At 46.4% G+C, this 70,877-nt stretch overlaps 2 protein-coding genes across 2 annotated transcripts; both read left to right on the forward strand.

The window, feature by feature from the left end:
- Nucleotides 1-2,260: 2,260 nt before the first annotated feature.
- Nucleotides 2,261-29,840, forward strand: Htr3b (5-hydroxytryptamine receptor 3B). The gene is made up of 10 exons (XM_048340752.1): nucleotides 2,261-2,303; nucleotides 4,208-4,273; nucleotides 9,850-10,010; nucleotides 16,971-17,015; nucleotides 17,579-17,688; nucleotides 18,501-18,670; nucleotides 19,151-19,308; nucleotides 27,942-28,152; nucleotides 28,290-28,472; nucleotides 29,605-29,840. The coding sequence occupies exons 1-10, from the start codon at nucleotides 2,261-2,263 to the stop codon at nucleotides 29,838-29,840; spliced, it is 1,383 nt and encodes a 460-aa protein (XP_048196709.1).
- A 15,158-nt stretch (nucleotides 29,841-44,998) lies between these two features.
- Htr3a (5-hydroxytryptamine receptor 3A) lies at nucleotides 44,999-56,061 on the forward strand. Its single transcript, XM_048340985.1, has 9 exons — nucleotides 44,999-45,065; nucleotides 47,523-47,689; nucleotides 47,784-47,828; nucleotides 49,276-49,385; nucleotides 51,040-51,209; nucleotides 52,931-53,091; nucleotides 53,500-53,710; nucleotides 53,813-54,034; nucleotides 55,763-56,061. The coding sequence occupies exons 1-9, from the start codon at nucleotides 44,999-45,001 to the stop codon at nucleotides 56,059-56,061; spliced, it is 1,452 nt and encodes a 483-aa protein (XP_048196942.1).
- Nucleotides 56,062-70,877: the final 14,816 nt, after the last annotated feature.

Consider the following 70,877-nt stretch of genomic DNA (forward strand, 5'->3'; position numbering starts at 1 on the left):
GCTTGGAGTGGGTATGATTAGAAGCAGAAATAGAAGCAATAACTCTTTATGTGCTCCCAAGTTCCTTCTAAGTTCTCCCTTCCTCTGATTTTCCAGGGACATCTGACTCTCAGGAATTATGAGATTCCTGAACAGTGGATTTTAGGAGAGAACTAAAAGGAAGTACGAAGAACCTGTATCTTTGGTTCATGCTTTTTTTTTTTTTTTTTTAATCGTGTAGCGCACTGGCTTTGCAGCTGACTAACTCAAAGTGATGTTACTCTGAACACATGCCACCATCCTCACCTTCGTGGGGTGGTTGGGAACAGAGAGCCTCTTGGACATGGTTGTGAGAAAGTGGGAGTCTCTGAGTGCTCTCATTTCTTGTGGTCACCCGAATCCTTTCCCGCTCATTTGTTAGCCCTTCTGTCTATCTGGAAACATCCAATGAAACGTTTAATGATTCCCTAAGTGTCAGGCTCTGTGTTGGAGATGTAAAGGACAAGACAACTGTGCTGTAGGCCTTCATGGTGTCTGCAGAATTCTAGAAGAGGTGAAACTGGACAAACGCAACACTCTTGAATGCCTGTGCCAATAGAAGATTACATGGGACCAATCAAGGCAGCGTCTGTGGCAACGTGTGCTTTGTGCTTAGTAACCCGCTGATAGGAGTTGCCCTGATTTGGGCTGATCCTCATGCAACGAATTCCTTCATTGTAACTGATTTGAAGCTAACTTGGTATCGCCAAACAGATTTGGGAAATGATGGATACCAGCTCCAGCACAGCCCCATGATTTTGGCCTCAAATAGAATCCATCCATGCTGCGCCTAGACTACAGAATGGAGCTGGTAAATGAGTTCTGGCTTTTGTTGTTGTTGTTGATGGTGGTGGTGGTGGTCATGGGGACTTGAACTCAGGGCCTGAGCGCTGTTCCGGAGCTCTTTCACTTAAGGCTAGTGCTCTACCACTTTGAGCCACAGCTCCACTTCCAAGGACTTTCCTGCTCAGGCTGGCTTTGAACTAAGATCCTCAACTCTCAGCTTCTTTGTAGCTAGGACTATAGGTGTGAGCCACCAGCACCTGGCTTATGAGTTCTGTTTTAAGCCACTAAGTTTGTGGTCATTTGTTACACAGCCATGCAAAACTATCCCCGTACTTATTAAATTGCCATTACAAATGTGAAAACTAGGGCTTAGAAACAACGTACAATTTGGTCATGGCCACAAACATCTAGCTGAGAAGCACAGAGAATGCTTGATTCCAAGGCCTGGGACCTAAGCTCCTATGGCCAATGACTTCTTATGAGAAGCCAGGACAGACAAACCACAGGGCTGGAGATGTGGGAAACTTCACTCATTCATCAGGGACTAGGAAGTTCACATTTAAACACAAAATTCTGAGTCAGAGGAAAACCAAATGTTGGATATGGATTTGGCCTTGAAATGCCGTCTCAGTGGCTAGCTTGATATTGAATTCCAAGGACAATGCCATGAAGTAACAGAAATTATATATAAGATCCCATTCATTAAATGTTTGAGTTTGGCTGAAGTATCCATTTCTGCTTTTTTTTTCTTTCAGCCTGACCAGATGTGCGCAGAAAATTTGGTTCTCCTTGAATATTTACATTTGTCAAAATTCCTGTCAATTGTAGCTCACTGCCAAGGGAGTGAACAAAGAGAGTTAAGCGATTAACTTCAAAGAACTTTGTTGGAGAGGAATAAAGATATTTAAGGCCTATTTTGTGAACTAATTGCATTTGCATATTTATGGGATTAACTGATATAGCAGTAATTAAAAACTATTTAGTAGTCTTAAAGGACACATAACTCAGTTGCTGTTTGCATAATAAACACTTCCTTATTATGTTTGCATAATAAACTCCCACCCCTGCTTCTTCCAAAAGATGTTAGTCCATCGAAGAGGTGCCATCATTTTACTTGGAAATAATGGAGAAACATAGTACAGAGACGCGGGGAACTGTGAAGAGGGGTGCCCCAAAGAAATATCTTTCCAGGACGTCTCTTAATGATGGGTCTGGACCAGACTGCTCTGAGAGAACGGCAGGTTCAAACCTCAGATGAGGCTTTGTTTCCTTTGGGTGGTACTAAGGCTTGAACTCAAGGCCTCCCTCTTGCTAGCAAGCACTCTACCACTTGAGCCATGCTCCACCCCTAGTCTTTGATTATTTTGCCCACGTGTTGTTCCTCAATGAGTCTGAATGAACAGCCCCTTCATGACTTCAGGACTTTCTCTTAAATATGCTGATGTACTTGAGAAGCATGTGTACCACGCTCTCTCTAGACAAGAAGTGCCGTATTGAAGGTAAGTCAAAAGAGACCATTTTCATGAAAAATGAAGGCTGGGTGACAGATGACACCAAATCTAAAAGCACTGAGTCAATCAACTAAACCCAGGCAAGATGGTAATGAAAATGAGAGATCTGACCCTGAATAAGGGAATTTGTGCCAGAAAGCATCTGACTGTGAACTATTTTGAAGAAAAAAGTCACTCACACAAAACTTTGCCCATTCTGGAAGGAATCATCAGCCAAGAGCTATAATGGGCAGGATCATCAGACTGTTGTTAAATTAGCTAATGAAGGTCATAATGTACCTGTATTACACATCATTAGTAATGGCCTTCTGATAACAGATGGGCATATGAGACCGTGGCAAGGAAAGGGAGGGGAGTTATGTTCAGATGCTTTGACTTAGAGTCCTGTCTTGCTCAGAGGTATGGCTAGAATGTCATGTTAATCGTTATCTATCATCTCTCATCATCTATCAACTACCCATCTATAAATCATCTATCTATCTACCTAGCTATCTACCTAGCTACAGAGTTCATCCTCATTCTCTCCTTCTCATATTTGTAACTCCCTTCCTCTACAACAGAAAATCAGTCAAGCTCTATTTTATTAGTAGATGAAAATTAGGTAGAGAATTTCATGAATTCTAAACAAAGGGACTGAGTAATTAGGAGCAGAAGAATCCAATATGTTCTTCCCCCAACCCTCATTTTGCTCTGTAAAAAATTTAGCTCAAATCTGTGCCTCCACAATTCTACTTACAATAAAAAGCAGGCAGATGTTGGAAATGGAATAAAATTGGGGTTTTGTTTTTATAACACCGAGAGAGTCAGCCTATGGAAGATAGAATTATTATACAGTATTGTATGTACTTAGTCTTAGTAGTGAAGACGGAACCTGTATCCAATCAGAAAACAAACAAACAGACAAAAAACCCTTTTCTTTTTGTGTGTGTTGGTACTGGGCTTGAACTCAGGGCTGTTTCTATCCTTTAGTTTTTTTCACTCCCGGTTGGTACTCTACCACTTGAGCCACAGCTCCACTTTTGTGTAAGTGTAAATGTGTGTGTGTGTGTGTGTGTGTGTGTGTGTGTATTAAATTGCAGGTAAGACTCTCACATATTTTCCTGCTTGGTCTGAATTTGAACCACAAATAGCTAGGACTATAAGCATGAATCCCTAGTGCCCAGCCCCCAAAACCTTTCTTGAATGATATTAAACTTCAATAGTTCTCATGTTTAATAGTCTTGGAGGCATTTCTTTAAGATAAGCTTCTTGCTGAATTGGGAGGGGGGGTTAGTAAAATTGGAAGAAACATTCCTATTTATAAAAAAAAATCAATGTTTCTTTTAATTAAAAGTGCTTGGGAAGAAAGCAAAGGCACCTTTTCCATTGTATTGTTTGTGCTTGCTCTTTATTAGGCGATACCAAGTTCCCATTAGCTTTCTGTAATGTGAGTCTAATGACCATTCCCAAATGCTGAAGATGCTACTGCATGAGCCTGGTTTAAGACAGCTATTTGGATCTCAATTATTAATGAAATTAGTGTCCTAAATGTCAGCAAGAGCATTGCCTTAGGTAAAAGCTGTAAAGGAAATCATATTAGTGTGAAATTTCCTTTCCTTAGGGGCTCCACTTGTATTACATTATTCACTTAGCTATCTCTTGTCAGGGAGATGGAATTGTTGGCCAGCATCGAATCCTGGGACAGAACCAAGTTGGAGACATTTAAGGAGTTTTGTGATGGCATTAATTCCACAACCTTTGTGTGGAGCTGGTCTAATTGCAGTGGTTTGTAAGACAGCGCTGATAAATAAGGATAGAACGGGCTGACAGAACAGAGTGGAGAGGAACTCTGGCATGAAAGGGTGAGCAGCATCGCGTCTGGCGGATGAGTGGTCACTCTTCTTCTTTGGTAGCTGCTGGAGAGCAATTGGCAAGTGCGATGTCTCTTCTGTGGCCCTGTGTCCTGGTGTCTGCCACAGGTGAGTTCTTCCAATGATTTTACAAGGCATTGAGTTTTAACTCTCAGACGCTGGAGACGATGTACACAATTGTGCTCCCAATGCCTCATGATTGGACAGTCTTACTCCGCATCGGTAAAATGCCAGCCTACCAAGCTACTCAGAGACCAGCAATCTAACTGTTCCTCCAATTGCGTGTGTGTGTGTGTGTGAGTGGGTGTGTGTCACAGGGTGAAACTTTTTCAACAGAGCTAGAAATGGGTGCCAAAACATTACAGTTGTTTGTTAAATCTCTGCTTCTCTAGAAATCAAATATTCTGTAGCAACTTATATAACGTTTAGGGCAATCCTTTTCAGATCTTCCTTTAAGTACAGATAATGTATATTTATGATTGGACATAGACTTGGCTTTATTGCAAGCTTTATTAGGAGCATCCAGAGAAAGAATCTTAGGGATTTATCATGACTACAGAGATCTGTACATTATTTTGATATTACGGACCTCATATCAAATCTAGTTTTGTAAGATGGGTGTATTTTAAATGGCAGGTACTAAAGTCTTGCGAATTTTGAATGTTATCTTAACCAACCATTTAGAACTGCACATGGTGGCACATACCTGTAACCCCAGCACTAGGGAGGCCGTGGTAGAATGACAGCTTCAAGACCAGCTTGTGCTAAATAGCAAAAAAAAGAAAAAGAAAAAGAAAAAAATGACTTAAATAAAAGGCAAACCAAACTAAAAATAAACATAAATTAAAGAACAACAATAAAAGGTAATAATCATACCTCAGAAATTCTGGAACTATTCTTTAGAGTGCTATTAGCACTACTGATTCTAACCATGTTAGCACATAATTGATGCTTTATAAATCAAGCATTTATGTTTATTCTGGGATTTTCCAATACTCTACTTTCTTGTGGTTTCTTGGAGCTCCTATTTGAATTCCCAAGTTTTAAAATGTAGCTGACAATTGAACAAGACAATTGCATGCACGAGTAAGGCATTTGGGCAGCCAGGAAACTAAGAATTAAAAAAAAAAGTTAGAAATGCTTTTTATTGAGTCAAGAAGAAAAATATCCACTTATGACTATTAAAATCTTGTACATTTAACTTAAAGGATAAAAATCATACTTTAAAAAAACAAGAGAGAGGAAATTCTATTACATGCCAAATGGATTCCTTTGCAGAAAACAATTTGCCACTATGAAATTGAGATAAAATAGAATAAAAAATATAAAGAAGATGAAGAAAGTTTTTCTAGTGCTTTTTGTTTATGTGCTAGTTTTGTTATTATAGGAGAAAAAGTGTCTTTTAAGTAATGCTTTGCCACAGTTATACTAAGAATACTGTGTGTTTTCTGATGGCTAACTGGAGTTAAGAGTCTCACAGACTTTCCTACCTGGGCTGGCTTTGAACCATGATCCTCATATCTCAGCTTCCTGAGTAGCTAGAATTACAGTTGTGAGCCACCAGTGCCTGGCCAGTTCTGGCTTTTTGCTGGTTAACTGGAAAGTAGAGTCTCATGGATATTTCCATCCTGGCTGGCTTCAAATTGCAATCCTCAGATCTCAGCCTTCTGCATAGGTAGGGTCATAGAACATTTGTGACAAAGAAATTTGCCCTTGGGAACTTTACTGGCTTAATACCCACATAATCTAGAAATAAAAGGCCAAGTTAATCACAGATCCCGGGCTGCTCCTGGTGTGCTGGTGTGTGTGTGTGTGTGTGTGTGTGTGTGTGTGTGTGTGTGTGTGTGTGTGCTGGGGTGCAAGGTGCCTGTGTGACAGAATGGTGTCCCTGACTTCAGTGCTCATTAGTCACGTGATGGATGTCTTAGGTATTCAGTCGCCATAAATTCATGAAGATCAAAATAAGATTGTAAAATTGTTAGGTGTGACATACATATAAGGCGTTCATAATCTGGAAGCAACCACAGAAAACAGCCCTGGTGGTGTGGGCTCAAGAATTTACACCAGGCCACATATCAGACTTGACTTGTTGCTGTTCGTGGTCGTCTCAGAGTCAGTCACGCTGAAGCACTCGGGCTTGGGTTGCAAACCAGCTGGGCTTGAAGTCCAGCTCCTTTGTTTGCAAGCTAGGACTTCGGAGAGTCTTAACTGCACTGAGCTCCTGGTCCCTCATTGGCAGTAATCGCGCGTAATCACGCACCTTCCTAGAACCTAGCTGCTAAGATTGTTGACAAAGTTGGATGAGATGGTTCACAGAAAAGGTTGACTTAGCCCTGTGCCTGGTCCATATAGTAAGTATTCAATGGAACCATAAGTAGTCAATGGAACCATACATCATCTAACTCTCTATATCCTTGTAATGGCTCAGATATAGGAACAAGTATGTAGAGATGTGTACTAAGAATCGATCTTTGCATCAAAAAGTACCCCAAGGCCCCAGGACTGGCAACAAAAACCAAAACCAAACAAACAAAAAGTACCCCAAGCACTGGAGATAGATAGATGGTATGTGAAAGAGTGGCTCATAAAAACAAAGAAAATAAAGTCAGGTACCTGTGGCTCCCACCTGTAACTCTAGCTACTCAGGAGGCTGAGATCTGAGGATCATGGCTCGAGTGAGACTCTTAGCTGCGATTAACCAGGAAAGAGCTAGAAGTACATCTATGGCTCAAGTGGTTGGTCAAGAGCCAGCCTTCAGCAAGAAAAAGCTAGGTGGTAGTATTCAAGCCCTGAGTTCAAGCCACAGGCCAGCACAAAAAAACGAATACAAAATGAACAAAATAAGGAAGGCAAAAGAACATTTCTATTATATTCTCTCTCTAAAAAAAAAAATCTTTCAAGTGAATCATAGCTCAGTCCCTAACATAATCTATGTCTCAGAAACCGCACAAGTGAATTATATGAAGCTGATTATTAGCATTCAAAGAATCCTGGTCTGTTGATAGCTCCCATCAGTGTTGAAACATCACTGAACTGAGAGTCATTTACTGCTCGTGTGAATGTCACATTAGCTTTCAAAGGGCATCGCTTACTGTTAATTAATGGTCACTTAAATCCTTAATCTCTTTCCTGTCATTGATCTTTCTCCTCCGGCAAATTTGCATTTATAGTAGAAATGTAATTTATTATTTCTGCCTATCTTAAACCAGGGACTCTTTTCCTCTTTTAGTTTATTTAAGGGCACTTCCATTTCCTGATAATTTTTCTCTTTCTAGGATTTCTCTGTTGTTCCTAAGCCCTCGTTTTCCAGAACTTTCTCTTCTGACCTATAAACACTTTGAGACTTTCTAGAAAGTTTGTGTTTATCCACAGGAAACCTGCGGATGGATTCCTAGGAAAGGAATGAGGAGGAATTTGCGTCTTTATGAGCAGAAGGGGCAGGGGACATGCACTTATTCCTCAGGATTATGTTTTTAACTATGTCTCAGGTAGTTGCCTGTATCCAATCACATACACTTCAGCATTTTCCCAACTGAGACTTGAATTAGGGGCTCCCGAGTGAGGTAAAAATGAAGCTTCCCCAAGCTAAGCTTCTTGGAAGAACACCAGGGGCCAGCTTTGCTTTATGCTCCTGACTTCCCTCCCCTGGGGTAGGCAAGTGAGAAACGTTCTCAGGTAGAAAGAGTCACAGCATACTTTCTGACAATAACAGTTCAGAAAAGCCCTAAAAATGCTGCCCCGTCTATAAGCTCCCCACTTCAGTCCCGCATGCCTGAGTAGCTGTTGCCATTTTCAGCATCTTCTTCGGTGAATAATTAGGAAATTAAAATGCTCATTAGATTCCCAGTTCCGGTGGTTATTGAAAGGGAATATTACACTGCCCCACAAGGAGTCAGGGACTGAGCCCTCCCGCCTCCTTGTGAGTATTTTGGCCACATGGACATACTAGAAATCACTACCGATGGCGGCCAGTGACATGACATCATTCATAAAGGAATGGGTATCAAGAGGATTGTCACACTGGGAGATGCGATCTCATTTACAGTTTCCTGCTGGAGCCCACCAACTTTCAGCAGCTCATCAAAATAGCCATCAAAACCAGCGAGAGCCCAGGCGAATTCAAACGCAGGACACAACAGATAGATTTCATCACGTAACCGTGTCGGGAGGTATGCAATTTGCTCCAGTCCAATGACTTAGCGAAGCTTTGAATCCCCTTAGGGACCGGTGAAGCTTGTGAACAAAATATCTTTTTGCAATTCAGAGAGAGCCCTGACAAATTTGTCACTTCCAATTGTCGGTGCTCATTTCTCCTGCTTGCTTTCGCCCGGCTTCCTCAGCTTCGGCACCAATCAAAGGCTCCTCTACAAATCAAGATTCCTAGGTCAGGAGGAAATGGTTATTCCTTGGACCCAGACAGAATGTTCCCAAAACAAAGATCTCATTTTCTGACAAGTGCATTTTATTCAAAGACAGACGATGTGAGAAAAAAGAGTTTTGAGGAGAAAAGCATGAATTGAAATCTTATTAATTCCACTCTATAGAAATCCACACAGGGAACTTACTTTGGGGTCCATGAAAAATGAAAAATTGAGGGGATTGGTGGGGTTGGGGGAGAAGGTTGGAAGGGGTGAAATGGATCAAGATACATTGTCCTCATAAACTGACATGTTGAATTGAAGCCGGTTTGTACAACTACTTAAAGATAATTAAAAAAGAAATAATTGAAATGTCTTGCACAAGATAATAATTTTGTACAAGATAATGATTTAAAAAAGAAATAAGGTCAATTAAAAGGGTAAAAATAAAGGGCTGGGGATATGGCCTAGTGGCAAGAGTGCTTGCCTCGTATACATGAGGCCCTGGGTTCGATTCCGCAGCACCACATATACAGAAAATGGCCAGAAGTGGCTCAAGTGGTAGAGTGCTAGCCTTGAGCAAAAAGAAGCCAGGGACAGTGCTCAGGCCCTGAGTCCAAGCCCCAGGACTGGCAAAAAAAAAAAGGGTAAAAATAAAAATGAAAAATCAGAAATTAAAAAAAAGGAGGGTGGGACATGTACCAGTGACTCATGCTTGTAATCCTAGCTATTCAGAAAGCTGAGCTCTGAGGACCAGGGTTCGAAACTAGCCTGGGCAGGAAAGTCCTTGAGACTCTTACCCCTAGCTAACTACCAAAAAAAAAAAAAAGCCAGAAATGGAGCTATGGCTCAAGTGGTAGAGCATTACCTTTGAACACAAAAGCTCAAGAAGAGTGCCCAGTTTGTGAGTTCAAGCCTAAGACTGGCACAAGACAAGTCAAAAACCAAGGAAGGAATGAAGCTTTGGCTAAGTGTGGAGGTGATCATCTCCATGCCTGGGGGGGATGGACAGAGGAGTTTGAAAAAGGAGTCTGTCTCTCAGATGACTGATGGCCGTGAAAGGCAGTTGCACCTGACTTTGCGTTCTTTGAGGTGGCGTTGATTTATTTTCTCTTTACGATGAAATTTCTCTATTAGGTACTTAAGGCCATCCATTTCCTTTAAAGAAGTGTCTGCCAGAGAGCCTCCCAGCTGGCTGTGAATTTATGCAGATTGGGGTGAGCTGAAGACCCTATTCCACGAAGGGCCACGAAGTCCCCAGCGGTCTGAAATCTCCTAAAAGATGCTTCTTGTTTTCATCCTCACAGCGATAGCTTTCTTTTTCAGGAATTCTAGCTGCAGGGATGCCCCATCCTAGGGGCTCTGTCCTGTATAATCTCACCACGCAGCTACTACAGCACTATCACAAGGAAGTGAGACCCGTTCACAACTGGGCGGAGGCCACGACCATCTACCTGGATCTGTTGGTCCACGCTGTATTGGATGTGGTAAGGGCCACATTGAGCCTTCTCATTCTGCTGATCCTCTTTTAAAACTACCGATGCTTTCTGCAGGAGCCTGGGAGAGGTTCTCTTGCTGAACCGAGAGGGGAATGGTGTGCTAGATTCACTTTAGCAGTTAGCGTGAGGCAAAGTGTTTATTTGGAAAATCATAATTTTCAGCCCCCAAGTCATATTGTAGAAATCAACTAGCGTAGCAAGTCTCATAGAATGAAGATATGTTAAGCATTAAAGCCGTAGATTGAGGTACATATTTTATGTATGTTGCTGAAACCAGGGATGGCAACAGCTATCTTTTCCTATGGTTTACTTTTTTTTTTTTAGGGTGGAGGGTGGCCATGGAGCTTGAACTCAGGGCCTGGGCGCTATCCCTGACCTCTTTTCCCTCATGGCTAACTCTCTACCACTTTGAGCCACAGTTCCACTTCCAGTTTTCTGGTGTTTAATTGGAGATAAGAGTCTCAGGGACTTTCCTTCCCAAGGCTGGCTTTGAACCATGATCCTCATATCTCAGCCTCTTAAGTAGCTAGAATTACAGGAATGAGATGTGAGACCTGGCTTACCTTTTTTTTTTTTTAAGTGATAATAGTATATTTTAGAAGAGATCCAGGTATGGGAATGTAGCTCAGTGGTAGAGTGTGGTAGAGTGTTTGCCTAGCATCTTGCAAAGTCCTAGTTCAATCCCTAGTACTATAAGAGGAAAAGGAAAGAGAGACAGAAAGAGAGAAAGAGAGAGAGCAGCTCTTTTCTTTTTTGCCAGTCTTGGGGCTTGAACTCAGGGCCTGAGCACTGTCCCTGGCTTCTTTTTGCTCAAGACTGGCACTCTACCACTTGAGCCACAGTGCCCCTTCTGGCTTTTTCCATATACGTGGTGCTGAGGAATTGAAACCAGGGCTTCATGTATACGAGGCGAGCACTCTAACCCTAGGCCATATCCCCAGCCCTCTATCTTTTTTTTTTTAAGGCATTAAAAAGCAAGACATTGGGCTGGGGATATGGCCTAGTGGCAAGAGTGCTTGCCTCATATACATGAAGCCCTGGGTTCAATTCCCCAGCACCACATATATAGAAAATGGCCAGAAGTGGCACTGTGGCTCAAGTGGCAGAGTGCTAGCCTTGAGCAAAAAGAAGCCAGGGACAGTGCTCAGGCCCTGAGTCCAAGGCCCAGAACTGGCCAAAAAAAAAAAAAAAAAAAAAAAGCAAGACATGAGGGCTCAAGCTTATTATCCTAGTTACTTGGCAGGCAGAGAATAAGGCATCATGGCTTAAGGCCAGCCCAGGTGAAAAGTTCTCAGACTCCATTCTGGGTGTGAGGGCAGCACAATGGCCAGGCACAATGGTGCGCAGCTATCATTCCTCACTACACAGGGAAGCACAGGTAGGAAGATCCAGGACCAGGTCAGCCTCAGCACGAAGGAATGAACACTCTGCCTCCCAAATCGAGAGAGCGAAAAGAGACTGAGGACCAGGGCTCAAGTGGTAAAGCACCTGCCTAAGTACTACCAAGAGGAAAAAAAAATAGAAAAGAAGAAAAAGTGAGCAAACAAAACCCAATCGACTGATACCTATTGTCCCTGGAAACGGTGATCCTGATTTCTCTTTGAGAGACTTTTTTTCTGGTACCTTCTTTTAGATTGGTTATATAGAAGATCGTGTTTTCATGACATAAAGATAGTTTTAGTTCTCTCTTTTCAATGTCTATATTTCTATTTTTTAATTGTCTTGTTGCTCCAGCCAATGTTGAATAGAGTATTGCTCTGTAAATATCAAATTAATATATGTGGTTGATAGTGTTAAAATCTTCTACGTCTTGTTTTGACCTAAAGGCTCTACTAATTCCCTTAAGTGCTATGCTAGAATGCACAATTACAGTTGTTATTTTCCTTTTTGTCCTCGTGCTCTGCCAACTTTTACTTCACGTATTTTGAAACTCTATTATTAGGTACAGACACATATAGGTCCGTTATCTTTTTGTTTGTTTGTTTTGTTTTTGGTCATGGGGCTTGCTGCGCCTTAGTGCTGTCCCTGAGCTCTTCAGCTCACGGATATCACTCTACCATTTGAGTCACAGTGCCACTTCTGGTTTTCTAGTGGTTCATTGGAGATAAGAGTCTCCTGGACTCTCCTGCCTGGGCTGGCTTTGAACTGTGATCCTCAGATCTCAGCTTCCTGAGTAGCTAGGATTACAGGTGTGAGCCACTGGCGCCCGGTGATTCCATTTCTTCTTGATGAACCAATCCTTCTATCATTATGAAATGTCCCTCATCCTTTTGATAATCTTCCTGGAGTTTTTAAAAATATGTTTTTTCATGGGTGTTCTTTGCATTCCTTTATTTTCAATCTAGGCCATTTGATTTTACTTATTGATTTTTTTGTTTGTTTTCTTTTGTGTCTTAGTTGGTCATGGGGCTTGAACTCAGGGCCTGGGCACATTCCCTGAGCTTTTTCGCTCAAGGCTAGCACTCTATTACCTTGATCTACAGCTCTACTTCTATTTTTTCTTGTAGTTAACTGGGGATAAGAGTCTCACTTTCTTGCCTGAGCTGGCATGGAACTATGATGCTCTTGCTTTTTATTCCCTCCTAAACTGAGATTACAGTAATGCACCACCATGCCCAATTTGGGATTATCATTATTAATGACCTGGTTACTCTAAATACAAATGTCTCTTATTATATTTAGATTGGCTAAGCCTAAACTTAGCCTAACTGGAGACAGGGACAGTTTTGATCAAATTGCACAGATTCTGCACATTCCAGGACTCTCCCAATGTGAACAGATAACTTGTTGGATGCATCTGCCATCCATAGAACTGCTTGGGAGCTTGAGTGTGAGATGAAGAATTGGCATCTCAGCTCTCCTTGAAGCACCTTATTTCCAGTATTATGTTTTGCCTCTGGTTTTGTTTATATAAAAGACTACAGTCTTGTCTTAGCATTTCTGGGTATTATGAGTACCTTAGGGAAATCTGATTATAGAGATAATCTACTCAACAGTGAAGAGCTTCAATTTGCTTCTATTGAGTTTTGTCGATTCCGAATTCCCAGCTACCTTTGTATTCCAGTCCATTGACTAGCGCCTCCCAGCCAGACGTTGAGGCATCTGTTTCTATAGTCTTTGAAACTGGGAAAGATAAATAAGAATGTGGGGGAATTATCTGTATATTTGCTAACCACCAATTTAGATCTAAATAGACTCCCTCTGTTAGGAAGACTAATGAATTCCAATTCTCTGAAATATCCTTTGCTCTTTAACAAGCAAGATAGAAGGTATCTAAAGAAAAAGAGAGAGGAAAGAAATACGCAGAAAAAGAAGCTGTGAATAATGTCACCAGAGAACCAATTATGTTCACCAGCTGGCATTGAGAAACTTGATTCCTTTGACAAAAAAAAAAAAGAATTTTGTTTTAGTCTCAAACTACTTTTTGACATTGTGTTCTTTAGGGCTGAATGACGAGTCCTCCAAAATACCTCCATAAAATCTTTGGGGGGAAAAAACCAAGTCTTAATGTTATTGTTACATGTACATGAAACAATAGGCAAGAAGAGAAAGAGGAACTGGGGCACCAATATGAAATGGATAAGAATCAACTACACAAAATGATAGTAAAAATGAAACATTATAACAGGGATTGTAGCTGGGAACTGCTAGTGGCCATGCTTGTAGTCCTAGCTCCTCTGGGTTTTGAAGCTAGTCTGGCAGAAAAGTCCAAGAGACTCTACCTCCAAAATAACCAGTGAAAAGTAGGGCTAGAGGCATGACTCGGGTGGTAGAGTGCCAGCCAAGCCAGTATAAGGCCCTGAGTTCAAACCCCAGTCTAAACAAGACAAGATAAAACAAGAGAGCCTTTTCCCAACCATCTGATTGAATCGACAGCATTTACAACTTGACAGGACAGTGATTTAAAAAAAAAAAAACTAGTAAGGACATTTATAGATGTAAAGGCAATCTTTCTTGGGAAAGCATAGTTAAGCCGCTATATTTCTTAGTAATATATACTACATTTTAAACATATTTTTTTCTTCTATCAGTGGGGAGTCTTCCCTGATTGTAACTAAGCCTAGAACGGAGCCTTCTGTGCCTTCGTGGGTAAGATATGATGTAGTTCATGATTTCTCAGCTGGTGAAACTTGCAAAGAATCCCTGTCCCCCAAGCCTGAGCTCTCAGCAGAAGACTTTTTTTTTTTTCCCCCAACTACCAGGACCCCTGCTGAGCCAATCATGGCTTTGAGTCCCCTCTGGTCCCCCTGCAAGCTGTTCCTTGGGGAAATATTTGTGAATGCAATCTTTTCTCTTTGCATACTACTTTAAAACCTGCCTCTCCTAAGTATCTATTTAAAGCCCATAAAAATCTGTAGAACCCATAGATTCTACCAGTCTTTGTCGAGCCACTGAAGTTGGGTGAATTGAATCTGTTCACCATTTCTTCTTTCTTTGGGTGCTTAGCAAGGCATGCTTAGGAAATAACAATTTGCTTTCTTGGTCATAAACGGAGAAATTTTAATCTAAAAGCTTATGGTATCTCTTTGGCAGTGATGTCTAGTCTGTGCATTGCACAATTCTATATACATCAACTTCATGAACTGCAAGTCTCCCTCCACCCCAGACCCCATCTCAATTCTTTAGAGTGGTAGTCTTGACCTAGTACACAAAGAATGCATATTTCTAATGTGTTTGGGGTATGGGGGAAGATAAATGAGTTATTTACTTCCGTGTCAGCAAGTCCCCCATCAGTTATTTACTGAATATTTGCTATAGGCTAAATGTTACAGAAATAAAAAGTTACCTAAACACTCTAATTTTGAACCAAGTCAGCAAGGGAAGATTTTTTTTTTTTTAGCATTTTCTTTCATATTTTTTCATCTTGGATTTTCCATCTACTTATTTTAAGAGTATAGTTCACAATGGCAGATTGTCCACAGAAAGAAATGAAAAACATGGGGCTCAAAGAGAACTCCTTAGGAGTTTAATATCTGCTTTCCTTTAATACCCTGGGCACAACTTAAAAAATGATAGCCCCAGCCAGGGACAGTCAGTCATGCCCACAATCCCAGCACTCAGTAGGAGGCTGAGGCAGGAGGATCACAAGTTTGAGGCCAATCTGGGTTGCATAGTTAGTTCAAGACTTGATTTATATATTGATACTTTGTCACTAAATAAATAAATAAATAATTTCCCTTTTGTAGATTAATTCAATTTTTAAAAAATAGTTTCATTAATACTTAGTCGAACCACAAAATTCCCCAGAGTATACAATTCGGTGTTTGTTTGTTTGTTCGTGTGTATGTGTGATTCACAGAGCTTTGCAGACATCTCCTCCATCGAATTTCAAAGTATTCTCAAAGAGAAATCCCATCCATGCCAGTCCTGGGTAAACATGAGTCTTCTTTCTCTTCTATGGATTTGTAGCAATCTATAAATATGTAGTGTGGTCATTCCTAGGCATGGTACCATGCAGTAAATGGTATCTTGTGATTGACTTCTTTCACTGCACATAATGTCTTTAAGGTTTCTGTGTGGTTGTAGCGTATATGAGCCAGTACTGCCAATAACATTCTATGGTATGGGTCTCGTATAGTCTATCCATTGCATCCATTGGTAGACATTTGTGTTATTTTCCACTTTCTACTATCATGAATACTGTTCGTAATGCATACAGATACTTTTTTGATGTACTTATGTAGTTGATTCTCATGCTTATATCCTTAAAATAACTGCTGGGGTTTTTGATGACTCCAAGTTTAACCTTCAAGGAATCACCAGACTATTTTTTCTGAAGTGTCCACATCATTTAATAATCCCACCAGTAAAATAGGGCTTCATGTCCTACAATTTTTAAGTTCCTCTTGCCTATTTCTAGTCTTATTCCTTTGTTATCAGAGAAAATACATGCTATGATTTTAATGACTCTTGAAACGTGTTTTGTAGCCTAATATATAATCTAACTTGAAAAATATTTCATGTGCTGATGGGAAGAATATTACAGCTGTTGGATGAACCATTTTTCTGAATGTCTGTTAAGTCTACTTGCTCTATAGTTTGTCTTTGATGTTTCTGTGTTGATTTATTTCATTTTATTTTTGTTCTGGATAGTGTTTTCCATTGATGAAAGAGGGAGTGTTGGACTATTATTGTTGTATTTGTCTATCTCTTCTTTAGATCTACTAATGTTTGCTTTATATTATTGAGTAATGTCATTTGATTTTTTTCTGTTGTTGCTTCTACTTTTATTGTCGTATCTAAGAAACATATTACCTAACTCAGAATGATGAAGAATCACTTCTGTTTTCTTCCAACAGTTTTTTAGTCTTAGCTCTTACATTCAAGATGATATTTGCATATGATTTGAGATATTTCTTTTCTTTGAATCCCCAAGAACATCAGAGTTTCAAAATGTTCTTTACTAGTTAAGATATGAAAAATATTTGGCAAAGAGATTTTTTTATTGTTGTTGCTGTTATTTTAGGAGATCTTGTAAATACAAGGAATCACATCAATTATATCTTCTAAAATATACTTCAGTTTCATTAAACTTAGTCTTCTTTATAAGCAGAGAATTGTAAGCAAAAGGTAACTTAACGCAAGTGGCTGTCATATCAATTGAAATAATACTCATTGAAAGATTATGAATAGTATCTTAATTTAAAATGGAAGTTTGCTCTTAGCTTTTTAGCAGCTGAGACTATCATTTTTTTTAGTTTGATTAATAGTGGTATAACTAATTTGACTGGAAGAAAGATTAGGAAATCATTCAGGATTTCAAGTGCAGTCAAAGTGCCATTTTGTCACAGACAGTACAGTAAAGCTCAAGGTGACAGTGGTAGGCAGGTTATGTTTATAAGATCAGCATTATTTAATTAGGTTGGACTTTCTTTTTCTGAATTGTCTTTAGTGTTAAATTTGCCTTTGATTGTCATTACATTCTATGGTTGTATATTTTCTTTGCAGGATGTACAGAATCAAAAACTAAAGACAATAGTGTGGTACCAAGAGGTAAGTGACTATTTCCTTCTATGCATGCTGGATTCCTGATGTTAAGAAATACAATCGGGCTGGGGATATGGCCTAGTGGCAAGAGTGCCTGCCTCATATACATGAGGCCCTGGGTTCAATTCCCCAGCACCACATATACAGAAAATGGCCAGAAGTGGCGCTGTGGCTCAAGTGGCAGAGTGCTAGCCTTGAGCAAAAAGAAGCCAGGGACAGTGCTCAGGCCCTGAGTCCAAGCCTCAGGACTGGCCAAAAAAAAAAAAAAAGAAAAAAAGAAATACAATCATTCTAAGGAATATTCTCTTTGCATTTATATCCCTTATGTAGGTTAATTTATTAGAATCCATTCAAGATATATTTATTGATATCTATCCATCCATCTAACTATCTCCATGAATCTGGTTGGGACTACCATTATAAGGAATTGGATAGGAAATTCTTTTCCTAACAGACAATACTAAGGGACTGACAAATTGAGTCTGTAATTCATATCTCTTCTCAGTTCTTTAGTAAGGCAGACCTCCTGTTGCATTTTGATAAGTTTCCCTTTTGGCTACTCCTAACAGGTTTGGAATGATGAGTTCTTGTCCTGGAACTCCAGCAAGTTCGATGAGATTAAAGAGATCTCCCTGCCTCTCAGTGCCATCTGGGCTCCGGATATCATCATTAATGAGTTGTGAGTGTGCTGGGGTGTATTTCAGATGTTTGTTTGTTGGTGGTGGCACTAGAGATTGAACTCACCTCGTGCTGGCTAAGCAGGTGCTCTACTACTTGAGTCATGCCTCCATCCCTTTCTAGTTTTAGTTTGTGAGACAAAAGTCTTGCTATGTAGCCCAGGCTGGGCTCAATCTCAGCAACCTTCTTGCCTTAACTTCAAATGCTAGGACTCCAGGTACCACCATGATTTCTATGAGGTTTTAGCCAAATAGACTACTCAGGCCAGTGGCTGATGATTCTCGATTGTTGCTACTTTAAGTTCTCTCAAGTTGAAGATTAGAAACAGTCGGGTTAGAAGTACCATGAGTTAGAAAGGGCCAGGGATGTGGCTTCAGTGGTAGAGCACCGGACCAGCAAGCATAAGGCTCTGAGTTCAGACTCCAGGCTATGAGGAACAGCCACAAAGAAGAGCTTTACTGGTTCCATGATTGAGGGTTTCTTGGGAAGCATTTCTTGGGGGGAGAGGCAGGTGTCTGGTCCTTGGTAGGTACCACGAATTGACATTATTTAATATATAATTTTGGTTATTGGTGTTTGAGTTCACTTGTTTATGCCTGCATGCAGCAGTAACAAATGAGCTAACCTATGACTCTGTCACTGGTCAGCCCATCTGTGTTGAGATACACCATCGTCTGGAGAGACGTACATCAACTTTGCAGAGATAAGCGAGTCCTCAGTCTTATGGTCTCTCCCATCTCATAATAACTCTGAGCTCTGGGTATGTTTTTAAATGACTCTGTAATGAATTTTCTTCTTGTTGCTGTTTATTAGTGTGGACATTGAGCGATCTCTTGACCTTCCCTATGTTTATATAAACTCATCGGGGACCATTAAGAACTCTAAGCCAATCCAAGTAGTCTCTGCATGCAGCTTACGGACCTATGCTTTTCCATTTGATGTCCAGAATTGCAGCTTTACCTTCAATAGCATTCTGCACACAGGTAAACCAGGAGAGAGAGATACTCAGGAAAACGGGTAAATAGCTGGGAAACACACCAAGGCTGGCTTGCCATGCACAGATGAAATTATATTATCATTTCCCATCTCTTGTATTCTTGCATGTAATTGGCTATTTAAAAATCCAAGTCTTTTCTTCCAGGTAATAATTCAGCTATAATTTAGACCAGATGCAAAGTCATTAACTTGCCTTGGTGGCTGTTAATTTATGACCACAATATTAGGACTCAACAATGAGAATGTTCCAGAAGTCAGCACAGTCTTTCTCACACTATGCAAGAGTGAACTCCAAACCCTAGATCCATAGTTTTGTTTTGTAACGACTGGAAAGATTTAATTTCTCGCCTCTGTTCCCTAATTCAAAGAAAACCAGTACAACTGCATGTGAGGTCAGGAGAATTGGGAGCTAGAAATGCTGGTACCTCTTTCTAGCAGGAAAGTAAATGACTTCTGTTCATTTCCAGTGGAGGATGTGGACCTGGGCCTCCTGAGGCACAGGGAAGACGTCAAACACGACAAGAAGGCATTTTTGAATGACAGTGAGTGGGACCTTCTCGCCATGTCCTCAGTGTACCATGTCCTACACACCAGCACTGGGGATTTCGCGCAGATTCAGTTTAATGTAGGTGCTTCCTCTTCTCGCCTTTGCCACCCACTTCTTTGCTGCGCTTGGTCTTCTGTATTGGACCGGGGAATCTCCATTCTGGCTTATATAAGTTATTCATTACCACCCAAAGCCATTGGGTGAGAGGGCTCTAGATATCTGTCTGAACTCGGGTATTCCAGAGAGCAAAGGTCCAATGAGAAATCCTGGGATCTTTGTCTTGACATCCCACAAGTGAATGGAGAGAAAATGAGGTTCAGACACCAGGGACCTGAACCCCCACTTACTGGAGAAATCCTCAAACCTTCCATTACATACAAACATGATTGCTTATAATTGCCACGAAGGGACACACACACACACACACACACACACACACACACACACACACACAGCCACCATTACAGCAACAAGTTGTCTCATTAACACTATTGCCCTGTTCTTTTGTTTTCTTTGTTTATTTCAGGTTTTCTTTTCTTTTAAAAAAATTAATTATCTTTAAGGAGTTATATGGAAGAGCTGCCATTTAACAGAACAGATGATGATTACAATGCACCTTGACCAGTGTCATCTCTTTCAACATTCTCACCAGTCCTCTGACCCGCCCCTTCCCTTACTTTTTCAAATTTCGTAGCATATACATTGTGTTGTGTTGGTTTTTTTTGTTTGTTTGTTTTTTACTGCATTCTCCCCCTTCGCCTCTTGATTCATCTATCCTTCTTCCCTTGGCCCTACCCTGCTTCTTGCAAGTACCTGTTTCTTGGTGTTTATTTTGTTGGGTTTTGACTTTTCCTTTTTAAAGTATTACACTATTGGAGGTCTCCCTTGAATCTATCCTAGTTCCATTAATACATTTGTAACCACTTGTATACCATTCAATGTATTTACTTATAGGTTTATAGGCTAATTCTAGCTACCACATATGACAGAAACCATGCAACCTTTAATAGAGATAGTTATGGATTAATTCTGGATAAAGATGCATAAACTTTTCCTATTACTAGCTGGGTGCTGGTGGCTCATGCCTGTAATCCTAGCTATTCAGGAGGCTGAGAGCTAAGGAGCATGGTTTGAAGCCACCCCAAGCAGGAAAATCTGCGAGACTCTTATCTCCAATTAATCACCTAAAAACCAGAAGTGGAACTGTGGCTCTAAGTGGTAGTGCTAGCCGTGAGCAGAACAGTGCCCAGACCCCCAAATTCAAGCCCCACAAACAATGCTTTAAAATGTTCATATTATTAACTGACTATCTGAAGAGGTAGTCTCTACTTGCCTGCAGGAAGCACAGAAGCCACTAGTAGCTTTGGGGTCAGAGGGAATAAATGCCAAGAAGGACATGTGGAAAACCCACCCTCTTCTGATGCATCTTGGCCACATTGCTCTCAGGAAACTTTGCATACTGGAGGTACGCTAGGTGCAAGCCTCCTGCTCTGCCTTCTAGAAGGAGCTCTCTCCTCTGGTTTTCTTGGCAAAACATCAGACATGAGGTCAGTACCAAGTTTACATAACTGGTCTACTCTCGGTGTTGGTATACAGCAGGGCACTCTGCTTTTGTGTACAAAGTCAGCTAGTGGAGTAGTGGTGTGTGTGTGTGTGTGTGTGTGTGTGTGTGTGTGTGTGTGTGTGATGTCAAGTAATGAATCCAGTTGAGAACCAGAGATTATAGGCAGCTTTGGAGTGCATGCCAGAGGCTGTCCTGGACACAGGCCTTTGGAATAAGAAGGTGCATTTAGACTAGATGTAGGTGTTGTGGTTATGATGGCTGTGTTGTGATTACAATGGCCATGTGGTGATTGAGAGCACAAATCTCCTCCATAGGACAGAAGACATTGCATGCCACTTCCCTGCAAAGCTCTTGTTAAATTAGATCCTCAAACTTGACTAGGGTTCAACACTACCCAATGGATAGGACTGACTCATAGCAAATCACAACTTATACCTTTCTAGCAATGAGGTGAGGTTAGACTGCTTGCAGAGCATTCTGCTTGGTTTTGCAGTGAAGAGAGCATGGTGCATTGTGGTCCACTTGTCCATTTTTCCTCCCATGTGTCTGTGGTGCAGAGGATAGAAACTCAGGCTTTGTGCAGTCTAGGCAAGCACTGTACCACACCCCCAGGCTGTGTCCACTTCTTTTTAAGTGAGGAAAACAGGAAAGCCAACAAACAAACAAACAAACCAAGAAAGCTTTTCTTCTCTTCTTTTTTTTTTAATTTCAATGGGTTTCTTGGCTAAGAGTAAACACCTCATTAATTTTAAAGATATCAGCCTGCAAACATTATTAATGCAGCCCCAATAATGGAGAGCATTAAAGGAAATGTGAGAGGCAAGCACGTGAGAGGTGGAACTTAGTCTCCCACTAAGTACTGCAAGAACCTGCACACACCATTACCCACACTGCACCGAGGAGGCAAGCAGAGGCAGGAGAGGGGCAGGTAAGCAGGTGTGCGAACACACACCACGCTCACGAGTGCTCTTTCCCTCTCTGTCTCTTTCTCTCCTCTCTCCTTCCTCTGGCTCTCTAGCTATTCCTTTTCCCTTCACGGAGCACCCATTATTTGTGCTTACGTGTCCCCTTTTATAATTTGATCTTCTCAGCAGTAACTGAAATGTTTCTGTATGACTAACAGAGATGGTAGGAAATTGCTTAACCAAGGGGAGATGTCCCGGAGTCTAGGAACCATAGACCAATTCCTTTCTTCTCCTCACTGCTCTGTTCCTCTTCTCTTATAGTGTTTACATGGAGATTTGCTAGAGGCTGGCATCCATTCCATCTCAGGCTCTTGGAACTTTTCCTCAGGCGCCTATGCCCTGAAGACTAAGATGGGTTACCTAAAAAAAGCTTGCTTCCAAGGCAGGCACCTGTAGCTCACACCTGTAATCCTAACTACTCAAGAGACTGAGATATGAGGATCCTAATTTGCAGCCAACCCAGAGAAGATGAATCTGTGAGGCTCCTATTCTCCAATTAACCAGTAGAAGTGGAGGAATGGCTCAAGTGGCAGCGCACCACATTGAGCGAAGAAGGCAACTGAGAGAGCAAGGCCCGAGTTCAAGCTCCAGTACCGGCACACACAAAAAGAAAGAGGAGACAGACAGACAGAAAGACAGAGAGAGGGAGAAAGGAAAAGAAAATCTCTCTGAAACAGAGTAGTTAAGGATCCTGCATAACATCACAGACCGTATTAGCAAGATACAGGAATAATTCTGCAGCTTTAGGAAGATTTGAAGTAATGTCCATAACGCTCACGCTTCTCCATCTCTCTCAGCCTCTCAGGCTCCGTGCTCCCAGTTGCCACACGCACCATGCCTGGACTAATTGTTCTCTAATTCGCATCAGGCATCTCACTCTGAATTTAGCATTTTAGGCATCCTGTTGTCCTTCAATTGTCCAGTGATGGGAAATTCAGAGCCCAGTTCCACGCCAGCATTGGGCTTGCCAATGTCCTGACAGCAAAGGGCCATCTCTTTCCTAATCTAATCGCCTGCTGTGTTCCCGTCCAGGCTGCCCTGCAGGAGGCTGGGGACAGGTGGGGCAGGCAGGAGAGACAACGATCTATTCTAAATAAACCTCCATCCTATGCCTAACATATACTGCTGCCACTTACACTAAATCAAGTGCTCTGGATGCCCTGTTAGTTTCAGCTAATGCGCAATCACAGCTGCTGGCGCTGGGACACGTATTGTTTATCAGAGGGCATCACTGATGCCTTGGAGTCGGACTACATTCCACAGGGGGCCCGGAGAAGGCTCTTCTCTCTATAAGGATGTCTGTGTGCAGCCTGGGACCCAATCCAGCAACCATGGGAGGGAAGGTTCCCTCCAATACATTATTGGAGGTGCTGGTTCCCAGAAACAGCAGGGTGAGCATTCGATTTCTGTACGGCAGTGATTTTGTTTTCTTTTTGAAGAATAAGGGTAAAAGTGGGAGGAGGTAGGAGAAAAAAAATGTAGAAACTCATGTTGGATGGGAAACAGTGGACACTGTGGGAACTAAATCAGCCCTACTACAGATAGACTCACACTGCGTAAAGTGTTCATTCAGGCAGGAATTGGGGTACCCACAGGGCGCTCCTAGGAAAAATGTAAAGGGGTGTTTTGGGGAAAGAAGGGTGTTTTTCTTATCATCATTTTTATCCACCATAATTTGCCTTTCCAGATTAGGGTAATTTTGTTGTGATTTCCATTAAGTGCAGTTTACAAATGGGATAGATTCTTCTAAACACCATCAGAGAGGAGAGAGAGAGAGAGAGAGAGAGAGAGAGAGAGAGAGAGAGAGAGAGAGAGAGAGAGCACCAGAGATTAAAACCCTAGAAATCCTTCTTTCTAGTAGTTAGGAAATTGTCATTCCTGTTCATCTAATTCAACCCTACAGTCAGATCCAAGGGGCCCTTACTCTAGCAAAAGGATCTTATTTAAATAGAAGCAACTTTCCAAACTGGGAATGTTGGAAGGGGCTTGGGAGGGGAGGGAAACAGGCTTCCATCTGAAGCGTGAGTCTGGGTGTCAAAATTCCAACGATGTTTTTAAAGACGGTCATGCAAAATTGAGTACTGGTGGGGTCTGCTATCAAGGAGGCAATTAGAGGCCAACCTTGGGGTCTATTCCATCTCCAAGGAGCTCTCCACATACACACTCCGAATTAGATTGATCTCTTTCATTAACATCAATAGGCTCCAAATACCTTTGTGTACTTATTATTACCTGGCTTTAATGGATAATGAAATTGTGGCATAATATTGCTAACACCTGAAGGGTGTCTAATGGAGAACACGGACTGAAACTAAAGTGTTGGGTTTTTTTTTCTTCTCTTCTGTGGAATTTAAAGACACCGGTTCCTTTTAGTCCATTAGGAATGATGGGCTCTAGGTAGGGGCAGGTTTGTAGAGGGCAGCATTTTACTCCACTGGTAATACAGAAGCTCCCAACCTTCTGTTGAGTTACTGGTTCTAGAATGATCTGTGAGGCAGGAGGGTCTTAGGAATGACTGACCCCAATGGGCTAGACCCTACTTGGATAACTCCACATTTCCACTCCACTGGAACTAAAAGCATTCTTAACAGACATCAGTGCCATTCAGTCAATATCTCTGCTCTTACCATGGATCAGCCTCAGTAGTCATGCTTAAGTCCAAAGATGAAGGAAAAAGGATCATGCTGTCTCTCATGAACATTAAAATCAGCCCAGAGATTCATAACAGTAATCACAAAATTGAGCACTTGCTCTTCGTCCTTAGGAGTTTATAGATACCATCCTCAAATTCCCACCAGATAAGTACTCATCACAACTTCATTTTTATAAATTGATGGATCGGGGTGCAGAGAAATGCCTTGCAGGGCGACTAGTGGAGCTTCCACTCAAACCCAGGCAATCGGACTCCAGAACCATATACCTACCCCAACTAAACATAACAGAGTATAGTCAAATCCATTCTTTCTGTACCCACATTGCAAATGCTAGACAAGGCACCTTTCTCAGCTTCATGAGGCTGCCGTAATGAAGGACTCCCAAATGTATCTTGTTCTTGTTGTGGAGGCTGGAAGTCTGAAACCAAGAAGGACCCAACCTTTTGGGCACTTAGAGGGAGAATTATTCCATCCCGCTCAACTAGTTACTGGTGGTTGCCAGTAACTACTGGCATTCCTTGGCTTATAGGTACAACACTCTGATCTCGGCTTCCACCTTCCCATGACAGTCTGTGTGTGTTTCTACTCTTTTAGGGAAACCAGTCATGTTGGACCCAAGGGCCCATACTGCTATAGTACAAACTCATTGTAACTAATTAATTCCCAATGATCTTGTCTCTAAATAAGATTGCATTTGGAGGATGTCAAATGGACATGCAATTTAGAAATACTATCTGGTGTACTAGAGAATGCCACATTCTGCTCATGCCCTACAAGTTCAGGTCTCTCTCACATGCAAAACACATTTGCCCATCCAAACATCCCCCACCAAGTCTTAGTCCATTCTGGTATCAACAGGAAGTCCAAAATGTCACGTAACTAAAAGCCCCTAAGATTCTAAATCAGATATAGATTATGGCTTTGATCTGAGACCAAGTTCCTTTACATCCACAGACTTAGAACACACCCAACTACCAGTGTATAGACCCTGAACTTAGAAGAGAGAAAAAAAGGAAAGGGATAAAATCTCCAGTATTCATTGTAGTGTCTGACAATCCACTCATGCTCAGTTCACGTTTGTTGAACAAAGGAATAAAGGGCTCTGAAGATCAAATGAGAACATGAAAATTTCTGAAAACTGCTAACTTTAGCTTGTACTGGGCTAGTAGAGAAATTCCTCTAGTTCATCATAGCTTTTCCTTTAACTCCACCCCAGGACAAAGGTGGGTCTCTTGTTCTAGAAGGCAGTGTAAAAATGTAGCTACTGCTTGGTTTAGTTTAGGAATAGAAACATTCTTGCTAAAGCTTGGGGAATGGGTGAAGTGGTTCTGAAAGGTTTTTCCAGCTTTCTAATTTTGTAAGCCAGATGGATATAGAAAAGCTTGTTTTGGAGACGTACTGTCCACCCAGATACTTTCCCTTCTGCCTTTAGCTGCTCCAAGTTGACACCCAGTATGGAATCGTTCCTGATGGGATGGATAACATCATTTGTAGGGCTTGATGCAATGTTAAAAAAAAAAATGGGAGGCCCCTTTCCCAAAATCAAGCATTTATTTTCTTTTCCCCTTTCCTCTTTCTATTAGCCCAAATCACATCTACAACATACATGAAATGTCTTTTGACTATATCTACCCCAACTATATTACTCTTTCTTTGCTTTCCTTCCTTCTCCCCACTTCTTTTTTTTTAAGTAACAGATTTCTAAATAGCACTAACAGAGCATGAAACCACATTGAGATCTCTTCCAAATTCAGGACCTTATATGGCTGTAATACATCACACGCCCAGGAGGACAGCTGCCTCTCTCATTATCTTAGCTTTTCCCACACATCTTCCCCAACATCCCTGGGGGGGGGGGGGGGTGGGGCTGATGATCTGATAAAATGGTACTGTCTTGGAAATGGGAGACTTTGAGGAGCTACACTGCCCATCTTTGGTTCTGCTCTCGATTTTTACTTACTGTCTACCTCAGCCTCTGGATGGAGAAGAATCATGTCTGCGTGTTGCTAATGATACAGGAACTTCTGCTTAAAGAGCACACACTCATCTCTATTTTTCCCAGGCTGTTAGGCAAGGTAAAAGTAAACTGCTTTTTCAGAACGGGGTGGAGAATCAAAGCACGAAGAGGTTAACTTAGACTCAGACCTACCGGATCTTAGAATTGAGGCACACTGGAACCCTGCCCCCTGTCTATAATGAGTCTAGACTCTATGTATTTAACCAATCTGCCTACTGTACCTTTTGGGTGATATTCCTCGACCTTTCTTCCCTTCATATAATATCTTCCCTGAAGTCTCTAGGTGCTATGTAACCCAGGTTACCCTTAAACTTGTGATCCTTCTGCCCCAGCCCCACCAATGTTGGGATTGCAGGAGTGCACCATCACACCTGGCTAGAATATGTGTTTCTTGAAGACACCCCCCACCATTATTCTCCCTGAGAAGCTAGGAAAGAAAAGTGGCAACAGTAACAATGATTGTATGACTTTCGTTCCAAGATTCAACAGCCACTCAGTGGCTCTCTATGGTAAGGTGGATGCCTTCAGTTGACCGCACTCCAGGAATCTACTTCTTCCTTTTCTTCCTTGCTCTTTGCTCCTGGAGACTGAGCTGGGGCTGCAGAAATGGGATTGCTGGTCATGCTTGGCTAAGGAGAGGTGGGAACTGGAGGGAGTAGTGTAAGGAGATTGGAGGGAGGGGACTGAGGAGTTACTTATTTCTTCTTTTCCCTCCCACGGAGTCACCGCCAGGCTGGCTATGTCCCTAGGAGAAAGCTACAGCTCCCGTCTCTCTCCTCTCTTACCAGGTCAAGGCACTTCTCCTAGCTCTCAATTCCCTCAGGCCTAAGGATGGCATCAGCTCAGTTCCCAAGAAGCCCCGGGGCACTGGCCTCTTCCTTATGATCCTTGATGCCCAGTCCCTACCTTGCAAATAGACTTTTGATGGCCTCCATCTGAAATGTTCCCATTTTCTAGTGGTATTCACTTCTTCCCAGACTCTGATAGCTCCCCAGGTTTAGCTAAGGCGCTTCCATTCCAAGGAAGGAGATAGAACGAACTGAAAGTAAGACACGATATTGCACAGTGAATTATATTTTAAGAGAAGGAAGATTTGGTTGTAAGATAGTTTTTCCTATCAGCTATATGAAATTTGGACAAGTAATCCAACCTCTTTGACCCTGTATTTCCTTATTTGTGAAATAGAGATGATAATATCTAGTCCTTAAAGTTACGAGGATCCAATTCAGTAAACATACAAAACAGCCCTATGTTTTGCACACAGCAAGTGGGAAATAAGTGCTAATGCCTTCCTTCTATTGCTGTCAATCATATTAAGAGTACTAAGATTAACGTAATTAAAGCTTTTTAATATAATTTAAGCTTAGCGTATGGCCTTTGTAAACCACAAAATGGCCTCCAAGATAATTCTAAGATAAACAACAGACTTTTTGCCTTATGCAAAAGTGTTCAGACTTGCTGGAATTCCATGGCTCTGGGTCTGTCTGAATGGATTTCTTGTCCCTCTCTAGGTGGTGATTCGCAGGTGCCCTTTAGCCTATGTGGTGAGCCTGCTGATTCCCAGCATCTTCCTTATGCTTGTGGACCTGAGCAGTTTCTACCTGCCCCCCAACTGCCGTGCCAGGATTGTGTTCAAGACCAATGTGTTGGTGGGCTACACTGTCTTCAGGGTCAACATGTCTGACGAGGTGCCAAGGAGCGCAGGGAGCATCTCTCTGATTGGTAAGCAGCTCTAGTGTCACCCAACTCTTCTTACACTCCTCCTGTTGACGGTCTGATGTCACACTTCCGACTGGAGGAAGGAAAGGCTCCAGAGGCTCCAGCTAACTCTCTCTTCTCCGCTCTGGCATCTTCTCTAGGCGTCTTCTTCACAGTCTGCATGGCCCTCTTGGTGCTCAGCTTGTCGAAATCCATCGTGTTGATCAGGTTCCTCCACTGTGAGCAGAGCAGTGGGCAGGAGCAGCCCCTTCTGTGCCTTCGGGGGGATGTTCATGCTAATGGCTCCAGAACAGACTCTGGGGCCCAGTGTGCTGGGGTAACAGGTTGGTGAGAAGCCGTGGGATCTTGGCCTTATCTTTGTTATCACGCTGGTGTCAGTGTAGACTGGGGAAACACCGGGACAAGGGTTGGAATGTGTGAAGGATCTGAAAGACCTGCTTCATAGTGCTTGTGTTATATCTATTGCTGGGGACAGAAGGCTGCCTCCTGCTAGGGGTCATTTTAGCTTGAAGGTCAAGTCCTCACTCACCTTTAGCTGGTTTAATTTTCCAGTTTTGTCCAATTACCTAAAATTACTGAGCTGTTGACTACAGAATAGCAGAGTTCTGGCATGAGAGTTGTTTCTCTCTCTCTCTCTCTCTCTCTCTCTCTCTCTCTCTGTGTATATGAGAGAGAGAGTAACAGAGACAGAGAGACAGTGTATATATTTTAGTTCCCATTGTTTAGTGTGAAAAAAAAAAGTAAGACACATCCCAGGCCCCTGAAGCTCCAATGCCAGTTCCACTTAGCAAATATCATGATGATGGATGAACGTTTGCCCATACAGTGGTATTTTGTACTTCATATTTCATAATAGCAACATGGGAGGTAAGGAATGAGTTTAATTGACAGGCATGATTCAACTCAAGGAGTCTTTTCCATTTTCTGCTTTTAAGAGGTTCAATTGCACAGGTTTGCTCCTGGCAGTTTTGGTAGTAGATTAAGGAGCATTTTCCAAGGGGTAGGTAACAGGACATCAGGAAGTAGAGACATAAGTACATACTGGCACATATCCAAACGGTTGGCAGGATTACTGCAGAAAGGTCAAACACTCAGAACCTCGTGTCTTTACTCAAACACAAGTAAGCACCCACCGGCAATTTTCCACTCGCATTAGGCATTCTCCGTGTTCACTATCCACTCCTGCTTTAAACACCAGATGGTGATTCCCCACAGGGCACTTGGATTCCCACACTCTAATTGAACCAACCTGGACTGGCCTGTAGTTCAGAAAACTCTCCTAAATGGATCGAGTCAATCGACAACACCATCATATTATCTGAGAGCTCCCAGCTGATTGCCCCATATACAACCCCCCCCCAAACAACATAAGATAAGACCACCAGTTTCAAGAAAAAGTTCAGGTGGGTCTTGGTAGCCCCTGATTCATCTGGAGTGTTTTCCTCTATCATGCAGAATTCCCAATCTACCAAGACCACCGGGTCCAGTCAGGGACCCTGAAGGAAATCTGGTTCCAGCTTCTATCCATCAACAACCATCTCCAAACCCAGGAGCAGGGGGACCAACAGAAGGTGGTGTGGCTGGCGCTCCTCTATCGCTTTGATCAACTGCTCTTCCGAAGCTACCTGGCCATCCTGGGGCTCTACACCATTACTCTGTGCTCGCTCTGGGCACAGTGGAGTGGCTTGTGAAAACTGAACTCATGTGTGGGAGACAGGAATGTACAAACATCCTGCTATCCCTTTACCTTTCATCCAAGGTAATCATCGGGAGGCTGGTAGGAAGAAGGATACAGGCTGTAAGAGAATACTCAGTCCTAAATCATCCAGCAGAGGAAACAAAACTCCAAAGCTGTTTGCTAGGAACTTTTTCCAGCACTAAAATTGCCTTGAAAAAAAATATGCCCCTCCCTTTCTCCATCCCCCTGAAGAAAAAAGAATTAAAATTCAAACAGCCTTTACCTGCATCCTCCTTCTCTCATTACCTCCCGGTTAGTGCTCAGTGCCAATTGTCCATGAAATTCCACTGCTGCTGTTAACGAAATGAGGGCCATAAGAAGTTTGCGAGTAGGAAATGTCCATGCAAAGCTCCAACTGTTTCCTTTCCCCACTTCCTACTTTCTGCCACTTGCCTCCTCTGCCTCTGTGTGCTCAGTTAGCCTCTCAAAACATGAGTTTTTGAAATGGTCTTGCTATGTTGGCCAGGTAGGCCCGGAGTTCACCGCGCAGATCAGGCCGGCCTTGAAACTGAGGTCCTTCGGGCTCATTTCCCCAAGAACTGGATTACACGAGTATACCACCATACTCACTGTCTATTCTGGCTTTCTCCACTTTCTCCTCAGGTTAACAGAGGAGAAAAGGAGGGAAAAGCTTGCAGTGAAGCCATTGCTATGGGTACTCCCTCCTTCTTAGATACACGCTGGAGAGAACACGCTGGAGAAGAGACTTGATTCTGGCAACAGCTCCATCACTGTCTGCCCAGGGAGACTTGAACTTCTCAGGCTTCATTAATTTAGGTGAAATTGGGGCTGCACCTATTTACTCTATCCATATCACAGAGTTATAAAATGAAGTGATGTACTTAGCATTTCGCCATGTAGTTCACATGTCACAAAATAAACGTAAAATCTGCCTGCTCTCAATGGATGGGTTCCAGTCTTGAGTCTCTGACATGGGATATGCTTTCCAGCTACCTCTATCAGAATCCGGTTATGGGCTCTGATTCTCTCCCAGCAATACCTTTATTATTATTATAAGGATCCCAAGGCCATGTGCTGAAGCCATCAAACCCCACCACTTGCAGAGGGACTTGAGTGGTGTGGGGTTCCAGAGGAACAGTTCACCTTGCTCCTTGACCAGACACCATCACCCAGGTTTATTATGTCAACCTCTAAGAAACGGTCCTGCGTAGACACAATGGATCCGAGGACTCATTCTGTCTGCTGCTCAGTGGCTCTGATCTCAACTGGCAGCCCAAAATACATCCTAAGTCTCACAGCCAAGTTTGAGGTCCCAAGTAATACACTAGAGTGCACGGTACTACCCACTTTCTCCAATGCCCACTGTCATGAAAGGAGCAGGGCTTACGAGCAGCCCCTATTTTACCCAGCAGCTTTAGCTCAGCCCCTCCAAATGTTCATACATTTCCTGCTTCCTGCTTCATAGAGAAAGGAAACTGAGGGACTGAATAAAAATGGGATTTCCCCCAGCTGTGACTACTTTTACCATCTGTTGTTCCCTAGGATCCAAGGTGGTTTCCGCTTTCACTAAGAAATAGCAGCTCTAAGCTGGGCACTGGTGGCTCACCCCTATAGTCCTAGCTACTCAGGAAACTGAGATCTGAGGATTGTGGTCTGATGCCAGCCCAGGGAGGAAAGTTCATGAGACTCTTATCTCTAATGAACCACCAGAAAACCAGAAGTGGTGCTGTGGCTCAAAGTAGTAGAGCGCTAGCTTTGAGCAAAAAAAAAAAAAAAAAAAAAGCTCAGGGACAGTGGCCAAGCCCCACAACAGAGAGAAAGAAAAGAAATGACATCTCTACTTCTCAGGACTGAGGTCTGGAATATGGAGGTGGTTAAGAGCAGTCACACAGTAGCCAAGTGGCCTTTAATTCAGCTCAAGATCTCAAGACCCCAACTCTGCTATGGTGCACTTCCATTGTCTCTGCACTTCTTACTTTATATCAGTACTGGGGCTTTAACTTAAGGCTGCATACTCTCCGTTGGATATTTTTACTCAAGACAGGCACTCTACCATTTAAACCACACCCCCGGGTCCAGTCTTTTGCTGATTGCTGATTAATCACAGTCTCTTGGAGTTTTCTGCCTAGATTGGCCCTAAACCGCGATTCTCAGCCCTCAGCCTCCTGAGCAGTGAGGATTACAGGCGTGAGCCGCCACCAACAGGTTCTGCGCCTTTTTAGATTACAAATAAACAAGTGACAGAAGGTTTCTCTTTTCCCTTCCTCCCAACACCACCTATAGTCAGTCAAAGGAGAGGAGCCACGGTGGCAAAGGAAGCTGAATTTCTTACCCTTTTGGTTGAGAGTCTTATCCTGTAGCCCAAGTTTAGAACTAGCAATCCTCCTGCCTCCGCCTCCAGTGTTGCTGGGATTACACAGATATGCCCCATACCTGGCTTAACTCTTAAATCTCTACACACTGCGAGTCTCCTGTGGTCTGATTAGGAGCCTGAGTGGGTCAGAACCAGGAAACAAAAAATAGCCAGGGAGAAGAGAGTTCTGGATGATAGGTGATCAGCCCGGGGCACCCCAGTTCCTGTGTTTCACCTTGGAAGGATGGGCCTTCCCAAGGCAACCCCCACCCGAACCCTACTTCATGACTTCCCTGTCCCATCAGCCCGTTCCCCAGCTCAGACTCCATCTCCAGCTGCCAACCGCTCAGCCCTGAGTTATTTACCTGCAGAGACATCGAGGGAGAGCGTCATCATTAGCTGAGCCCCAGCACGGAGGCGGTTTATGCGCAGCCACGCCCCTCACCACTCCCTGGTGTCCATAATTGAAATGACCCACACCAGTGATTAGATTAAGGGGCTGAAGAAGCTCAGCATGCCATCCTCCCCCTCTCCAGGCCTGTCGGGGAGGTGATGTAGTTAAGTTTGTGCTTCATTTGGCAGAGGCCATAAAGCGGGAATTGCAAGAGGCTTTCTGCAGAGGCTGGAAGGCACCGCTGGGTGATGACGGGCAGACTCCGTGTCGGGGGACAGACTCCATGTGTGAGGGAGATGGAGCCCCTCGCTCCCTTCGCCGCCGCTTCCTCACCTCCAGCCCCGTGCTGAGCTCCAAAGACCTGGGGCCCAGCTGAGCTGAGCGGGCTCATCAGCCAGCCTGGTGTCCCCGTGGCCCAGCCCGCATGCACCCAGCCAGCCCTCAATCAGACCACGTCCCCGATCACCGGTTCAGCTTCTTTGGCAAGCTCCAGGCTGAGAGCCAAGGAATCCAAGGGCTCTTGGAAGCTCTGTTCTCCCGCCGCCTCGCCCAATGCCCTGGCCCATCCTTATCCGATGGGACCTTTTGAGTACCACGATGTAATTTAGCCAGGTGGCTAAGTGTTGCTACGTTTCCTCTTGCTCCTTCCTCTCCTACTATCTAGCCATACTGCCCAGAGGACCCCTCCCTACTGTGCTGTTTCTCCAAAAAGTACCTTCTGAACACTTCCGTGCCCAAGGAAGAACTTTGTACGGACCCCGATTTCTGCACAGGTTAAGGTAGCCCATCACTGAGCATAAACTGGCCCAAGGAGTTGGGACGTGCGCAATGCCACACAGAGCGCACCTTGCTACCACGGCAGCTGGGCGCCAGCCACCTGCCAATCATTGCTCTCCACTCCATAATCTCCCCTCCTGACAATCAGAGCAGTCAAGTACCCAGTGCAGCTGGGCGGCTGAATTATAGGCTGTGGGCAGATGGCCGAGACGGCTCTGTTGTGCCTTCCAAGGAGAGAGAGAAATGAGGGTGAAGCAACTCCCCTCCCCCCTTTCCTGCAGCACATGACAGCACACACCCCATACCCAAGAGCCATTTCCTGTCCTGCTCTGGACAAACTTTTAGGAGCCCCTAAGTCACTGCCATTGTATTTCCAGGGACCTTCTGCTCAGAGGGTCTCAGTCATGAGTCTCTGTCCCGGAGGCTGGAACTTCCTTTCTTGAACTGGCCTCTGATAGGTGCACCCTGCCTGTTCACTAGACCCCCCCCCCCACCTCGCCCCAGTTCTGGGAAGATCAGGTGGAATGAGGACTGGTGGCCATTCTCCCTGCATCTCCCCCATCTGATATCAAGGCTGACAGAAGCAGAGCCCAGAGCTCTAGCTGAAGAAACATCCACCCCAGCTTTCCCAAAGGGCAGCGAGTCAGCCATGGATGAAGTGCCCAGCTGCCATTGAAACACTGAATTCTGAGGAATGGAAGAGAGAGAGAGAGAGAGAGAGAGAGAGAGAGAGAGAGAGAGAGAGAGAGAGAGAGAGAGAGAGAGAGAGAGTCAGTCCCAGAGGTCAGGGCATGCTGTGCTCCGCCACGGTTCGTGCCTCCCAGAGGTGTCTGTGTGCTGGGCGGAGGTGCCAGGACTTAGAACTGACGTCCCATTCTCCGACCCAGGCTGCGGCCCGACCAGCTGTCCCTGCCACGGTGTCTCAGCTCTGGTCCCTGGAAGGGATCGGAAGCTCTCCCCATCTCCCAGACCCATTAGGTGATATTTCACACACCCATTAGGTTTTATGGGGCTTTATTTTTGTCTAGAGCTAAAGGAGATAGTTCTGGGGCTGCACTCCAGGTCTAAGGTCTTCAGTGCAGTCTGCGGATCAACACCATATTCCCTATCTCATTGCATTTCTGCCACCTTGCCACCATTCTCCCTGCTAGCTTGTGCTTTTGGAAGGCACTGGGGAGGATCTGGGCTAGTTGGTGTGGTTCTATAGGCCTGCGGTCACTGGATATCTGCTGCCTTGAGCACACGTGTCCATGTGTGCATGTGTGTGCGTGCATGTGGGGTGTGTATGTGTGTGTGTGTGTGTGTGTGTGTGTGTGTGTGTGTGTGCTGGTCGTGGGACTTCAACTCAGAGCCTGGGCACTGTCCCTGAGGTGTTTATTTTGTTATTATTTGTTTTTATCTTTTTGTTTTTGCTCAAGGTTCACATTCTGACACTTGAGGCATAACTCCACTTCCAGCTGTTTAGCGATTAATTGAAGATAAAGAATCTCAGGCAGTGGATACTATATTTACAACTTGTGGGTGTAGATGGGAAGAGAAAACTGGGAGAGAACAAGAGAAGGGGGTGACATGGTCCAAGAAGAATTGTATTCATGACCTGACTTATGTAACTGTAACCCTTCTTTAGAATAAAAATTTTAAAAATTAAAAAAAAAAGAATTTCAGGGACTTTTCTGTCTAAGCTGTCTTTGAAATGTGATCCTCAGATCTCAGCCTCCTGAGTAGTTAGGATTACAGGTTTAAGCTACCAGTGCCCAGTTTGATAATCTTATATGGTCAGATAAATTCACAAGCACAGGGGCTGGGAATATGGCCTAGTGGCAAGAGTGCTTGCCTCCTACACATGAAGCTCTGGGTTCGATTCCCCAGAACCACATATATGGAAAACGGCCAGAAAGGGGCGCTGTGGCTCAGGTGGCAGAGTACTAGCCTTGAGCGGGAAGAAGCCAGGGACAATGCTCAGGCCCTGAGTCCAAGGCCCGGGACTGGCCAAAAAATAAAACAACAAAAAACAAAACAAAATTCACAAGCACGGACACAGATTAAGAAGCTTGCCTCCCATCATCATACAATGAGTATTTGAAAGAGTTGGATTTGACCTCAGGATGGTCTGCCTTCACATCTAGCAGTTTTGAATAAACCCCTTCCTCAGGGAGGAGGGAGGTGATGCCCCTCTACCACCAGGTTGCTGTAGAGGCTCTGAATGGCATGCAAGGTGCAAACAGGAGGGTTTACCATCCCAGTACTGGACTTCCCTCAAGGTCATCCCCTGCTGGGAAAGAGGCCCCTGCCCAGTTTAAACATGCACACCTCCCTCGGGTGTGAATCCTAAGGACTCTAGGGCTCCACGGACCAGACTGCAGAGAAGCTAAGGGAGGAAGAGCAGGGAGAGGACTGAGGGGTGAGCCGGGCCGCCGCAGGCCACGCCCTCCTCAACGTGGTCCTGATGCGAGGCCAGGCTGGCGAGGGCGAGGGCTGGCGTCCTGGAGTCCTAGATGAGCTGGAAGTACAGCTGGCTGGTTAGAAGGTAGAGAAGAAAAGGTAAGAGGTTTAGAAGGGGGTTGTGTGCTAGCTCTGGGCAATTCTCCTTCCAGACAGATAAAGAGAAATGATGGAGAGAGAGAGAGAGAGAGAGAGAGAGAGAGAGAGAGAGAGAGAGAGAGTCATTCGGGCCTAAATTCAAATCCTGGCTCTACTGTTTCGTGGCGTCAAGCCCCTGGATATGTTATATAATTTCTCAGAGCTTCAGGTTATTCAACTGTAAAATAAGGATGTCAAGAGAAGAAAAATTAAAATGGTATAGCATCGATTTGGGGACACGAACGCAGCTGAACCTAATGCAGGCGTCACCCCTTGAGAGTTGACCTTTGAAACATGGCTAACCTCTGCTGACCTCCTGTACAACAGACCCCGCCGCTCAATCTACCCAGGGACTGAGACCACTTTTCTGAGACTACCGCTTGACTTTGGCCACCTCCAGTGATAAATCCTGGCTAAGAGAGGATGCCATTTCTAACCCCTTTCATGATTTAAAAGCATAAACACAGCCATTCTTTCGTAAAATAAAAAACAACAACCTCAAAGCATATTTTCAAGATGTCTGAAATCTGTGGTTTCCCCAGACTGTAATTCTAATTAGTCCCTGATAAGTGTATTTCTCTTTGTCCTCAACTAAGTTGAGTTTATTCCAGGTCAGCGAGGATAATGACGCCCAGCATGTAAATTGAACTCTGAAGATACAGTGAAAGACATATAATGGCCAGCCATTCATTCACCTTCCTTCCCCTCATAGTTCTCTGCCAGTCACTGCTAGCTAGAGAACTCGAAGGCAATTACCTGCTTATCCTCTACAGTAATTACAGGAATGGTGACAATAGGGAAGGCAGCTTCGGTTTGCTGAGCGTCTTCGGTGTGACGGAACAGCACTAGGAATCTTACCCGGTGCATCTCAAGGCTGCCTCCCCTTCCTCTGTGGCCTGTGCCTTGCTTCCCTCCTCCCAAGCTCCAGAGAGACTGACTGGCTTGTGCCAGGCCACACAGGTGGAAAATGGCATGGGTGATGGTGGAACGAGATGAAGCAGGACAGGCAAGGTTTATTTTGGTAACAAGGACTCCCAAATCTCAGCGGCTTCGGATGGCCTGCTGACAATCCGGTGGATCCTTCCTGCCTCAATGCACAGGTGTCCTGTGAGAGTAGAGAGGTCACCCAAATGCAGGTAAATGCAACTGCACCTCCCTACTTATTGCCCCCTTTCCTAAAGATACTCCTTCATCCGTTTATCCATTCATTCACCCAATGAATATTGGTTGAGCAGCTGCTATGAGACAAGCCTTCCTCTAGATTCTGAGACTTCAACCACTAACAAAATGGATAAAAATTTTTTTTTTAAAAAAAAGAAAGAAAATCCCTGCCTCATGGAGCTTTTCTTCTTGAGGACGGGGAGAGATAGCAAACAAGAAAGGACCCAGACATATATAGGTGTTGGATGGTGACAAGTGCTGAGGAAGACGGGGTCAGGGGAGGTCAGAGGTCGCAATGAGATGGCGACCGTTGAGGATGATAATGGCCACTGGAGTCACATGCGCGCATTCTCCCAGTCGGTCTCCTCAAGCTCCACGCTTGGATCATTTGGACTAGGTGCTCAGGAATCTTTGGGTTGTATTGCTTATTTAACTCTCTCAGAGGGCTGACTGTCCTAATTATTAATACCCCGTTGCTTCATTGATTTAGTCATCTCTGGGTCACCATACAATATCTCATTTCGGTAGGTTGGATAAGCCCAACTTCCTGGTGAGGAAACGGAAGTTAGATGCTATAGACATTAATGTAGACTGGATGTTTGTGTTTGCCCCCTCCCCCGCCACAACATTCATGTTTGGGTGAGACTTAATCCCCCACCCCCATGATAGTATTAGGAGGTGAGACCTTCAGAAAGTGATTAGGTCATGAGATTAAGTCGTCCCTAAATATCTCAGAGCCATGACTACCTCAGAACGCGGTGAGTTCAGACAGGACATTCGCGAGAGTGCACGGTGGGAACGGCAGTGTTGTATGAGTTTGGTGGATGTTTTTCTTGCCCGTTTTCTTCTTTCTGGAAAAGCTTGAGAACAATGATTGTTTCTAATCCCTCTTAGAGAGATGGGATCGGATATGGGACGCATTTCTCCAGGACAAAAGGAAATGACTCAGATGGTACCAAGTGCAATTAAAGTTAGATATTAGAAGGAACTTTGTTTTGGAATCCCAAAGGGGGTTGGAAGGTCTCTATGTTTGGAAAATTCTCAGAAAATACTAATTATGATACATTAAGCCTCCTATTCTTCCCAGAAGGAGGGGAGAGATTCGATGGGCTTTCAAGGTCCTTCTACTCTAGAAATAAGATTTTCAAGTAGGAAAGGAAATTTAAGCCAGAATGCCTTCTGACCCGGGTCCAGTTCTGGAGTTGTCAGATGGATGAAGAGCCACGTCTGAGGATCAAAAGGGTCTCTGTGGACCTTTCTCCCTAGACATTAGAGAGGAATGTAACCCAAGCGACTGCGTTCCAGCTCTAGTTCTGGGGTGACCAAATAGACCGAGGACCCACTTAAACCCTGGCCTTCCTTGTCATCTTGCTAATTTTCGATGGGCTCTCCAGAATAATCTTCTACCTTAGAGAAGAAGGTGGGGTTGTTTGTAGCACAGAGAGAAGCCTACTTTCTGAAAAATGAAAGGGCCAGAATGTGACAAAGATTTGAGGAAAGGGGAAAGACGGGGAAGTGTCTCCTTACAGGAAGGAGGTATGTCCAAGATGCTGATGTCCATAAGAACTGGAGGAAAGCCTACATCCTTCTGTGCCGGAAAGAAAGGGAAAGGGAAAAAGGAAGGACAGGAACTTGCCTGCTCTGCCATCTTTCATATCCACGTTTTTCTGGATTCTTTATGGCGTTCATGAAAGGTTATGGCCATTTCCATGAAAATAAATCTAAATCTCCAGGAAGCAATTCAGGGAAGAACTAAGAATCCTACACAGTCTTCTTGGTTGCACTTTCCCCTGGAACCTCTCTCAGCTATTACCACTACCACCGCATTGGCTAATCAGGGACAAGGTCCCTCCTCCTTCTCCTCCTCCTAACATCATAATAGGAAAACATTTTAAGGGAAGAGACAAGGAAGTAAAAGAAGTATGGAATGACCATAATCTGAACTTGTAAAGATTATAGAATGTCAGTTCTTGTAGGTCTGTCCAATCCTTCCCAATGCCCTGGAATAGAGTACCACAAGAAGAACTTCATAATACTGTTGGTTTATGAATTCCAATGTTTTACCTGTAAAGGGAGACAACATAAATGTCTGCTAGGAACAGCCCCTCAACCACCTTGACCTCTTGGGGTCAACAGAAAAAGAGAGGGAAAAAAATCATCATGGTGCTACTGTTAGGATCTCCAAGCTGTCTGGCTGGAGGTCTAGAAAAGGCCTTGTTGCCAGGTATCAGGAGAAAAGAACTAATCCAATCCTTCAATGAAGCCTGACCCCACACACCCAGCCTTAACATAACAATCCTACACTTCCCAAACTCTAGCATCATTTCCATACGGTGGGGAAGGACTGTAGAGGCCAAGCCGTGGGTACCATGAAGACTCATGGCTGACACGAGCCTAAAATACAGGCTTTGCCAAGACCAGGACGGCAGAGACAGCCCAGCACTTTTGAACCCATGTTGTCCTGGGAAGATACTAAGCTTCATGTCCATTTACTTTTCATATGTTCTTATGGTAGTCTCCAATAAATATACTTTTAATAAGCAGACTCATGTGGAACCAATGAAAATGGGCCTGGCTTTCAACTAGAGCAATCAAAATAGGAATATGGGTTTCTGTCCCTGGCCAAGAAAAAGGAGGGGAGGAGAGGGGTTGAAGCCAGAGTCCACTCAGCCTCCATCTAAAGCCAAGAGAAGGCTCTAATTACACTCAGTGCAACCAGCTATTAAAGCCCAAGCTTCTGGGTCCTGTAGGACCCAGGACCACACCCACCTCTTATTAGCTATTAACTCCGTACAGGTTGCACAACATCTCTTCGCTTCAATGCCTTCATCTGCATCATGAGAATAGAATTGGAACACCTTCCGAGGAAACAATGGGTTAAAATGTCAGATCAAGAACAGAGGACGGGCGAGGTGCTGGTGCCTCACACCTGTAATCCTAGCTGTTCAGGAGGCTGAGATCTGAGGATCACAGTTCAAAGCCAGCCTGAGCAGGAAAGTGTGTGAGACTCTTATCTCCAATTAACCACCAGGAAATAGAAAGTGGAGCTCTGGCTCGAAGTGCTAGAGTGCTCGCTTTGATCAAGAAAGCTCAGTGACAGAGTCTTGGCCCTGAGTTCAAGCTCCATGACTGACCAAAAAGGAAAAAAAAAGAAAAAAAAAAGAACAGAGCCCTGTGCCTGGCACGTGGTAGTTGCTCAGTAAATAGTGACTACTGCTGGTGCAGAATTGGACATCTCAAGGACCCAGGGCTTTGGTGGCACGAAGATCAGAGTGACACACAATGAGAGGCCAAAGAAAGAAATGAGGGAGGGAGCGTCTTCTGAGAACATGACTGCTTCTCTCTCCTCCCTCTTAAGGCAGGGAAAGTAGGAAAATCGTCAAGCATTTCCCATCCTGCTGGCTTCTCCACATGTAGACACTCCCGAAACTTTTCTACCTGTGTGCTCCGCATGGCAGGTCCTTGGCACTATGGGTCTCTTCTCCAGATCCAACCCCCTCCCCCCAGGGACACACTGAGCAAGTGTCACCTCAAGGCGATGTGAAAGAGGAAGTCTATCTTTTACTCAACCCTGTGATGACAAACCAGAAGCTTCTCTCAGCCCTTTCCCTGGCAGGTGGGTTCCTAGTGGGGCCAGATGTTAGTCTCAAGGCGATGTGGAAGAGGAAGTCTATCTTTTACTCAACCCTGTGATGACAAACCAGAAGCTTCTCTCAGCCCTTTCCCTGGCAGGTGGGTTCCTAGTGGGGCCAGATGTTAGTCTCAAGGCGATGTGGAAGAGGAAGTCTATCTTTTACTCAACCCTGTGATGACAAACCAGAAGCTTCTCTCAGCCCTTTCCCTGGCAGGTGGGGTCCTAGTGGGGCCAGATGTTACTACGAGTTGCAGAGTTTCTCTGAGTTTATAGGTTTGAAAAGGTCAGGCTCTTTGGTGGTAAAAAGTTTTACAGACCTGTAAAAATTTATTGCAGAAGATGGGAAACTGGGCTATGATGGAAAGAGTCTGGAGCCAGGAATCTGGAGGAGCTCTGCTCTATCCGTAACCAGCTATGAGAACTGAGGGGGGCGGGGGTCAGGGAGGCTCTACTGGAGGTGTGTTTTTCACCTGAAAAATGACAGCAGAAGTCCAGTGCCTATGGCTCACACCTGTAATCCTAACCATTCAAGAGGCTGAGATCTGAGGGTCCCAAGCCAGGCTGGGAAGGAAAATCTGTGAGAATCTCATTTCCAATGAACCAGCAAGAAGCCAGACGTGGAGCTGTGGCTCAAGCAGTAGAGTGCTAACTTTGAAAAAGCTAAGGGGCAGAGCTCAAGCTCTGAGTTCAAGCCCCAATAGTAGCATAATAAAAGGGGAAAGTAGGAATGGTTATGAGGGTACCACAACATGCAAGTGCACCCCTCAATGAATGGGAAGCTTCTGCCACGTGCACGGATTCAGCCCTCTTCCCTGCATGTGGGGAGTATTGGATACAAATGCTCACGACTGGAGCTTTTCATTACCCAGACTGGCTTGCTGCCATCTGCGTGTCTGCTTCCACTCTCTGGGTGGAGCCCGGCCGTCTGCGGGCAGAGCTCGGGAATCAAATTAGCTAGGCCTCTGCTGTTTCCTGATCCCCACGGGCCAAGGCAAGTTCATCAAAACCTCACACTAATTCTGATCTTGCTTAAAAGGGGGGCAAAAGTGACTCCACCGTTTCATCTGAGACAATTTACACCCAGCCACTGGTCACAATTCCAGCCCCCTGCTCTCCCCCCTCCTCCCACTGTCTCTTGTGTCATCAGATCCATTAATAGGAAATTTCTTCAGGGGAAACTTGATTGTTGCTCTGTCAGACAGGCAATACATCTCCATTGGAGGCTGTGGCCTGCCCGGCTCCCTCTAATCCTGTTACCTAAGGAGCTAATTCCCTAATGCACACGCTGCATGCAAGACATCCTCTTTTCTCCTAACCCAATTGGACCACCCCAGAGGATTTCAGGAGTTAATGCAGTAATAAAGACTTGGGGGCCCGTGGGACAAGGTCTCCAGTCATTGTCACTGTCTCTTAATGGGTCCTAACACATGCGCGTGGCAGGCAGTCCCACTCCGGGGTAGACAGTCAGGGAGAGGCTAGCCACACTCTGACCCCTGGGTTCATAGGTCAACCACCTCCAGATACTTTGCTCTCCTTTTCTTCCTTCCCTCTCTTTCCCTTCTCTCTTTCCTCTTTGCTTTAACCTCTGTCTTCCTTTTCTTTCCCAGTCTTCTACCCATCTTCCATTTCTGTCTCATCCTCCTTTTCGTCTTGCTCCTTTTATTTTTCTTTTACTTCTTCCCCAGCCACTGTTTAGTATTCAGAAGCTGATATTTCCAGTTAGCATCCACAGGGACATTGGGTGAAAGAAACCCGAATCCTTGTTGTGAAGACTTCAAGCCAGTGAAATGAATGCTTTGAGGTTCAAATTGCCCAGCACCTCAAAAGGAGTGACTTTCTAACAGGTCAATCCACTAACATCAACCATGTTGATCACATTCATCCAAATGAATGTGGTGAGGCTCCTTTCACTTCTAAGCCAGTTCTCCAAGCTTCGTCCTGACTTTCTTTCTCCAAATGGGTTAACTTGGAGCAAGCGGGGAGGGCCTCACAGACAAAGAGGCACAAGGAACCCAAAGAGGACGCAGTGAAGCGTTTGGAAATAGTAGCTGGGGAGTGGGGGAAGAGGTGCCTGTTCTTCAAAGATACAAAGACTGTAATGGAAATCCCAAGTGGGTTCGTTATTGCTAAAGGCATGTGGCCCAGGCAGAGACCACAAGCAAGGTTCTCATCAGTGAGTGGTATAACACTGTGTGCAGCAGCTTTCTAAGTGGCACGGCATAATGGAGGGGCAGAGGACCCTAAGATTCTTGTCCTGGGTTTGAGGATGTACTTGCACCACCAGAGAGTGGATCCCTGAAGAACCTCCGTCAGGAGGCAGACTGGCTCTTCCTGCGGCCCTTGCCCTTCTGTCAAGCACAGAGTCAGAGTCCTTTCATTCTGGGGGTCTTCTGGCTCTCCAGTTTGGGGCTCCCTACTTAATCATGTGTCCTCTGCTCCCCTCCTCTGTCATCCGAATGGAGTCCTTAGGGCTGATTTGCCCTGTGTTTATGAACTGTGAAATGACAAGGTACATGACATAAGAGAAGGGTTGCCCAGGCTCGAGCTGGACCCAGGCCTGCAGAGCCAAGCCCTGCCTGATTGATCTCGTAAAGGACACCAAGAAGGAGCAGATTTCTCTTATTTATACACAGACATCGTAACGCACACCAGTAAAGGAAAGGACTCACTCTCGGCCAAAGTGGTTGGTTTGCTTTTAACTTAATCACGGTGCCCTGAACTTACAAATCGAGAACTCTTCCTCCCTACAACTGTCTGTACTCTACTTAAATTGAACTTGAAAAGAAGAAAAGTGTTTTGTGATTGAAAAGCTCACCATGACTGATACAAATCTAGCTTACCTTCCACGTAGTTGAGGTAGAAAAGTTCACACTGATCCACACAGCATATTATGGGAAGAGGGTTGGGAGTATGGCCTAGTGGGAAAGTGCTCGCCTCATATTAGGTAGGGGAAGACTCCTTCAACTAGAAATTCACAGCAATTTTTCCCTCAGACTTTTCAGGAACAAGTTAAGTATGGGAGGGCTAGACACTTGCTGATTTCACTTACAAAGAGGAAAGAAACACTGCTTTCAAAGACAATCACATTTAAAGGAAGGTATTGAAAAATGCTTATGAAATGCTATATAATGCAGAAAAGGGCGAGGAGTACAAAATTATATATAATATGTTTACTTAGTTGTATACATATTATGGAATGCAATTATACATGAGTATACACTAAAATATTAACAGTGATTGTCTCTTGGCTATAAGCCCATGGGTGATTTTTAGTTGTTGTCGTTTTTTGTAAATTTCTATGATGAACATGTACGATTATTATATATTTTTATTACAAGTGTTTACATATAGCAAAAATATATACAAGTACATTATATGCATACATTATATTGAGCTCAGGGCCTGGGCACTGTCTTTTAGCTTTTGCACTCAAGGATAGTACTCTACCACTTGAGCCACAGCTCATCTATTTTGTTTTTGTTTTTGCTGGTTAATTGGACTTTCATGGACTTTCCTTTGACTATCCGTCCTCAGATCTCAGCCTCCTCAGTAGCTAGGATTATAGTAGTGAGCCACTGGCCCCCAGCTAAACTATATTTTTCTTTCATGTTTCATTACTTAAATAGGACTATTTGCATGAATACAAAGGTATAGACCAGGTACCTTCCCTCTGTCTAGAGAGATGCAAGTCACTGTGTGGCGAGGGGCATTCTCTCACCTGATGAAGCTAAGGCATAGCCTCCCACTCCTATCGAAGCATCCAGCCAAGCCAGCCCAGTGACACTGGGGCATCCCTGGACCAGACACTAATGCCAGCAGTTACCCCGCTCCCGGCTCCTGTGATCCCCACCTCCAGGTTATTTAGGGAAATATAGCCAAGCCACCTGGCTGAATGGGCAGACTGAGTGGGCTCTTACCCCATAACAGCAGCCAGTGGGCTCCCTCCCCTCCTCTGCCCGCCCTCCCTGAAACCTGATCCAGCTGAAGGGCTGCTTGCAGGAAAACTTGGCAGATCCCCAACTCTGGGGTGTGTGTGTGTGTGTGTGTGTGTGTGTGTGTGTGTGTGTGTGTGTGTGTGTGTGTGTGTATGTGTGTGTGTTAGCGCGTGCCAGGCTACAGCCTCAGAAGGTGAGGCAGAAGCTGGAGAGACAGGCTGGCTGGGACAGGAGCTTGACAGGAGGATGAGCTAGCTGTCTTCTGGTGGGACTCTACCCTCAGCCTCCGCCTCTCCCAGGGTGTGGAGCATTGGCCATGATGCTGTGGACCCAACAGGCACTGTTTGCTTTGCTCCTCCCCACACTGCTGGCACAGGGAGAAGGTAAGGGGGGCTTGGGAAACATCAAAGCCAGGCTGGGCGGGTGGGGGGGGGGCTCACTCCTCAGAGGGCAGAGGGAAGGAGAGGTAGGAACTGCATGGCTGCAGGAAGGCCAAGCTACTCAGCATACCGGTGTGGGCATTTTGACCAATTGTGGCCATGCCAGAGCCTAGGATAAGAGTGAGGCTCGCTGAGGAAGGAACTGAGAGGTCACTGGCGAAATACTTAGTTGCTAGGAGAGGGACTGCCCTCCTCCTTGCTCTGCCCCCAAACTCACCCCCCTGCAGCTGCAAAAAACCTTTGAGCTCCTTGATCTGGCTTTTCCTGATACGACTGTGGCCCAGAGCAGAGGTGTGGTTTGCTCATGATCACACAGCTTGTTGGCCATGGAATAGGGATCAGAATGAACGTAGGATCCTTTCCTCATCGTTGGTTTTGTCCCAAGGGTCCTCAGCACCTTCCTTTCTTCCAGGTTCTTTCCAGGACTAAGACCACATGGGAAGCAAACATCTTAGTTCTCCCTTCTCCTTCTTCTCCCAACTCTCTGGAAAGCAGGGCATTAAAAGTCATAAAGAGATCTCTTTCCTTTGTCTGTTGATTCTCCCATGTGAAGGCTCCTTCCTCCTGCTGAGCTGCGTTGGAGGGAGCCCCATTGAGCCACAGCTGAGGAGCAAGCCAGCCAGGGGAGGGGGGCACAGATGGGAAGGGCTATGCAGGGGATGATTTTACTCCCTTCCACCTCACCCCCAAAGCTGTCATCAGGGAAGTGTGGTAGGTGAAGGAAAGGCAAAGCTGCAAGCGATGAGAGATCTGGAGTGTGTGTGTGTGTGTGTGTGTGTGTGTGTGTGTGTGCGCGCGCGCGCCTGGGTTTTTCTCTGTCTTCCCAGCCAGGGCTGTTGCTTTGCTCTGAAATTAGATGGGACGAATCCGTCTGCACGCAGTCACTCGGACCTGGGAAGGGACGTGAGGTCTGGTTTGAATCTCAGTTCTCCCATTTGCAAGGCCCAGTATTCACTCTCCTGTGCCTTGGGGCCAAAGTGGGGGAGGGGTCTTTTGTGCATAAAATGGGCCCTCGTGTTAGCCGTTCTGAGGGGCTGCTCTGAGGTCGCAATGAAGATGATAGTAAAGGAGGTTATTCTGAAGGAGACGCACAAGGACAGCCTCTTGCATTCCCTCTCTCCCAGCTGGTGTGCTCTGAGGGAGCAAGGAAGTGTAGCAGGGGTGGGTAGGCGAGACACAGGCGGGAGACCTGCAGGACTGACCTTTGCAGAGTACACAGGTGAGGATGAGCAGGGTGAGAGGAGCAATGTTGTTGAGTTGGAAGCCAAGGCCTGCTTCCTCTTTGCAGCTCTATCTGGCCTCTAGCTGTGTCCAGACCCCCCCCCCCCCCACCTTTGTATGCTCGCCTCCTTTACCGTGCCCTTCTGGAAGTGCTCTCACTATTTCCCGGAGGGAAACTGAGGTGCCTGTGGAATCTCCATGGTATAGGCGCAGGGACTAGGCATCTGTTCCTGGAGCACCCTGGCCTAGGACCAATTTGATTCTTTCTTGTCCCCTCCCCCCCCCCCCCGCCTTATCCCAACCTCCTGCCTAGTCCCATCCAGTTTGCCCACCTCACCACCCTAGGGAAAGAATCTGGCCAATGCCTCCTGTGCCATGTGAGGCTTTGGCTGGAGAGAGAAGGAATGGATGTTCTTTTTCCTGGGATTTCCCCCTTCCTTCTTGCTCTCCCCTAGTTTCAGGCTGGGGTCAAGGAGGAGATGATCTGACCTTGGCTGAGGAACCGCTGGCACAGGCCTGTGGACTTGTGCACTTGGAGCCACAGTCCCTCGCAGTCCCCTCCCTGTCAATCACACTCGCCCTCACTGCCCACTCCCCGCAGCTGCCCAGGCCCGGAGCCCCACCTCCCTTCCAACTGTCTGGGCCCTCACCTGTCTCCTGTTCCTTGATGACCGGGTAGCTCCCTGCTCTCTGGTAAATGGCTGCACAGGACCCTCTGGAGACTCGCCTTTGGAATTTCAGCAGCAATCTCTACCAACTCCTCTAGGGTTGGGAATTGTAGTCTGTTGTGGTAAGGGGGTGGTAGCTGGGAATCGTGTAAGGTATGAATGCATTCCTTCTCATCACTCAAAAACTAAAGTACAGTGCTGGTATGGTGACACAGAGCAAGATGTGTTGTATACCTTGACTGCTTTGTTAAAGTGCAAAAAAGAAATTCCACACAAAACCTTAAAATTACGATAAGTAAGGGAAGAGGAGGATTGGGAGGGCTGGGTGGGAATGACATTGATCAAGAGGCCACTGTATTTATAAACTGCTCTGGGCGAATGGCAACTCCTCTGTACAACTTCTTCAAGATAATTAAAAAAAAACTATTTAAAAACAAAACAAATCTAGAGCAACTGAACCAGGCAAAGACTTGGGCCTCTGGTTTTCATGTCGGGTGCTTCTCCTTTGCAGCCAGGCGCAGGGGGGCCCCTCAGGCCTGCAACAACACCAAGCCTGCTTTACTGAGGCTGTCGGATCACCTCCTGGCCCACTACAAGAAGGGGGTGCGGCCTGTGAGGGACTGGAGGAAGCCCACCACCGTCTCCATTGACGTCATTGTCTATGCCATCCTCAATGTGGTCAGCTCGCCCCACAGTGAAGCAGTCCTTTGGGGGTGTGGGAGGCAGGGCCAGTGTGTAGGTCCACTTGTCTGAGCCTCCTTTCCTTCCACAGGATGAGAAGAATCAGGTCCTGACCACTTACATCTGGTACCGGCAGGTAAGTGGGCCCGCTCCTATCCCACCCCACTTCCTGGGTTTGGAGCTTGGGGAGGGGGCGGGACTTCTCCAGCTGAACTCATTAGGGATCTCCTGAGCCTTGGTGGAGGAAGGTGGGGAGGAGAGACTCAGCCCAAACTCCGGAATCTTCTCATTGGTAAAGGAGAAAGAAATCCGTCAATCTGTCTCTGATGTGTCAAGTTCTTCCTAGCCCAACTTTGGTAGAAGGATCATCTCCAAACTGGAAACTCACGAAAGGCAGCCACTTCACTGTCAAGCCAACTACTAGAAAGTTCTTCCTTCCAGGAAGCCAAGTTGGGCAACAACTAAATGGAGTAACTGAAATAGGACAGGTCCATCGCCTTAGTCCTCACAGCTTGGTTTTGTGTCCATTCATCTAGCTTCTGATGGGCGTGGCTGGATCAGGCTTCTTTGGCCAGCTCTGGTCCTGAGTTGGCAGGGAAGGGAGTTTGCTGCCCACCAGCAGGTTCTGCTGTGACAGCCATTAGGGTTATGTAGGAGAAGTCAGAGTACACGGAGCATGAAAGTAGCTGGAGATGAGGTGAAAAGTAAGGACAGCTCCTGGGGACCAGCCCCCCAAAGCTGTGCAGACATAACTGGCATGTATGGCTCTCTGTGAAACTCTTCCCTCTGTCGTGGGCACTACCAGCCTATAGGACAGTGGTTGTGGTCCAGGAAGCAGCCAGAATCACGATCCTTAAGATGCATCTCCATTTCTGCATCACAGTACACATATACAGTACAGAGCACACCCCATGTCACGGCGAAGGGCCCACAGAAGAGCAGGTTTCCCAGAGCTCCTTTCTCTAGAATGCTCCCGGCACTCACTATCTGCCCAACTTATTTCAGTCAGCAGTGAAGAAGGCCCTAGACTCTTCCTCCTCCTCCTTTTCTTTCAGCCTTGCTTTTAGGTTATGCTAGCATAGACACGGCCTTGGGGTCTGTCCCCAGTGTGGGGGATTGAGGTGGAAGGCTAGAGAGATAAGTGAGAAAGGCAATGGAACACCACTGAAGAATTTCCACAAGGGAGCCATATGTATACTTTAGACCAGCCATTCTGGCTAGGAGATTAAAAATCACATTGATCAAAAGTTAGCAATAACCGTCTGTCCTGTGAGCTGGGCGTTACGTGGTCCCCATTTATATGTGTGCAATCAAGACTCAGAGGAAGTTATGTGTCCAAAGCCCAGCATCGTGTGACCAGGGGTGTTGGCACATTGGCAATGATTGTGCCCCTTCCTGGAGAAAGGCTATGTTTTTGTGCAAGGAGTGCAAGTGCAAGGACTCTCGGTGATGGTGAGATGATGTGAGCCCCATCGACACCCAGATTTCTCTCAGAAGATGCCTGCCTTCTGCCTGGGCATGAGGGGTGACTCGCAGGGATGAGATGGGGGAGCCGCCCACGATTGCTCCTGCTTCTCTCCTAGTTCTGGACTGATGAGTTTCTCCAGTGGAATCCGGAGGACTTTGACAACATCACCAAATTGTCCATCCCCACCGACAGCATCTGGGTCCCCGACATTCTCATCAATGAGTTGTGAGTACTGTTACCACGGGCTGGGGGAGCCGGGAGGGGGTAAAGTAAATGGGGGCACTTGGAGACGAGACCCCTCCTACAGCATCTGACATGCCCCATCCAAACTTACAGACGGTAGGTCCAAGTGCTTGAGTTCAAGTTCATCTTTGTCTTCTTTCCTTCCCTTTTCTTTTCCTATTTTTTTTCCCCAAATTCCTTTTGTGCTGTGCCTAATGTGGAAATTCTATACTTATTAGTCCAAGGACCCCTGCCATGGGGAAAGGAGCCAGTGAACGAGTTCGCGCTGTGTTCTAATAGCCTTAATTCAGACAGCTGCATTGTTAAAGGGGACGCTCGTGTCTTTGAAAAGGATGGAATACATGGATGGCAGCCACGGACCACAGGGGAGATTCCGAGCCAAGGAACACGTTCAAATCTCCCAAGCCACACATGTGCCCGCCAGGGCCCAGGTTGCACCTCCAGTGGGCTGTTACACCTTTCTCCTCAGCAGCCTCCTCAGACATAGGCCTCAGCCCACAGGCCTCCTCATCCTGGAGGCTCAGTCAGGGCCCACCAGTGGGAGGTCTCCATGCAAAGGCAAGGGACATGGGAGTGGGGAGAAAGAGAGACGGGAAAACGTGACAAGGGGACTCCGCCTGGTACACACTGCACAACCCAAGTCCTAAGACAGGCAGTTGATGCTGACCCCACTCCTGCTTCGCTGAGGCTGAAGGGGGGTCTTGGAAATCCATTTCTGGATGGATCTCCAGTTTCAACAATGATGGAGCTTGAATCTGGACGTCTCGTCTCTCAGCTTTAATTTGATCTTCCCATTTCTGGTGCTACCATCTTCATGTCACTATGGTTGCTGGTACAGCCGAGGGGTCCAGGACCAGTCAGAAAGCCAGAAGATTCCCCAATATTCCTTCCTTCCTTCCTCCTTCCCCAGCCCTCTCTTTCGTCCTTTCTTTCCTTCTCTCTCTTTCTGTTTCTCTCTTTCTTTCATCCAAGACTGGCACATGATGCTTTCACTCATTTGGCTGGTGCTGTACCAACTGAGCCATGCCTCCAACCCTCAAATGTTGGGTTTGTTTCTTCTTTTATCTCTTTGTCCACGATCAGGACTCGAACTCAGTATCTGAAGCTTGCTTTTGCTCATTGGCTGGTCTGCTATGTGAGCAGCCATGCCTCAACCCAATTCGTATTCATGATGTCTCCAGTTCTGTTTCCTCCTGAGGTGACTATCTCATTCCCAAGACTTCTAAGGATGGCAAGCAAAGAGAAATTCGAGCCTGGATGAACCACAAGGTTCTGTTCTCCTGACAAGCATGCCTGTCCCCACCATCCTGGTGGCCCTGAAGGCAGAGTTCTGCCCTGTCTAGTGTAGCCAACAACATGGGGCGGGGGGGGGGGCAGTTAGGCAAGCTTTCTACAGCTGGTAGCACTGAAGCTCATGGATTCTTTCCCTCCTTTCGGGGGCTAGGTTGCTAGGTGAGCAAAAAGAGCAGCATCATTTACTGACGATGGTGGGTCAGGAGGCCTAGGGAAACTGGGGCCAGACCAAACTGTCCTGCTACTTTTACCCTCCCTTAATTTCTTTCTCTGCTGGGCGATCAGAGATCATCAGACTCTCAGGGCTGGGCCCCCACATTACTGTCCCCTCTCCCCTGGCCAGTGTGGACGTGGGGAAGTCTCCGAGTATCCCGTACGTGTACGTCCAGCACCAGGGCGAGGTGCAGAACTACAAGCCCTTCCAGGTGGTGACTGCCTGTAGCCTCAACATCTACAACTTCCCCTTCGATGTACAGAACTGCTCACTGACCTTCACCAGCTGGCTGCACACCAGTGAGTATTCGGATTTGGAGGGGTGGGGCGGGCCGGTCCCAGGGACAACTGAGCCTAAGTAGCTTATTCAGCTCGATAGTTACATTCTTTGCCTCCCTCCCTCCCTCCCTCTTTTCCTCCCTCCTTCCTTCCCTTCTCTTCTCCTCCTTCTGTCTTTCTTTTTTCTTTCCCTCCCTCCCTCCCTTCCTTCCTTTCTTCCTTCCTTCCTTTCTTCCTTCCTTCCTTCCTTTCTTCCTTCCTTCCTTCCTTCCTTCCTTCCTTCCTTCCTTCCTTCCTTCCTTCCTCCCTTCCTCCCTTCTTCTTTCTTCTTCCTTCCTTTCTTCCTTTCTGCTTTCTTTTCTCTCTTGCTTTCTGCTTGCTTGCTTTCTCTCTTCTTCCTTCCTTTTCTTCTACCTTCCTCTTCTTTCTCTGTTTCTTCTTCCTTCTTTCCTTTCTGCCTTTCTATTTCTCTTTATTCTTTCTTCCTTTTTCTTCCTGCCTTCTTTCCTTTTTCTTTCTTTCTTTCCTTTTAAAAATTTCATGATCTTAATTTTTATAATCAAACATAGTTTAATCCCCATATTTCTATCGCTGTAACAAGGAGTTTAAACTATTTCAAGAAAGGAAATATAATCCTCCAAATCATTCCTGCTAAAATCCTATTGATTTTGCCAACCAAAACTCAGTACTAAGCACTAATCATTTCCCTTAAAATGTAGTGCTATATAGATTATATTATAGATTATAGATTGCATTTGTTTTGGGAAAAGGTAATACACAAACACATTTTTTAGCAGTTCTTTGACCTGACTTGTATGATCTCAATCAATGAGTTAATATTAACAGGTTAATATTCAGCTGTGTTTCTCTATGTGGCCCAATCTGACCTCAAACTCCCTATTCTCATGCCTTAGCCTCCTGAGTCCTGGAATTGCAGGCCTGTGTCACTATGTCTGTTTCTGGTACTTATTTTCTTAATGTCACAGAGCCTCTGTTTCTTTCTCCAAACAGGGCCACTATTGCTGCCCTTACTGCTTCCCTCACTTGTAAGAATGTAATGGCACAGTGTGAATCAACTGCAAGATGCGAAGTAAGGGACAATTCTTTGCCAATATCCCACAAACTATCTGCACTCAATGTCCCTCAGTCACACACACACACACACACACACACACACACACACACACACACACACACACCCAGCCAAGCCACCTTGGCTCTGATCCGGTCTCCCCCATTCCATTCCTTCTTGTCTTCCCTTAGAGTAGTCAGCAAAGTCTTATTAAAATGCAAATCCAATTGTGCCACTTAAAACTTTCCCAGCAGTCCTGGGACACAAGCTAAATCCTTGACCTGACCTGCCTGCAAGGCACCACCCCAGCTGCATCCGTGCCCCCCACACTCCAGGCCAACCTACCTGCCTTCCCCCATTCATTCCTGCCTTCACTCCTGCTTTTTTCTCTTTTATATGATGCTTCCTCTCCTAGGCTACCTACCCCACCCCTTTCCCTTCTGCCACCCCATCTGACCCTCCTTCCACCTGACTCCTTCTACTCACTTTCTTTTGGCCTTCTTTTTTATTCTTTCTCTCCTTCTCTCTTTTCACGGTATACTGAGATTTGAACTCAGGGCCTTGCCCTTGCTAGGCTCACCTCGTGTTGCATCTTCACAGGGCCACAAGCTCATAGCACTGAATTCCAAGGCTGGCTTCATTTGTTTGTTTGTTTTTTTGTCTCTCGTAGTCCAAGACATCAACATCTCTCTGTGGCGCTTGCCTGACAAAGTGAAGTCTGACAAGAGCATCTTCATGAATCAGGGCGAGTGGGAGTTGCTAGCAGTGCTGACCCAGTTTCAGGAGTTCACTATGGAGAGCAGTGACTGTTACGCGGAAATGAAGTTCTACGTGAGTAGCAGTGGTGGGGATGGGTATATTGAAGTGGTGCCTAGAGCTACTAGGCCTTCCCACCACCCATGGGGGAGTTAGGGAGACCCAAGGGCTAGGAAAGACCACATAGCTTCACACACACACACACACACACACACACACACACACACACACACACACCCTCCCCACCAACACCAGGACCCCCCACTGGCCCTGGATCTTCAGTGAGTTAGATAGGGAACCTATTTGCTCTGTATAGCCATAAGCCCAGAAGCAGGATATGGACTCTACCCACTCCCTTCCCTGGGAAATCCAGACCGGAAGTTCCACAAAGTGAGGGGATGTCTTTTGGGGGAGGTGGGTTTCTGGGTGTAGAGCCCACATGTGCTGAATTCAGGCTTCTCCAAAGTCCTTTCCTGGCCCCAGGTGGTCATCCGCCGGCGCCCCCTCTTCTACGCCGTTAGCCTTTTGCTGCCCAGCATCTTTCTTATGGTCATGGACATCGTGGGCTTCTACCTGCCCCCGGACAGTGGTGAGAGGGTCTCCTTCAAGATCACCCTCCTCCTGGGCTACTCCGTCTTCCTGATCATTGTGTCTGACACCCTGCCAGCCACTGCCATTGGCACACCCCTCATTGGTAAGGCCTCTGCTAGGGGACAAAGCTCAGTCTGGTAGAAGGCTTTGCCCCCTCCCATTTTCTGTGCGTGTGTCTCTTCCCCTTGCCCCTGGGGGCACACAGGTGTCTACTTTGTGGTGTGCATGGCTCTGCTGGTGATAAGCTTGGCGGAAACCATCCTCATTGTGCGGCTGGTACATAAGCAGGATCTGCAGCAGCCAGTGCCTCCCTGGCTGCGGCGTCTGGTGCTGGAGAGAAACACCTGGCTGACCTGCCTGGGAGGACAGTGCACCTCCCAGAGGCCTCCAGCTGCCTCCCAAGCCCCCGAGACTGACGACTGCTCAGGTGAGAGAGGGAAAGAAAGAGTCCCACATGCAGAGTGCGGTATGCCAAGGATCCTGGGCAGGGCTTGGGAATGGCACTCAGGCCTGCATAGGGTGTCCCATGTCTGTCCAAACTCGGAGTAGGTAGACTTCAGCCAGGCGTCTCAATCCAGATCCTTGCTCCATTTTCACGTGCTCATCAGCCCGGATAGACAGCAATGCTAGGGGTCCTGCAGGCTGAGCCTGGTCAGGAGCTGAGCCCTGTAGGCTGGGAATGGCCTCTGAGACTGACCAGTCAGGAAGACATGAAGATGCTCTTCTCCATGCCTCAGATGGGTAAATACTGCAGGCGGGGTTTCTACAACTCTCTCCTTGTAAACAGCTCAAAGATGGGGTCCCTCAGACTTTCACACATCTATGAGACAGAGACAGGGGTTCAAAGGTAGAGTGAGTGTGGAGTTTGTGCCTGACTTCTTCCTGATGAGTTGTTAAAGATGTCTTCATTGGTGCTGTTGGTGTTTGGTTGATTGGTGCCTTCGTTGAGCCCTTTGTGCTAGGTGTGTGCAAAACACCTTCTGTGAATTGTCACATGTAATAGTTTCGATAACCCAATAGTGCTCATCCCGTGTGTGTGTGTGTGTGTGTGTGTGTGTGTGTGTGTGTGTGTGTGTGTGCAGAACACGTGCTGGTACTGGAGCTTGAAATCAGGGCCAGGGTACTCTCCTTTAACTTTTCCATCAAGGCTGGTGCTCTACCACTTGAGCCACAACTCCACTTCTGTCTTTTTGCTGGTTCATTGGAGATAAGAGTCTCATGGACTTTTCTGCCCAGGCTGGCTTTGAACCATGATCCTCAGACCTCAACCTCCTAAGTAGCTAGGATTAAAGGCGTGAGTCACTGGCACCCAGCTATAGCCCTATATTCCAAATGGGGAAACAAAGGCCTAAAGACCTTGCCCTACATCCCAGAGACAGGAACTGGAGGAATGGTGATTTGAACCCAGGTTCATCAAACCCTAGGCTCATGTCTTTAATTATTCCTTCCCACTCCACTTTTTTTGTGTTGTCCTTCTTAGCTAGGTCCAGCTCTTCTACACAGTGTTCTGGTCCATCCAAAATATCTTCCTAGCTCATGAGTTGGTGAACTAACACACCAACCTAGTGTTCTGTTTCACTCAGTGGAGGTCAGCATCTTTGAAGATGTATTTGGGTCCAGAAGGGCTGAAAGTCCTGGAGAGGAGGAGACAGACTGTGGCCAGCCAACCCCTACTGGGGCAGAGGCTGCGATGTAACAGAGAACAGAGGATCTGGAGTCTGGATAGTCGGCTTTGGTTATCTCGCCATTAAATGTTTCTGCTGCACGAATCTCTCAACCTCTCTGTACTTCAACACTATCACAGGAAAGGGGGGAATGGTAATCACTCCTACTTGGCCCTTCTCAGAGGGCTGTTGAAAGGCTCAAATGAAATAATGGATGTCAGGCTGTTGAGGAAAACCATAGGCCAGATAAACACGAATTTCATGATAGTGGTGACTTGGAGAAAGGTGGGGAATATGATTATGCAGGGTGGACAGGAATCATCAATGAAGTTTGAGGTGGGTGGTAGGTATGAAAATCGATCATTTATTCACTTTACATCATTTATGCCTGAAACAGATCAGAATAAAACTTGGCTATAAAGACATGAAGAGCAATGTTCAGGCCACCCCACTAGTCTCCCTGCCTTACCAAAGCTCTGTTCTTCTTCCAGCTGTGGGAAACCACTGCAACCATTTGGGGGGACCCCAAGACTTGGAGAAGAGCTTGAGAGGCAGAGGCAGCCCTCCTCCACCTCCCCGGGAGGCCTCCCTGGCCGTGCGTGGGCTGTTGCAGGAGCTGTCCTCCATCCGCCACTTCCTAGAGAAACGGGAGGAGATCCGGGAGTTGGCCAGGGACTGGCTGCGCGTGGGCTCTGTGCTGGACAAGCTGCTCTTCCACATCTACCTGCTGGCAATACTGGCCTATGGCATCACCCTGGTCACCCTCTGGTCTGTCTGGCATTATTCCTGAGCAGGCACGGTCCAGCAGGGAGTCAAGATAAGATAAAGGATGCATGTGTAGGTCCTTCAGGGCCCAGGAGGTGTCAGGGATATTCTCAAGACACAGATCCAATCTTACCCATTCCCAATGCTAGTTCAGCTAAGCATTCCTAAATCAGAATCTGAGCCCTTCTCCCCAAGTATTTAGTGCTCAAAGATCCTCACATCTTCTGCCAACTGCCTGTGATGGCTTTCAGACCTGCTTATCTTAGAGCAGCAAAACCCCAAGCTAACTTCACCTCATTGATTTTTACCTAAGTATCAAGTCTCAGTTTCTCCATGGGCTCTTCCCTGAATAAGGTACTTGGAATTCTGCTCATTTCCACCAGCCTTGTTTTTCTTTAAATTAAAGACACACTTAACCTTCTCTTGTGAGTACCTTATAAATCTAACCGCTAACATTGTCTTTCTTCACCTCGTCATCCATGGTCACTTCCTAACATTCATGCTCCAGCAACTGAAGGGGTGTGGCTGGGGTAATAAAGTGCAATGGAGCCTTAAACTCTCTTCTTCTTCTTCTTCTTCTTTTTTTTTTTTGGCCAGTCTTGGGCCTTGGACTCAGGGCCTGAGCACTGTCCCTGGCTTCTTCTTGCTCAAGGCTAGCACTCTGCCACTTGAGCCACAGCACCACTTCTGGCCATTTTCTATATATGTGGTGCTGGGGAATCGAACCCAGGGCCTCATGTATACAAGGCAAGCACTCTTGCCACTAGGCCATATCCCAGCCCCTTAAACTCTCTTCTTGACTGCTTGCCAGAAGCTCTGAGGAAATAATAGAGAGAGGAAGATGTCATTTAAAGTTCCCCCTAGAAATAAGGTTTTGAACAGGTGGCTCATACCTATACCTACTCAGGAGGCTGAGATCTGAGGATCTCCATTTGCAGTCAGCCCAAACCAGAAATCCAAATAACCATCAAAAAGCTGGAAGTGGAGCTGTGGTTCAAGTGGTAGAGTGTTAGCCTTGAGCAAAAAACCTCAGGAGCAGCCCCTGCACTTTAAATTCAAGCTCTAGAACTGGTTCTCACAAAGAGAGAAAGAAAATAAGAAAGAGAGATAGAGAGAGGAAGGAAAGAATGAAGGGAGGGAGGGAAGGAAGGAGGGAGGGAGGGAGGGATGGAGGGAGGGAGGGAGGGAAGGAGGGAGGGAGGGAGGGAGGAAGGAAGGAAAGGTACCTGTAGCTTCCATTGGTTGGTGCTTCCTGGCCCAGGGAACTGGGAAGTGAATTGATAGCCATAATAATAAAGAAACAACAGCAAGTGGGTTATTGGTGTGGGGGCCAGAACCATGATCATTAACAGCTCACAGTGTTCCCAAGGCTGAAAGCACCTCTCTCCCAGCAAGAGGATCCTGCAATGCAGAAAAGAAATTCAGCACCATGGCCAGCACCTATTGGTTTGGGGCTTGGAAAACAGCCATGGCTTGCATTCACCCATCTTCCACCCCCTGGCCTATCTTCCAGAAAGCAGGGCTCTGAGGGAAGTAAGTTGGAATAATGATTTTTTTTTATCTTACGTCTCATCTCCTGGCTCTCTGTCCTAGACACTAGAGTTTAAGATGTGTTGGTCTCTGACTTCATCCACCTAACATGCATTCAGAGATGAGGAAATCTAGATCCCATTAAAGATGATCTGATTTCGTGTCTATAATGTCTAGATAAAGCCTTACCCACCTCCCATCTTAGGCTGCCAGTCACTCAGGAGAAAGCATGGTAGAAGGGATTAAATGTTGCCAGGCGAAAGGGATAGGACTCTCCCAAGAAATATCTGGGGTGATTTCTAACACTTCCACACTTAATTCAAATATCCCAAGCCAGTCAGTTCCAAAAGATTCAATATGGAACACCTAAGCATGATACAGTCTCCTAACCCCAAATGCTGTGATTTTTATGTCCTAAGACATCCAGGGGCTGGGTACCAGCTCCACTGGTTCTGTATGTCTGAAGGCGCTCAGATGCTAAGGGGGAGCAGACATCTGGTTTAGCTGCCCTCAGCTACTTCTCATCCCCAGGCTCCCTGCATTTACTAACTGCTTACTGAGAAATGAGGTTTCATCTGCCACGTTGGAGATTTTGGATTTCTCTTTCTTTCTTTATTTTTGTGGAGTGGGGATCTAGGTCTTTTCGCAAAAAGCAGTGGGTTGTGGTGGTGAGGATTGGTTCCCACTCACAACTGTTGCCTTGGCTGAGCAAGATAGGGCCAAAGATGGGGGCTGACCACCTCTCCTCTCTCAAGATGGCTCCTACAGCCCATAGGTTATAGCCCGGTCTCAGAACCCACCTACTGGGACTTGCATGGGCCAATCATGCTACTGGGGGGGGGGCGGTCTTCATGTCTTTGGCCACAGGGATAGGAAGGTGGGCAATCTGGCACTGTGAATGCACCACTGGCCAGTAAGTGCCTGGCTATTGACAAAGTGTTCAGCCAGGGAGTGAGTAAGACACTAATCAACCTATCGATTCTCCATCTCCCCTTCCTCACCCTTCACCCATAATCAATGGGGCAACAGAGCCCTGCATTGAGGTAGCCAATTAACCACCGTGAGAATGAGCCACCACCGTGTGTAACATCTTCTGCTTCGCTAGTCACGTACAATCAGCCCATCGATCTGAGCTCTGAGTTGTGATGCCCAGAGATGGGAAACTGAGGCCAGACCCAGAGAACCTTCTGGTGAGCCAACTCCTGCCCGGCAATACTGACTTCAGTCTGCTCTCAAGGAGAATATGCACACTCAGAACTTCCCTGCCATTGAGTATACATACCTCCCATAACCTGCTTCCTTCCCACCTCTAGCCCCTTCAACCCCTCCGTGCTGTGAGGCCAGAAGGGACTTTATAAGTAAAGGTTTCTATCATCTCCACTCACTTCCAATCCTCTCCCCACTCCTGCCTTTGCATCCACTTCCTCATACATCCTTCTTCCTAAAGCTGTCATTTTTAACTAAACACATTTCCATCTGAGATGTTGGAAGCATGCCGTCTGTACCTCCAGCCCTCTGCAAGTTCACAGCTAGTACTGTTTGAGACCAACCTGCCCCTGCCCTCCAGGAGGGATGTTGCTGCTTCTCTCCTCCCCCCACTCCCCCACCCCCCGCTGAAAATTGGCCATCTTGGGCTCAAAACATCAACGACACCCCCAGGACAGAGAGAACACTCAGCCATTTTCAGAAGAGCCCAGGATTGAACTCAGAGGCCAAGCTCGGAATGGAATCTTTGTTTCAGGTAACAGAGAGGAGGAAAAGTTTACTGGTTGGGTACAGAAGGGGTGTGTGGTTCAGATTGCAATCCAGATTCTACTCCTTCCCTCTCTTCCCCCCTCCCAGCCTCTAAATCAATACATTTTGAATCTAATCTAATAACAGAGATTTAACGAGGGGATAATGCCTGTGGAGCCGCCAGGCGCTTTGTCTCTCCTTTCATGAGGCAGCTGGGGCCCATTATCCGGGGACAATGCCCTATGCTAATCACTCCCCCCTTCCTCCCTCCCAATGTGGGGGGAGGTAGTGGGCTAGTGAGGGCAGCTCCTCCCTTGATTGGAGGGGAGGGGAGGAGTGGGGGGTGCTGAGGATGGAGTACAGCAAGGTCCAGCCATCCAACACAATTGCCCAGATTTGACAACGTCCTTCCTGGCCTTCTTTCTCCAGCACACTGGGTGTCCTAACCAGCTACCTCCAGCTCCAGCAATACTCACCAACAGCCGATAATTAATTATCAGCTGTAATACCAGTGCTCCGAGTTGGATTTCCCCCCTCCCTTTTTTTTTTCTAACTTGGTCCTCTATAATTTAAGCTATCCCATTAAAGCCTGTGATTGGCCATCCCTGAATGTCAGGGCTGGAGAATGAAACTCGGGTTGTTAGGATCCAAAATGACCCCTCCCCAAAATAGAAGCCCACTCGACACACTATTTTTATTCTAGCTGGAGATGTGGAAGTTAGACAGTAGGGAAAACTTCCTGGCAATATTTATTCCTAACATTAATTAGATCACGAGTCTGGATGGGAAGGAACAGAGTCTCATTTCCTAGAAATCTTTAGAGAAACAGAACTTAACGGGTGCAGTGATACAGATTTGTAATGTCTGCTACGCACAAGGGAGAGCTAGGCAGCAACATGATTCAAGGCTAGCCTGGACAAAAAATTAGCAAGAACCCATCTTAACCCCTCTCAACCAATAAGCTAAATATTTAGCTTATGGTGGCACACACCTGTAATTCCTGCTACTTACATGGGAGGCATGAAGAGGAGGATCTGTCTGAAACTAATTTGGGCAAACAAACAAACAAACATGAGGCCTTATTCCAAATAAGTAACTAAAGCCAAAAGAGCTACACAGGTGTGACTCAAATGGTAGAGCAAGACTCTGAGTTCAAACACCAGTACCACCACAAAAATAAAAACTAAGTGAAAATAGAGGCATTTATATCTTTAGCTACAGAGAAAAAAATGGAAGTGAAAAGCTAAATAGGATTAGAGGGCTGGGAAGGTAGCTTAGTGGTAGAGAGCTTGTCTCACATGCGTGAAGCCCTGGGTTCGATTCCTCAGTATCACATAAACAGAAAAAGCCAGAAGTGGCTCTGTGGCTCAAATGGTAGAGTGCTAGCCTTGAGAAAAGGAAACTCAAGGACAGTGCCCGGGCCCTGAGTTCAAGTCCCAGGACTGGCAGAAAAGATTAGAAACATTAATGTCTTTAGATAGAGCATATCAGGAGGAGAAATCTGCCTCTAGTTTCCTGTCAGAACTCTCATGAACAGGAGAGGCAGGGCTAACCTACCTGAGGTCTTCTCACCCCTATTCCTTTCAGAAACCTATTTGTTGGGATCAATGTAAGAGTGCCATGCGAGGCCCCAAGTGTGAAATCTGGCTCCATTACAGGCCAGCTGTGACCCCTCTGGCTAGCCTGCCTTCCCCTATTCTTCCATCTGTTCATCCGTAAAGTGGGGCTTACATTAGAGCAGGGCTCAGAGATGTGGGGGTCACCGTGCTGTCTATCCATGTGGAAAAGTCCAAAGGACAGACAATTAGAGGCCTATCAGCTCAGCTCCCGTTCTAAACAAGTGAGAGCTGTTCCTAGTGGACAGTGGATGCTAGGCCTTCAGCTTCCCTGTCCTATTGTAGGGAAGGGCGGGACAAAATGAGCTGAGAACTCACCGCAGGGCCAGAGGGGATGAAAGTCCCTCCCACCAGGAGCCCTGGGTTCTTTCTCTCCCCTCCCCCACCTTCTCTCTTATTGCTATGCCTCTTCCTCAATCCTATACATTTTTGGTTACGTGGCAAACAGTTCTCTCCTAAAACCTCAGTTCCTGCTCTGGAACAGACTGGTTTATACAGGCATATTTTGGGGACCCAGGTTGACCCTACGTGGGTCTCCCCTATGCCTGGCCACCTCCTGCGTCCTATGTCTGCAAACAGAATCACACCTTTAGCAGGCATAAGGATCACAGGGCTACGGGACCCTGGGAATCCACTTGCGCATAGCCAGGACAACACCCCGCTCAAAACTCAGGGAGAAGACTCTGCCCTCAGGCCTCTAATGGGATGTCAATCTTAAACCCAGGGCAATCCCAACTTTGCCTTCTGGATTCCGACCACAGGGTGGCAGCAAAGTCTGGAAGTTCTACCTGAAGGGTCCGCAGGACACATTTTCCTGCCCTCTCTCCCCATTGCTTCTTCCAGTTAAAGACCTGCCCTCTCCTGTGATTTCCGTTACTCATGAACCCATGAAGGCCTAAACGTCGCTATTGCCAATGTGTTTAACGGAGTGTGTTTTCCTGGGGTTATTATGACTAACTGCTAACTTAACACACAAGTATGATGATGTCACACGTGTCATGGTTCAGGTATACGTCTCCCTCAAGGTTCCTGTGTGAAAGGCTTGGTCCCCAGTGCAGCAGTGTTTAGAGGCGAAGGCTCTGGGAGATGACTGGATCCTGGGCACTCTGTTCCCATCAGTGGGGTTAATTCATGAATGGGTCCATAACTTAATTCATGGGCCAATTGGAAGGTGGCAGAAACTTTAGGAGGTGGAGCCTATTCAGAGATAGTAGGCCATTGGTCGCATGCCAGCCCTTCTTGTGTGTGTCTCTCTCTTCTTTTCCCAGCTACTGTGAGGTGAGAAGCTTTTGTCCACCAATGCTCCCTGCCATGATGTTCTGTCTCACCGTAGGCCTAAATACAATGGTGGCAGGGACCCTGGACAGAAAACTTCAGAACCATGAGCTGATGAAAAAAGATATTCTCTGCCTTACAGTTAACTTTCTCAGGTGTTTTGCCACAGTGACAGAAAGCTGCTTCACTCAGGCCAGCAAGACTTTTCTTCTTGGAGCCTATGAGGTGAATCTGTTTCCCTGCCTGCTTTCCTTTGTTTGTGGGCTCTTTCCCATCTCCAGAGCCAGGAGTGAAATACTTGAAGCAATCTTCTCTCCCTCTCCCTCCTCTCTTTCCCCCTCTCTCTCCCTCTCTCCCCTCTCCCTTTCCCCCTGTTTCCCTCTCTCCTTCTCCTCCCTTCTCTCTGGTGCTTAATCCCATATCCTTCTCTGACCCTTGTGATACCCTCTTCCTTTTACGCAGATCTTTGAGATCCTCAGCACGTCACTAACCTCCCTGTGCCTTGGTTTCCTCATCGGTAAACTCAACCTAATAACAAGCACGGGCCTCGTGGAGCTGCCGTGAGCCACGGCCGTTTGGGGGGTCCTAGACACAAAGCAAAACAGTGGAGACGATTCAACTCTGATTTTCCTTTTGCTCTTACACAAAAGTGTGGCCGGAGCTGAGCTGTGGTGTGTCCCGTCACTGGTTTGCGAAAGAGCTGAGCTAGGGAGGGCGGGGCTGAGCATGCTAAAATCCTCAGCTCCCGGGCTTTACTCGGCTGTGGGAAGAGCGGTGGGATGCTGTACCAGACAAGGGCAAACGCATCCGGGGGTGCTAGTGTACCCCACCGAAGCTCTCTGGCCATGAGGATGACTGTAAAAGGTGTCATCCAAATCAGGACACTTGCATCCTTGGTAATAGCTAGGCATAGACAACAATGCCACAGAGTGGGCTGCCCCAGGCCAGCAGGGGTGTGTGTGCGTGTGTGTGTGTGTGTGTGTGTGTGTGTGTGTGTGTGTGTGTGTGTGTGGTCACCTTACCTCCCCAAGTCTCCCTGGGCTGCAGCCTCAAACTCCATATTCTCAAAGCAGCTGAGGCTGGGGGAGGGGAGGGGAGGCCTCTGCTTTCCCTTTGTCCAGTATGAGGTCATGCTTCCTCCTGAGGCTCATCTCAGAGGTCAGAGGGATTTCCTGTGGAGGTCACAGGTCAAACGCAGAGCTCCGAGACCCAGGCTGGCCAGTGCCTTCCTCTCCTCCAGGAAGAAGGAAGCAGGAAGCAGTCCTAGTGGGCTGGCTGATGGCCACCCCGCCCCCACTAAAGGACAGGGTTCTAGAAACGCCTATCTTCAGCCAGGAGGTGGGGCAGGGTGCCCAGGGGGCCGGCTGGGGCCAGCAAAGGGGGACCCATCCCATGTGGTTGAACATGGAGAGAAGCAGCACTGGACTGGCAAGGAGCCCCTGGGTAAACGATTGCCTGGCGAGTCTACTTTTCATGAATAATGTGCAGAGGGAAGAACACATGTGACTATACTGGATTGGGGTTCATCCTGCCCTTCCTGGTAGTTTTTTGGGGGGTTCCCCAGAACGCTGTGTGGCTGGACTGTACCTACACGGCAATTCCCTCCCAGAGTCCTGATGTCACAGACGATGAGAAATGCGGGTGGGGACTGGGGGAGCAGGGGGCCTGGCCTGCAGCTGGGGCCCTTAGCTTCCCAGGAGGACTGCACTGCACAGTCCGGGGAGTACGGTCTACAGGGACAAGGGTGCGACCAGGTCCCGGGAGTCACGCGAGTCCTAGGCCTTTATCCCCAACGCGGCCATTGTCGTAAGCTTCTCGCTCTTCAGCCTGTGAGACCCCACTCAGGGCTGAGCTCCTGTGCAGCCTTGAGGGAATCCCCCCACCTCTAGGGGTATCCGGCGCTCTCACGCATGCTCCCCGCCTCTCCTTTTCCCTCCTGCCTCCAGGAGAGCCCAGGGCCGCAGTGCGGAGGGGAGGCCGGCCGGGTGGGCCCCGCTGGCGGGCGGAGGACTGCAGCTGCAGGAGCCGGAGGTGCGCTGCTCCTTTCACCGCGAGTGAGGCACCGCTGTCCAGGGAGAAGCCAGCATCGTCGTGGCAGCATCCTGAATGGGGACCAGTGGGACAGGCTTGGGCAAGGATCCCACTTCCCTATTTCTTCATCCTTCCATCCTCTTCCCCCTCCTCTTCCTCCTCCTCCTCCCCCTCCCCTCCTCTCCCTCCTCCTCTTCTTTTGTCCTCCTCCTCCTCCCCCTCCTCACCTCCTCCCCCTTCCTCCTCCCTCTCCTCCTCCTCCTCCTTCCTCCCTCTCCTCCTCCTCCCCCTCCCTCCCCCTCCTCTCCCTCCTCCTCTTCTTTTCTTCCTCCTCCTCCTCCTCTCCCTCCCCCACCTCTTCCCCCTCCTCCTCCCCCTTCTCTTCCCCTTCCTCTTCCTCCTCCACTGTACTGGGGTTTTGCAATTGCCAGGCAGGTATCCTACTCCCTGAGCCATACATCTACCCCTTCTTTGCTTTTATTATTCAAACAGGGTCTCTTTTTTATTTTTGCCTTGGTTGGGCTGGACTATGATCCTCCTATTTACACTTCCCCTGTAGCCGGGATGGCAGGCATATACTGCGGTGCCCAGCTTCTTACCACTGGAGAGTCTCACGTCTATTTCACCCCAGGCCAACCTCCGATTGTGATCCTCCCACGTTCACTCAGGCGTGAGCCCCAGAGCCCAGCCGACGGTTCCTCTCCTGAGAGCACTCACAAACCTGGGCTGAACCTTTCTCATAGGCGTCTCCCTCTGGTTCTCTCTCTTCTTTTTCTCCAGTGCTGGATATTTTAAAGGCTATTTTGACTCTCTGCTGTGATAAGAAGCTAGCAATTAACTATTATAAGGCCGTTTTACAATCGCATGGAAGCCCCTTTTATCCACTTTGTCTTAAATGGTTATATCTTTTATCCTTAGTTTTCAGGAATATAAAACTTTACAGCATTTCCTGCAAACCTTCATACTTTGCCTTTCCGTTTATTGCTCCCTGTGCAGATATATCTTTCACATAAATAAGGCTTTCATCTGTACAGTACCAGGCCTGGGAAGGCTGTGTGCCCAAACTTTCATCAGAGCGTCCTGGCCTGGGGGGAGGGAGTCCTGTTGAGGAGTTCCTCCAGGCAGTGCTCCCGCCTCCCCAGTGCCTGCTCGGAAGCCGGGCTCCTGTTCCAGCCAGGAGGGCCTAGCTGTTCAGGTCCGCTCCCTCCCGTGGGTAGAGCTCCCCAGGGCAGGGCATGTCTAGGGCAAAGCCCGAGCCAAGCGCAGGAACACACAGGGTCTGCAGCCTCCAGAGCCGGCCATGTGGATGAGCTTAATGCATGGCCCCTGGGCGAAGAAAGATGGCGCAAGCTCTGGTGGAGCCGCATGCCGAAAGCTTTCCTAGGAGGAGGCACTGGGGCACACTGTCTTCTAACCTGCTTCTCCTCCCTCTCCGCTCTCACCAGGAACTGGGAAAAAAGCTCAGCGACGCCTAGTGTTTAATGAATGGTGTTGTACAACATCACTGGCCTGGTTTTGTTTTGTGCCAGTTCTGGGACTTGAACTCAGGGCTTCATATGCTTGCTTAACTTCTTTCTTTCTTTTTCCCTTTCTTTTCCTTCTTTCCCTCCCTCCCTCCCTCCCTCCCTCTCTTCTTTCTTTCTTTCTTTCTTTCTTTCCTTCCTTCCTTCCTTCCTTCCTTCCTTCTTCTTCTTTCTTTCTTTCTTTCTTTCTTTCTTTCTTTCTTTCTTTCTTTCTTTCTTTCTTTCTTTCTTTCCTTCTACCAAAAGCTGGCATTCTATTAACTGAACCACTGTCCCATTTCTAGCTTTTTGTTGCTTAATTGGAGCTAAGGGTCTCACAGACTCCAGCTGGCGTTGAACTGTGATGCTCAGATCTCAGCCTCCTGAGTAGCTAAGGTTACAGGCATGTTCTACCTTGGTGGGGAGCCCATTCTGATAATGGTGCTATGATCATGTGAGAATGTGAACCTCGGGGAAAGTTGGAGTGGTGTGTGGAAACTGGACTGTTTTGTCTGTAAGCCAGAGGTAGAGGTGTGGCTCAAGTGGGACAGCACCAGGCTTGAGTGAAAAAGCCAAACAAGAGTGGGAGACCCTATGTTCAAGTCTCAGTACTGGAGAAAAACAATCTGGAACGATCCTCCCACCCCCAAAAAGGGAATTCTTTGTGGCTGTTTGTTTCACTGACTCTCATACTTCTCCATCTTTCTCCATGCCAGTCATTCTGTGTGTCTTTCTACCATCCTTCCTTTCTGCCCTCTTTTCTTCCTTCCTTCCTTCCTTCCTTCCTTCCTTCCTTCCTTCCTTCCTTTTCCTTTCTTTCTTTCTTTCTTTCTTTCTTTCTTTCTTTCTTTCTTTCTCTCTCTCTCTCTCTCTCTCTCTCTCTCTCTCTCTCTTCTTTCTTTCTTTCTGTGGTCATTTTTGTGGGGTTGAATCCAGGGCATGCCAGGCAAAGCCCTCTACCACCTGAGCTACATCTTCAGCCCACCTTTCCCTTCCTCAATCTGCCTCTGCCTCTCATTTCTCCTCTACACACACACACACACACACACACACACACACACACACACACACACACACACACGCACCCCTGCTCTCCTCTCAGATTTAACCTTCCTACATGGAAACATTCATGCCATCGCCATTGCTCCTTCAGCTTCTTGAATAGCCTCCAGCTCTTCAGAGCCTCCTGTCAATCACCCGGGGCATAGCATCACCAGCCACACCCCCCATTACCCAGCATCCCCACGCTTGAAGCCCTTCTTTGCTGTGCCCCAGTGAGCCCATTCTCACCCTCCTGCAGCTCTGACTGCATCTACTCCTCTCTAGGCTGCCTGGCTTCCAAACGAAAGGATAGGTCCTCCAGCCCCCAGTGCAAAGCCTCATGTCCTTCTTGTGCCACAGCAATTCTCTTCCCCCCTGACGTCCTGGATTATAAACCTGGCTGCCATATCTTCCTGTGATGAACCCCATGGAGACTCTATGCCATCTACTGGGGGAGAAAAGGGGGTGGGCTACTCAAGCTTCCACATGTCCTGGTTTCTAGCTGCCTGCCAGTGACCTAAGTAGTTCAAGTCGAGCCCAAAGCAAAGACTTAACAGTGGCTCTGCATCTACTGCAAAGAACATGGCTTCTTTCTCTTCTACAAACATACTGATGAAAGGAGAGCATGACAATGGTGTAAACTCCCTTGAATAACAAACTTACACCTTAACCAAAGGAATGCCAGGGAGCTAGAATGTGTTGCGGGGTGTAGGGGGAGGCCAAGGGAAGAGAAGGCAGACAAACGGGGAGAGGAAGGGTGGGTAAAGGCAGCCATAATATTCAATGTGTATATGTGAAACAGCACTGGGGAACTTGAGGGCAAGGATAGGATTAAAGATTTTTCTAAAAAAAACAAAACAACAAGATGGATTGAAGCTCTGAGAATGGCTGGGTGTGGAGACGCGGGGAGGGAAGGGTAGAGGGAACAGGAACATGTTTCTATGTTAGTATCTGCAGGGAGCTTCTTTTGAAGGAGCGCAGGGATGGATACCATGCTACCTGTATCTCAGCCTTCTTGGTCCTGTAGGATATATTCATGCAGTCCATGTCACCCAGTGGACTGGGAAATAGACTGCGGTCAGAAGAGGAACTATAGCCTCCTCCCGCCGCACTGGGACCTCATGCATAAGGCCACCATCAGCCTTCTTATTGGAATGAACTCAGTACACTCGCTTTAAGAGCCCACAGGCCCTGTGCATAATTCTACCCCTCCTCGATAGTTGATCATTTGTACCCAGTGGGACAAGAGAACTGGAGTGCTGGTAGTAGGTTTGCAAACATCAATTCTTGGTTGAAGACTATGCCCATCAGGGGGCGGGAGTTGAGTTATAGAGTGCTGGGTACTTCCTGCAGGAGTAGCTTCCAGCAGCTGCAAGGCCTCTAAAGAGGCACTGATTTGACTGGCCACTAGCCGTGAGCACACCTAGAAACCTGTGCATAGAAAAGTAGCAATATCTGCTGGGTACTGGTGGCTCACACCTGTAATTCTAGCTACTCAGGTGGCTGAGCTCTGAGGACCATGGTTTGAAGGCCAGGTTGGGCAGGAAAGTCCAGGAGATTCTTATCTCCAGTTAACCACCGAATGCCAGAAGTGGAGCTATGGCTCAAGTAGTAGAGCACCAGCCTTGAGTGCGCACAGCTAAGTGACAGCAAGCACGTAGGCCCTGAGTTAAAGCCTCCAAGCTCCAGTATTGGCACACACACACACACACACACACACACACACACACACACACGCACACACAGAGGCACAGGGAATCTTGACAAATCTAGGGAGAACGTGCTGTAAGAAGGCAATTGTTGCAGTTTTAGGTTGACTAAACACCCGCAGGAAGGACAGGAGGTGCAAGCAGTCTACAAGTCTCCCCAAAGTCCATCAAAGTGTCTGATATTTAGAAAAAACACCCCATACTTGTTGTCCAGTAGAAGACGGCATGGGTGGACAACGTCGGTGTTTCCAGTTTTCTTTCATCTGCACAGGAAGGGACCCAGATTTGTGGTCCCCACCCAGAGGCCCACATCCCGGGAAGTGGGAGGTTGTGCTTGGCCAATGAGGTCCAGTCTTAGGTTTGCTCCAGCGTCACCGCGGGGAGTCAGAAGAGAAAAGTGCACGCATCTCCCGTCCTACGGCATGCGTCTGAAGAGAACGCGCTGAGTGCCGGAGACTTGCAAACGTGCTGGGTACGTGGTGGGCTGCCTCGAGAGCAACAAATGAGCCTGTGCAGATGGTGAGGAGATAAACGACGCCATCCTTTTACTGTAGCAGTACAGTCGTAATTTTCGGGAGACATTTATTAGGTGGCGTTTCCCTTCTGCGGGACTGTGTTGTGTGGCTGGTTCATGGAGCTGCTGCCAAGCCAGGTGGAGGAACAAACCCTGGTGCTAATGGTATGGTGGACACCCCAATCTCTTTCCTTCCCTTCTGCTCTTGCTCTTGATAATTTATAGTCCAGTGTGATGTGTGAACGGCTGTATCTCTCTAGTGATGCGTATTCTTTGTAAGTATTCCCTGCTGTGGCACAGCCGAAGAGAACTCCATCAAATCATTATCTTCCCTTTTTATTTATTCTCCTTCCTTTTTTTTCCCTCCCGATCTGCATCACTATAAAATATTCCCATAGCCTCCTCCGAGTAGAAAGCCTCGTTCGTGATTGTAAAGTGTATTTATATACAGTATTAAATCCACACTTGGTGGCTGTTTATTCCAGCACTTGTCCGATTTGAAAGGGTGCCGGGTCAGTGATGGATTCCTACTACTTCTCACTGGGAGAGGAAGAGCTGGGGGTGTTCACTGGCTTGTCTCCGGTGGCCTCACCTAGCCAGATGTGGCATTTCCATCCAGCTCTACCTCAATATACCCTGGCTTCCAAGAAAGCAGCCCATGTTCCAGGGCCACTGGGCTCTCTCCCCAGCCTCCCAGTGTCACTGGAAGTCTTGATTCAACTTGATCCAGCTTTACAGAATTTAGAAAGCTCATTCCGAACCCAGAGCACCTATGTCAGGGTCCTATGGCTCCCAAGCTCAGTGGCATGCTTGATCTAATACCTTCTAGACTTTGTGTGTGTGTGTGTGTGTGTGTGTGTGTGTGTGTGTGTGTGTGTGTGTGTGTGTGAGTCATGGGGCTTGAATTCAGGGCCAGGGTGCTGTCCCTGAGCTCTTTGGCTCAAGACTAGCACTCTACCACTCTACTTTGGTTTTTTTGGTGGTTCATTGGAGATAAGAATCTCACTGTTTCCTGCCTGAGCTGGCCTTGAACCACAATCCTCAGATCTCAGCCTCCTGAGTAGCTAGGATTACAGGCGTGAACCGTTGGTGCCCAGTTCTTCCAGCTTTTTCATATGATACTGCCTCTCTAACTAGACTGACAGCTTCCTGTGGGAAGACTCTAGACTTTCTACCTTTCTTTATTTCCCCCAAGCTTTTAGCATAAAGCTGACACATCTGCACATGACATTACAGTAAATAAACAATGTCTTGAATCCCTGTTCAGGAAGTACTGTCTGTTTGGGTCTTTCTTTCATTCCTAGTCCATTCTCTTATTGGGATTAAGTTCTGTTTTTGGCCTTTGGCTCTACCATTTTTGTAAATCTCTCTGACCAGATGATAAACTCACTCAAGTACCTTGCAATCTCTGACAGGAAGCCTCTTTGGGGATGGGGTGGGGAATCTCCCTGCATTCAGTATGCTCTAGATGTATTTAATATGGATCCTGGAATCTTTCTTGCTCCTGCTTTGTCCTTTAAGGACCCAGATCATGCTACTTGAAGAACCTGCAAAATGTGCCGGAAAAACAAGACATTGGCCTTCTGAGACCTGGAGGACCTTTCTGCCTTCGTGGTCCTCATCTGTAAAATACAGAAAGATGGGGTGACAAAAGCCAAAGGCCTGAAGGCACAGATGCACCAGCTGTGTAGAGGACTGGCCTAGAAAGGCCACCTGAGATGGGAATTCAGTGACTTATACGTATGCGGCTGATCTGGAAGGTTTAGCCACCCTGGAGCTATGAATGCCTTCCTTTTGCCAGGCACTAGTGGCCTCCAAGAAGCATTAATGTGGTATCCTCCATCCCACTCAAAGCTCCAGACTCTGCTGCATGTATAGAGCCTCTCAAT

The sequence above is a fragment of the Perognathus longimembris genome, chromosome 3 (assembly GCF_023159225.1).
Source record: "Perognathus longimembris pacificus isolate PPM17 chromosome 3, ASM2315922v1, whole genome shotgun sequence".
In the NCBI taxonomy this organism is placed as follows: domain Eukaryota; kingdom Metazoa; phylum Chordata; class Mammalia; order Rodentia; family Heteromyidae; genus Perognathus; species Perognathus longimembris.

Excerpts from the sequence above, each read along its gene's own strand:
- Htr3a (XM_048340985.1), top strand. The coding sequence starts at position 44,999 with ATGATGCTGTGGACCCAACAGGCACTGTTTGCTTTGCTCCTCCCCACA. Across the intron at positions 45,066-47,522 it reads ACTGCTGGCACAGGGAGAAG|CCAGGCGCAGGGGGGCCCCT; the intron begins GTAAGGGGGGCT and ends TCTCCTTTGCAG. Across the intron at positions 53,711-53,812 it reads CATTGGCACACCCCTCATTG|GTGTCTACTTTGTGGTGTGC; the intron begins GTAAGGCCTCTG and ends GGGGGCACACAG.
- Htr3b (XM_048340752.1), top strand. The coding sequence starts at position 2,261 with ATGTGTACCACGCTCTCTCTAGACAAGAAGTGCCGTATTGAAG. Across the intron at positions 18,671-19,150 it reads CAATAGCATTCTGCACACAG|TGGAGGATGTGGACCTGGGC; the intron begins GTAAACCAGGAG and ends GTTCATTTCCAG. Across the intron at positions 28,473-29,604 it reads CCAGTGTGCTGGGGTAACAG|AATTCCCAATCTACCAAGAC; the intron begins GTTGGTGAGAAG and ends TCTATCATGCAG.